Source organism: Convolutriloba macropyga, chromosome 14, assembly GCF_964194025.1.
Source record: "Convolutriloba macropyga chromosome 14, txConMacr16.3, whole genome shotgun sequence".
Taxonomy (NCBI): Eukaryota; Metazoa; Xenacoelomorpha; order Acoela; family Convolutidae; genus Convolutriloba; species Convolutriloba macropyga.
Window position 1 is genome coordinate 18,203,412 of NC_134481.1, and position 72,089 is coordinate 18,275,500.

The 72,089-nt window shown below is 34.8% G+C and overlaps 1 protein-coding gene across 2 annotated transcripts; it reads left to right on the forward strand.

Moving 5' to 3' along the window:
- Positions 1 to 16,919: 16,919 nt before the first annotated feature.
- Positions 16,920 to 53,470, forward strand: LOC142353739 (uncharacterized). Of its 2 annotated transcripts, none has more exons than XM_075406085.1 (6): positions 16,920 to 17,384; positions 29,336 to 29,381; positions 42,424 to 42,599; positions 42,887 to 43,172; positions 52,704 to 52,983; positions 53,193 to 53,470. In XM_075406085.1, the coding sequence occupies exons 1-6, from the start codon at positions 17,136 to 17,138 to the stop codon at positions 53,341 to 53,343; spliced, it is 1,188 nt and encodes a 395-aa protein (XP_075262200.1). In that variant the 5' UTR covers positions 16,920 to 17,135; the 3' UTR covers positions 53,344 to 53,470. The 2 variants fall into 2 exon arrangements, with proteins under 2 accessions (XP_075262200.1, XP_075262199.1); XM_075406084.1 differs by having other exon boundaries at positions 16,924 to 17,384; positions 42,424 to 42,623.
- The last annotated feature ends 18,619 nt before the right edge of the window (positions 53,471 to 72,089 follow it).

A 72,089-nucleotide genomic window follows, 5' to 3' on the forward strand; every position in this document is an offset into this window, starting at 1 on the left:
TTTCTTTTCTCACTTTCTTTTCTCATGTTTTTTTCTCACTTTCGTTTCTCACTTTCTTTTCTCGCTTTCTTTTCTCACTTTCTTTTCTCTTTTCTTTTCTCACTTTCTTTTCTCTTCTTTTCTCTTTTTCTTTTCTCACTTTCTTTTCTCGCTTCCTTTTCTCGTTTTGTTTTCTCACTTTCTTTTCTGGCTTTCTTTTCTCGCTTTCTTTTCTCTTTCTTTTTTCACTTTCTTTTCTCGCTTTATTTTCTCGCTTTCTTTTCTCACTTTCTTTTCCCACTTTCTTTTCTCACTTTCTTTTCTCATTTTCTTTTCTCATTTTCTTTTTTCATTTTCTTTTCTCTTTTTCTTTTCTCGCTTTCTTTTCTCCATTTCTTTTCTCAATTTCTTTTCTCAGTTTCTTTTCTCACTTTCTTTTCTCATGTTCTTTTCTCGCTTTCGTTTCTCCCTTTCTTTTCTCACTTTCTTTTCTCATTTCCTTTTCTCACTTTCTTTTCTCACTTTTTTCGCTCACTTTTTTTTCTCACTTTCTTCTCTCACTTTTTTCTCACTTTCTTTTTTCACTTTCTTTTCTCACTTTCTTTTCTCACTGTCTTTTCTCGCTTTCTTTTCTCACTTTCTTTTCTCGCTTTCTTTTCTCGCTTTCTTTTCTCACTCCCTTTTCTCACTTTCGTTTCTCATTTTCTTTTCTCATTTTCTTTTCTCACTTTCTTTTCACACTTTCTTTTCTCAATTTCTTTTCTCATTTTCTTTTCTCATTTTCTTTTCTCACCTTCTTTTCTCACTTTCTTTTATGTTCTTTTCTCACTTTCTTTTCTCACTTTCCTTTCTCACTTTTTTCGCACACTTTATTTCTCACTTTCTTTTCTCACTTTTTTCTCACTTCTCTCACTTTCTTTTCTCACTTTCTTTGCTCACTTTCTTTTCTCACTTTATTTTCTCGCTTTCTTTTCTCACTTTCTTTTCTCGCTTTCTTGTCTCGCTTTCTTTTCTTGCTTTCTGTTCTCGCTTTCTTTTCTCACTTTCTTTTCTCACTTTCTTTTCTCATTTTCTTTTCTCATTTTCTTTTCTCATTTTCTTTTCTCACTTTCTTTTCTCACTTTCTTTTCTCGCTTTCTTTTCTCGCTTTCTTTTCTCGCTTTCTTTTCTCAATTTCTTTTCTCACTTTCTTTTCTCATGTTCTTTTCTCATGTTCTTTTCTCACTTTCGTTTCTCACTTTCTTTTCTCGCTTTCTTTTCTCACTTTCTTTTCTCATTTGTTTTCTCAATTTCTTTTCTCTTCTTTTCTCTTTTTCTTTTCTCACTTTCTTTTCTCGCTTTCTTTTCTCGTTTTGTTTTCTCACTTTCTTTTCTGGCTTTCTTTTCTCGCTTTCTTTTCTCACTTTGCTTTACACACTTTCTTTTCTCAATTTCTTTTCTCAATTTCTTTTCTCATTTTCTTTTCTCACTTTCTTTTCTCACTTTCTTTTATGTTCTTTTCTCACTTTCTTTTCTCACTTTCCTTTCTCACTTTTTTCGCACACTTTATTTCTCACTTTCTTTTCTCACTTTTTTCTCACTTCTCTCACTTTCTTTTCTCACTTTCTTTTCTCACTTTCTTTTCTCACTTTATTTTCTCGCTTTCTTTTCTCACTTTCTTTTCTCGCTCTCTTGTCTCGCTTTCTTTTCTCGCTTTCTTTTCTCGCTTTCTTTTCTCACTTTTTTTTCTCACTTTCTTTTCTCATTTTCTTTTCTCATTTTCTTTTCTCATTTTCTTTTCTCATTTTCTTTTCTCATTTTCTTTTCTCGCTTTCTTTTCTCGCTTTCTTTTCTCAATTTCTTTTCTCACTTTGTTTTCTCATGTTTTTTTCTCACTTTTGTTTCTCACTTTCTTTTCTCGCTTTCTTTTCTCACTTTCTTTTCTCATTTCTTTTCTCACTTTCTTTTCTCTTCTTTTCTCTTTTTCTTTTCTCACTTTCTTTTCTCGCTTTCTTTTCTCGTTTTGTTTTCTCTCTTTCTTTTCTGGCTTTCTTTTCTCGCTTTCTTTTCTCACTTTCTTTTTTCACTTTCTTTTCTCGCTTTCTTTTCTCGCTTTCTTTTCTCACTTTCTTTTCTCACTTTCTTTTCTCACTTTCTTTTCTCATTTTCTTTTCTCATTTTCTTTTCTCATTTTCTTTTCTCTTTTTCTTTTCTCGCTTTCTTTTCTCCATTTCTTTTCTCAATTTCTTTTCTCAGTTTCTTTTCTCACTTTCTTTTCTCATGTTCTTTTCTCGCTTTCGTTTCTCACTTTCTTTTCTCACTTTCTTTTCTCATTTCCTTTTCTCACTTTCTTTTCTCTTTTTCTTTTCTAATTTTTTTCACTTTCTTTTCTGACTTTCTTTTCTCTTTTTCTTTTCTCACTTTCTTTTCTCGCTTTCTTTTCTCGTTTTGTTTTCTCACTTTCTTTTCTGGCTTTCTTTTCTCACTTTCTTTTTTCACTTTCTTTTCTCGCTTTCTTTTCTCGCTTTCTTTTCTCACTTTCTTTTCTCACTTTCTTTTCTCATTTTCTTTTCTCATTTTCTTTTCTCAATTTCTTTTCTCTTTTTCTTTTCTCGCTTTCTTTTCTCCATTTCTTTTCTCAATTTCTTTTCTCAGTTTCTTTTCTCACTTTCTTTTCTCATGTTCTTTTCTCACTTTCGTTTCTCACTTTCTTTTCTCACTTTCTTTTCTCATTTCCTTTTCTCACTTTCTTTTCTCTTTTTCTTTTCTAATTTTTTTCTCACTTTCTTTTCTGACTTTCTTTTCTCACTTTGTCTTCTCACTTTTTCCTTCCTTTCTTTTTTCACTTTCTTTTCTCACTTTGTTTTCCCTCTTCCTTTTCTCACTTTCTTTTCTGCTTTTTTTCTCACTTTCTATTCACACTTTGTCTCACTTTTCTCACTTTTTCTCACTTTTTTTCTTCGGTCTTCATTCTTTTTTCTTCGCTCTCTTCTTCACTCTCTTCACTCTCTTTTCCTCACCCTCTTTTCTTCGTTTTCGTTTCTCACTCTTTCTCTCAGTTTCTTTTCTCACTTTCTTTTCTCACTTTCTTTTCTCACTTTCTTTTCTCAGTTTTATTTCTCACCTTTATTTCTCACTTTCGTTTCTCACTTTCCTTTCTTACTATCTTTTCTCACTTTCTTTTCTCACTTTCTTTTCTCATTTTCTGTTCTCATTTTCTTTTCTCACTTTCTTTTCTCACTTTTTTTCTTTCTTTCTTTTCTCTTTTTCTTTACTCACTTTGTCTTCTCTTTTTTCCTTCCTTTCTTTTCTCACTTTCTTTTGCTCACTTTGTCTTCTCACTTTTTCCTTCCTTTCTTTCACTTTCTTTTCTCACTTTGTTTTCTCACTTCCTTTTCGCACTTCTTTTTCTCACTTCTTTTTCGCACTTTCTTTTCTCACTTTCTTCTCTCACTTTCTTTTATCCTTTTTTTCTCACTTTCGCTTCTCACTTTCTATTCGCACTTTGTCTCACATTTATCACTTTCTTTTCTCACTTTCTTTTCTTCACTCTTTTCTTCATTCTCTTTTCTTCGCTCTCTTCTTCACTCTTTTCTTCACTGTCTTCACACTCTTCTCCTCACTCTCTTTTCTTCGTTTTCGTTTCTCACTTTCCTCACTTTTTTCTCTCACTTTCTTTTCCCACTTTCTTTTTTCACTTTCTTTTCTCACTTTCTTTTCTCACTTTCTCTTCTCACTTTCTTTTCCCACCTTCTTTTCTCAATTTCTTTTCTTACTTTTTTTTCTCACTCACTTTCTTTTCTCACTAACTTTCTGTTCTCACTTTCTTTTCTCACTTTTTTTTCTCACGTTCTTTTCTCAATTTCTTTTCTCACTTTCTTTTCTCACTTTCTTTTCTCAATTTCTTTTCTGGCTTTTTTTTCTCACTTTCTTTTCTCACTTTCTATTCTCATTTTCTTCTCTCACTTTGTCTTTGCAATTTTCCTTCCTTTCTTTTTTCACTTTGTTTTCTCACTTCCTTTTGCTTTCTTTTCTTACTTTCTTTTGTCACTTTTTTCTCACTTTCTTTTCTCACTTTTTTCGCTCACTTTATTTCTCACTTTTTTTCTCACTTTCTTTTTGCACTTTCTTTTCTCACTATCTTTTCTCACTTTCTTTTCTCGCTTTCTTTTCTCACTTTCTTTTCTCGCTTTCTTTTCTAGCTTTCTTTTGTCACTTTCTTTTCTCACTTTCTTTTCTCACTTTCTTTTCTCACTTTCTTTTCTCATTTTCTTTTCACTTTCTTTTCTCACTTTTCTTCTATTTTTCTTTTCTCTTTTTCTACTCACTTTGTCTTCTCTTTTTTCCTTCCTTTCTTTTCTCACTTTCTTTTGCTCACTTTGTCTTCTCACTTTTTCCTTCCTTTCTTTCACTTTCTTTTCTCACTTTGTTTTCTCACTTCCTTTTCGCACTTCTTTTTCTCACTTCTTTTTCGCACTTTCTTTTCTCACTTTCTTCTCTTACTTTCTTTTATCCTTTTTTTCTCACTTTCGCTTCTCACTTTCTATTCGCACTTTGTCTCACATTTATCACTTTCTTTTCTCACTTTTCTTCATTCTCTTTTCTTCGCTCTCTTCTTCACTCTTTTCTTCACTGTCTTCACACTCATCTCCTTACTCTCTTTTCTTCGTTTTCGTTTCTCACTTTCCTCACTTTTTTCTCTCACTTACTTTTCTCACTTTCTTTTTTCACTTTCTTTTCTCACTTTCTTTTCTCACTTTCTCTTCTCACTTTCTTTTCTCAGTTTCTTTTCTCACTTTCTTTTCTCGCTTTTTTTTCTCGCTTTCTTTTCTCGCTTTCTTTTCTCACTTCTTTTCTCACTTTGTCTTCTCACTTTTCCTTTCTTTCTTTCGCTTTCTTTTCTCAGTTTCTCCTCTCACTTTCTTTTCTTACTTCCTTTCTCATTTTCCCACTTACTTTCTTTTCCCACCTTCTTTTCTCATTTTCTTTTCTTACTTTCTTTTCTCACTCACTTTCTTTTCTCACTCACTTTCTTTTCTCACGTTCTTTTCTCACGTTCTTTTCTCAATTTCTTTTCTCACTTTCTTTTCTCACTTTCTTTTCTCAATTTCTTTTCTGGCTTTTTTTCTCACTTTCTTTTCTCACTTTCTATTCTCATTTTCTTCTCTCACTTTGTCTTTTCACTTTTCCTTCCTTTCTTTTTCACTTTGTTTTTTCACTTCCTTTTGCTTTCTTTTCTTACTTTCTTTTGTCACTTTTTTCTCACTTTCTTTTCTCACTTTTTTCGCTCACTTTGTTGCTCACTTTCTTTTCTCACTTTCTTTTCTTACTTCCTTTTCTAACTTTCTTTTCCCACCTTCTTTTTTTCAATTTCTTTTACTTTCTTTTCTCACTCACTTTCTTTTCTCACTTTCTTTTCTCACGTTCTTTTCTCACGTTCTTTTCTCAATTTCTTTTCTCACTTTCTTTTCTCACTTTCTTTTCTCACTTTCTTTTCTCAATTTCTTTTCTGGCTTTTTTTCTCACTTTCTTTTCTCACTTTCTATTCTCATTTTCCTCTCTCACTTTGTCTTTGCACTTTTCCTTCCTTTCTTTTTTCACTTTGTTTTCTCACTTCCTTTTGTTTTTTTTTCTTACTTTCTTTTGTCACTTTTTTCTCATTTTCTTTTCTCACTTTTTTCGCTCACTTTATTTCTCACTTTCTTTTCTCACTTTTTTTCTCACTTTCTTTTCTCACTTTCTTTTCTCACTTTCTTTTCTCACTTTCTTTTCTCACTTTCTTTTCTCGCTTTCTTTTCTCGCTTTCTTTTCTCACTTTTTTTTCTCGCTTTCTTTTCTCGCTTTCTTTTCTCGATTTCTTTTCTCGCTTTCTTTTCTCACTTTCTTTTCTCACTTTCTTTTCTCACTTTCTTTTCTCACTTTCTTTTATCATTTTCTTTTCTCACTTTCTTTCCTCACTTTTTCTCACTTTCTTTTCTCACTTTCTTTTCTCAATTTTTTTTCTCATTTTCTTTTCTCACTTTCTTTTATCATGTTCTTTTCTCATGTTCTTTTCTCACTTTCTTTTCTCGCCTTCTTTTCTCACTTTCTTTTCTCACTTTTTTTTCTTACTTTCTTTTCTCATTTTCTTTTCTAATTTTTTTTCTCACTTTCTTTTCTGACTTTCTTTCTTTCCTTTCTCACTTTCTTTTCTCAACTTTCTTTTCTCACTTTCTTTTCTATCTTTCTTTTCTCTTTTTCTTTTCTCACTTTGTCTTCTCATTTTTCCTTCCTTTTTTCTCACTTTCTTTTCTCACTTTATGTTCTCACTTTTTCCTTCCCTTCTTTTTTCACTTTCTTTTCTCACTTTCTTCTCTCACTTTCTTTTCTCACTTTCTTTTCTCCTTTTTTTCTCACTTTCGTTTCTCACTTTCTATTCGCACTTTGTCTCACTTTTCTCACTTTCTATTCTCACTTTCTTTTCTTCACTCTTCATTCTCTTTTCTTCGCTCTCTTCTTCACTCTCTTTTCTTCACTCTCTTCACCCTCTTTTCTTCGTTTTCGTTTCTCACTTTCTTTTCTCACTTTCTTTTCTCACTTTCTTTTCTGATTTTCTTTTCTCATTTTCTTTTCTCATGTTCTCTTTCACTTTCTTTTCTCACTTTCTTTTCTCACTTTCTCTTCTCACTTTCTTTTCTCACTTTCTTTTCTCATTTTCTGTTCTCATTTTCTTTTCACTTTCTTTTCTCACTTTTCTTCTATCTTTCTTTTCTCAATTTCTTTTCTCACTTTCTTTTCTCACTTTCTTTTCTCACTTTCTTTTCTCAATTTCTTTTCTGGCTTTTTTTCTCACTTTCTTTTCTCACTTTCTATTCTCATTTTCCTCTCTCACTTTGTCTTTGCACTTTTCCTTCCTTTCTTTTTTCACTTTGTTTTCTCACTTCCTTTTGTTTTTTTTTCTTACTTTCTTTTGTCACTTTTTTCTCATTTTCTTTTCTCACTTTTTTCGCTCACTTTATTTCTCACTTTCTTTTCTCACTTTTTTTCTCACTTTCTTTTCTCACTTTCTTTTCTCACTTTCTTTTCTCACTTTCTTTTCTCACTTTCTTTTCTCGCTTTCTTTTCTCGCTTTCTTTTCTCACTTTTTTTTCTCGCTTTCTTTTCTCGCTTTCTTTTCTCGATTTCTTTTCTCGCTTTCTTTTCTCACTTTCTTTTCTCACTTTCTTTTCTCACTTTCTTTTCTCACTTTCTTTTATCATTTTCTTTTCTCACTTTCTTTCCTCACTTTTTCTCACTTTCTTTTCTCACTTTCTTTTCTCAATTTTTTTTCTCATTTTCTTTTCTCACTTTCTTTTATCATGTTCTTTTCTCATGTTCTTTTCTCACTTTCTTTTCTCGCCTTCTTTTCTCACTTTCTTTTCTCACTTTTTTTTCTTACTTTCTTTTCTCATTTTCTTTTCTAATTTTTTTTCTCACTTTCTTTTCTGACTTTCTTTCTTTCCTTTCTCACTTTCTTTTCTCAACTTTCTTTTCTCACTTTCTTTTCTATCTTTCTTTTCTCTTTTTCTTTTCTCACTTTGTCTTCTCATTTTTCCTTCCTTTTTTCTCACTTTCTTTTCTCACTTTATGTTCTCACTTTTTCCTTCCCTTCTTTTTTCACTTTCTTTTCTCACTTTCTTCTCTCACTTTCTTTTCTCACTTTCTTTTCTCCTTTTTTTCTCACTTTCGTTTCTCACTTTCTATTCGCACTTTGTCTCACTTTTCTCACTTTCTATTCTCACTTTCTTTTCTTCACTCTTCATTCTCTTTTCTTCGCTCTCTTCTTCACTCTCTTTTCTTCACTCTCTTCACCCTCTTTTCTTCGTTTTCGTTTCTCACTTTCTTTTCTCACTTTCTTTTCTCACTTTCTTTTCTGATTTTCTTTTCTCATTTTCTTTTCTCATGTTCTCTTTCACTTTCTTTTCTCACTTTCTTTTCTCACTTTCTCTTCTCACTTTCTTTTCTCACTTTCTTTTCTCATTTTCTGTTCTCATTTTCTTTTCACTTTCTTTTCTCACTTTTCTTCTATCTTTCTTTTCTCTTTTTCTTTTCTCACTTTGTCTTCTCAGTTTTCCTTCCTTTCTTTTCTCACTTTCTTTTGCTCACTTTGTCTCCTCACTTTTTCTTTCCTTTCTTTCACTTTCATTTCTCACTTTGTTTTCTCACTTCCTTTTCGCACTTCTTTTTTCTCACTTCCTTTTCGCACTTTCTTTTCTCACTTTCTTCTCTCACTTTCTTCTCTCACTTTCTTCTCTCAGTTTCTTTTCTCCTTTTTTCTCACTTTCGTTTCACTTTCTTTTCTCCAGTCTCTTCTTCATTCTTTTTTCTTCGCTCTCTTCTTCGCTCTTTTCTTCACTGTCTTCACTCTCTTTTCCTCACTCTTTTCTTCGTTTTCGTTTCTCACTTTCTTTTCTCACTTTTTCCTCTCACTTTTCTTCTCACTTTCTTTTCTTACTCTCTTTTCTTCACTCTCTTTTGCTCATTCTCTTTTCCTCGCTCTCTTTTCTTCACTTTCCTTTCTTCGTTTTCGTTTCTCACTTTCTCTTCTCTTTTTCTTTTCTCATTTTCTTTTACCACTTTGCTTTCTCACTTTTCTTTTCATTTTCTTTTCAAACTTTTTTCACTTTCCTCACGCTGTTTTCTCATTTTGTTTTCTCAATTTGATTTCTCAATTTGTTTTCTCACTTTTCATTTTCTCTTCTCACTTTTTTCACTTTCTTTTCTCACTTTCTTTTCTCACTTCCTTTTCTCACTTTCTTTTCCTACTCTCTTCTTCAGTCTCTTTTCTTCACTCTCTTTTCCTCTCTCTTTTCCTCGCTCTCTTGTCGTCACTTTCCTCTCTTCGTTTTTGTTTCTCACTTTCCTTTCTCACGTTCTTTTCACTTTCTTTTCTCACTTTCTTTTCTCATTTTCTGTTCTCATTTTCTTTTCACTTTCTTTTCTCACTTTTTTTCTATCTTCTTTTCTCTTTTTCTTTTCTCACTTTGTCTTCTCACTTTTCCTTCCTTTCTTTTCTCACTTTATTTTGTTCATTTTGTCTTCTCACTTATTCCTTTCTTTCACTTTCATTTCTCACTTTGTTTTCTCACTTCCTTTTCGCACTTCTTTTTTTCTCACTTCCTTTTCGCACTTTCTTTTCTCACTTTCTTCTCTCACTTTCTTTTCTCACTTTCTTTTCTCCTTTTTTCTCACTTTCGTTTCTCTTTTTCTTTTCTTCAGTCTTTTCTTCATTCTTTTTTCTTCGCTCTCTTCTTCACTCTTTTCTTCACTGTCTTCACTCTCTTTTCCTCACTCTCTTTTCTTCGTTTTCGTTTCTCCTTTTCTTTTCTCACTTTTTTCTCTCACTTTTTTCTCTCACTTTTTTTCTCACTTTCTTTTCTCACTTTCTTTTCTTACTCTCTTTTCTTCACTCTCTTTTGCTCATTCTCTTTTCCTCGCTCTTTTCTTCTCGTTCCTTTCTTCGTTTTCGTTTCTCACTTTCTTTTCTCTTTTTCTTTTCTCATTTTCTTTTACCACTTTTCTTTTCATTTCATTTTCAAACTTTTTTCACTTTCCTCACGCTGTTTTCTCACTTTGTTTTCTCATTTTGTTTTCTCACCTTTCTTTTTCTTTTCTCACTTTTTTCACTTTCTTTTCTCACTTCCTTTTCTCACTTTCTTTTCTTCTCTCTTTTCTTCACTCTTTTCTTCAGTCTCTTTTCTTCACTCTCTTTTCCTCACTCTCTTTTCCTCACTCTCTTTTCCTCACTCTCTTTTCCTCGCTCTCTTTTCTTCACTTTCCTCTCTTCGTTTTCGTTTCTCACTTTCTTTTCTCACTTTCTTTCATTTTCTTTTCTCACTTGGCTTTCTCACTTTTCTTTGCATTTTCTTTTCACACTTCACTTTCCTCACGTTGTTTTCTCACTTTGTTTTCTCAATTTGTCTTCTCACCTTGTCTTCTCACTTTGTTCCTTCCTTTCTTTTCTCTCTTTCCTCACTTTCATTTCTTCACTTTCATTTCTTCACTTTCTTTTCCTCACTCTTTTCTTCATTTTCTTTTCTTCGTTTTCTTCTCACTTTCTTTTCTCACTTTCTTTTCTCATTTCTGTTCTCATTTCCTTTTCTCATATGCCAACATATAGAAGTTCGTTATCTGTACAAGTCTTAGCGGTACTTAAATATGCAAGATAGCAAAGCCAATTAAGTCCTTGATCAAAAAATTGCTGTTTCTCGGGTTAATATTTTAAACCAAACACATCGGTAACTTAATGTAATACCTCTGGCTGTTGAACGAGGGGCATGGCTTACAGCCCGAGCGGGTACGAAAAAAATCTCAATTTTAAACCTATTCTTTTAAATGATTTTCTTATGACGCTTTTGCGGGCCTGCTAGTGACTATGAAGTTTTTAATTAGTTTTTGAAAATCATTGTTTTTAGAACCATTAATATCTATAGATGAGCTTTGGTAGTTTAGTGGCTGAAAATGTAGGTAAAACTAAAATTATTTTTGTTCTACAGCTTAGCGTTGTCAAAACAGAATTCTAAGCTCAACTTACAAGCAGTTTCAATTAGGCATCAGTTTCATTGTATTCAATAATTGCATATAGAAACTGGTAATAATGCATTAAGACTGTACTAAAAAAAACTCATACGACCGTTTGATAACATTGCGAAATCATAAATTATTAAGAAACAGCGAGCTTTTTTGGCCATTTGAAAACATTTGCCGTGTAAATTTAAGCAGTAATTGTGCACTGATTGATCCAAGCACCTAAAACTACTAAAAGAAAAATTTTGTTTATAGGATGGATTAAAAAAATTTAGAACGAGCAATAAATGAGGTCCGGCATAAGAATCAGTTGGTGTTACACACTAACTTTTAAGGTTATCTTCTGGGTGTTTTGGAGTTAATTTTTGGAATAACTAACTAGAATTATCGCCATTTCACAAGGACTTATTATGGTTGTTTCATAATGCGATTTTCAGCGGATATAATTTCAATGCAATTAGCTAGTGATAGCCTTTATTTGCGGGGTTCGATTGCGTGCAATATCCACTGGTTGACTTGTGTTTTAATAGCTGATCTTTGCTATAATTAAGTTCCCCCAATGCCTATTATAACTTGGGAATTGGACAAAGATAGTCCAGTTCAATCTCAATTATTTTATCCAATTTATAAAAGACTATTTCCAGAGAATAATAAGTTTACAAGATATTATCAATGTTTCATAACAAGGCTTTCAACTGGCTGTCAGACTGGTTCTCTTGTGTTCTGGTGGATGTCGATTGCGCAGTGTTGTACCCCGAACTGAATTTGTCCTTCGCATTCGGGTTTTTACGTTTCTTGAGTACATATATGTATTGAGTATGTACGATTGAGTACATATATAATTTCCGTATCAGCATAATTACTTTAAGTACATAACCTCTCTTTAGTATTTACCAATTATACAAATTCATCTTCACCGAACTTAAAAGGTAAATATTGAGGCTTTTGGATACGTATTATTTTTATTAGTAATCTGTCAGTTTGCGGTTGTTTTAAATAAACAAACAATTTAGGGTTATAGTCCTAGATGGAAATACGAACTAAATATGGTCTTGAAAACATGTGAACTAATTTACTGAAATTTATGTGGATATTTAAGGAAAAACATCAAGTAACTATGGGGCACGAAATAGGGGCCTGACAGTCGGCTCTTTCAAAACGTTGTCAAAACTATTAGCTGCTTACCGCAACCTTGAAGCAGTGAGTGCTGTTTGTTTTCTTGATTAAACTGGCCACCTTTTGTATAAGAGCATTGATAGACTTGCTAAGAAAGCTTTAAAATAAAGCAGACCAAGCTAAAGTTCAAAAGTTTTTGAGAACAAGTTCTAAGCTGAGCTATGCTGTTTTTTTTTTAATTTTCATTTAGTTTTACTATCATTGAAGAGACAAATTTGGAAAATAAAATTGAGCAATTGCAAAAGTGGCAGATATTGAGGAAACTGCAGATTAAGAATTGCAAATTCAGAGGGGAAGTGCTGAGGTATCCGGGCCGCAACTCGATCCTCTCAAGTTTCCGCAACTCGATACCCTGTTCCCAATTGAAATACTATATATGAACATAAACCGACAAACGTCGCATTGCGGACGAATTGCCTGTGAACAACTGCCGAGGCAAACAATTTAGAGGGGGACATAAGAAAGAGAAATTTGTATGATGCAAATTTTTGAATATGGAGGGGTTCGAAACTGCGACCTCTAAGTCGTTTGAGTAAAAATTTCAAATTATTGGCTACAGTATTTCTCAAATTAAAAAGTTTTATTTCTTGGAGCCATCTTTAATAGCATTAGTTTGACTTGTAGAAGAATTCGCTTGAAATGCATTAGTTATTTGCATCTGCGGCAAAGAATGCTGAGAGTGTAAAATAGACTATATTGTTTTAATCATAATAAATTTAGAGCTAATGATCTCGGAGAACAATTGCAGGGACAAAGCAGGCAGACTCGTTTAAACTAAATCGATCAAGAGATCAAAGTTTGTGATTAACAGTGAAGTCAGATTAGAAAAGCGTCTAGAATTGAAACAATTGAATTTACAGAAAAAAATGCGTAAATTCAATAAAAAGGATAGGATGAGTTGTGCGATCTGAGAGGACTAAAAAATACGCTTCCTCAAAGGCTATCCTAGAATGTCTTGGAGATAGGAAATATTAGAATAGAATAGAATAGAATAGTTAATTCAATTGGATAGTATTGGACAACATTTCAAATCATCACATCCAATTACAATCCAATTAGGACACAAAATGAGCATAATTGCTCTTCAGGTCTGTGCCCATATACGCAAAAAATTAATAACCCAAATAAATTGATGTCATCTTGCTGAAGCGTATTAAAAGTTAGTAATAGAGGGTAAAAACATCCCTATTATCTTTAATGTAAAGCTCACTTATTTTTGATATATGTGCTTTCACTTGCTGAAAACTAAAGTTTTGAAAGTTTTCGGGTAATAAATTCAGTTGTTTTAGCCAATTATATGTTTTCTTCAACAAGTTAGCTAATGACTTTTTGTTTTTTGTAGTTTTCGAAATTGGTGGGGGAAATAGGCCTCTTAAACTCCATCTCGTTTGTTTTTTAATGACTGCTAGACTTTGCGGAATTATGTATTGTAGCGGAGATTCGGACCTTATTTGTTTAAAAAGTTCTTTGACAAGTTCAATCACGTAAAGTTCGTATACAGTATATATTTTGTTGTCAATTACTGTAAGACCTAAGGATTCATATTTTTTCCTGAAAAAAATTGCTCGAATGATTTTTCGCTGTACCCTATCAATTTTTTCTAAATTCTGTTTGCTTGTGTTCCCATAGACTAATAGACCATAAGTTATGACCGATTTGGCAAAAGAGTCATAAAACATTAGAAGACACCTTCTTGGATAAAAATGTCGTACCCGATACATTAGTCCGCAAAACTTGTTAAGTTTTTTAACAACAAAATCAACATGATCACGGAATGTTAAGTTCTTATCAATGTAGATTCCTAAATACTTACAAGATGTGTTGTAATCTAGAGCATTATCCTTGAGTTTTACTTTTTCTTTTGTGGGTTTACCGAAATTTATAGCTTCACTTTTGACATAATTAATTGTTAATTTGTTAGTATTAAACCAGTTGGAAACTCTTTCAACATCCATTTGTAGAGGCGAATTATTGTCATTACTGGCATTAACAACAGTAGTATCATCTGCGAACATTACTAAAGTGCTTTCATTACAAACTGCGGGGAGATCATTGATATACAAAATGAACAAAAAGGGCCCAGAACAGAGCCCTGAGGTACGCCACAAACTATTTGCTTTTCTGTCGTTTTTTTTGCATCCTGCACTTACAAACTGGGTGCGCCCAGTTGAATAATTCTTTAATAGCTCTAAAATTGGACCTCTGAATCCATATCTTTCTATTTTTAGTAACAAAATTTCATGATCTAGTGTATCAAAAGCTTTGCTTAAGTCAATAAAACTAGCTTGCCCAGTTGATTTGTTGGCAATAACATTTCGAATATACTCCGTTATGGTGGCAACTGCATGCACACATGACATTTTAGATCTAAAGCCAAACTGATTGTTCGCTAGCAAATTATTTTTTACACAAAATTTCATCATCCTCTTAATTAAGATCTTCTCCAGAATTTTGCTTATTGTACTCAGTAAACTGATAGGTCTGTAATTACCCGGGTCAGTCTTGTTTCCTTTTTTATATAAGGGTATTACTTTGGCTATTTTTAATGAATCTGGGAAAATACGCTCTAGCAAACAATAATTAATGGCTCTTGCAAGATGACATTCAATAATGGGAGAACAACACTTCAAAATTTCGTTTGAGGTTCCATCATGACCATTTCTTTTCTTGTTTTTCATTTTCCTCAAGATTTTTGTAACCTCTGAGTCATTTGTTTGATGAAGTACCATCGTTTTTTCATTATTGCGTATATTGCAACTGCTTTTTTCGTTATTAAATTTTGCAGATAATTTTGGTCCAATTGAAACAAAGTAATCGTTCAAGTCATCAAGATTTGGTAAATCGATGGTATTGTCCTTTTTTTTTAAAGTTTTTAGTGTCCTATAAATAATTTTTGGGCTTGGATTTTTGCCTAGTTTTTTGAAGTTATCGTCTCTTTTTCCATTTTTTATCAAGTTAGTTACCTTGTTCCGTATTTGTTTATATCTAGTTTGGTTTTCAATAGTAGGCTCTGCTATCCATTTTTGAAACATTTTGTCTCTCTTTATAATGGCATTTTTGATTTCATTTGTAATCCAGCTTGCAGATTAAGGAGAATCAGATGTTTCGAACACCTTTTCAGGCGCAAATTTGTTTAAATTTTCAATAATTTTCTTGATCATTGTACTCATGTAATCATTAGCATTCAAATTCTCAGGAATTTTTTTGATATTCTGGTCTAAGACGAAAAGAAAATTCAGCGCTTTGTCTGTTTTGATTGATTTCAAATTTCGCATGAGAACCGATGACTGAATGCTTTTAATTTTTAAGCTTGATACTAAAAATTCAGCAGTTAATATAAAATGATCGCTTATTGTCGTCGCTAGCGTTTCAGTTTTTATGTTTGTTTTTGTGATTATATGATCAATACAGCTCTTTGAATTTTTGGTTACCCTTGTAGGCATTGAGTTTTGTACTTGACAATCAAATGATCTTAAAAGATTCTCATAATTTTTTGTACTTTTTTCTCTCTTTAATATATCTATGTTGAAATCACCAAAGATTAAACTTTCCTCTTTTGAAAACTTCAAACAATGTAAAATGGTTTCCAGCTTTGGTTGAAAATCAGTTAACTTCAAAGACGGAGGTCTATAAATCACACAAAAATTATGCAAACATTTCTCGTCGTATTTCACTTGTAAAATTAGGCATTCAATTTCTCTGTTAGTATCCTGTATTGCAAATTGAAGATTATCTCTAATGTAAAAGGCTACTCCACCAGATCGTCTCTTAGCGTTGTTTCTGGGTTTCGACACTATTGTCTGATAACCTGGTAGATCATAGTCGTCAGGCTGGTCACTATCTTTTAACCATGTCTCAGTTAAAGCAATAACATCAGGTTTTTGATCTAATGTATCAAGGAAAACTACTAGTTCAGCATGATGGAATCTCAAAGACTGAATGTTTAAACCCAAAAAAGTTCGGCTTTTGTTTTTAGTATGACAATCAATGATGTATGAAGACTAAATTGGATTCTCTTCACAGCTCTGATTACTCGAGAAGTTATTGCATTCATCGTTCAAGTTTGTACTTTTTTTGGACGGCGGAGACTCTTTTTCAACCAATAAATTGAATACTTTTTCAGTCAAACAGCATAACCTGTCCAGCTTGTCAAATTGTTTTGTGCCACAATGCTTTTGAAGACTTCCTTGAGGTGATTGAAAAGCCACCTGCCGACTTCTTTTCGATGGTGTTTTCTTATTTACATAAGTTTCTTGTGCCAACATCTCTACTGTTTCCATACCCCATTCGTTTTCTGTATTACCATTAGTTCCCACAAGGTAATCAACTTGATACCGACTGTCAACTGGATACCAAGTTGTATCGTTTTCTGAGAACTTAACGCGTACTTGGTTTTTGTTCGTGGTTGTAAGATTTTTTTCTTTTCTGCAATAGTTGTACAAGTCTCTATCACTTTCCGCTAGACGCCCAGAAACCGGATCAAAAAAAGAATTGCGATTAAACCATACCGAATCGCGCTGATGATTATAAAGAAATTTAACAATTATGGATTTTTTTTTACCTTTCCCAGGTAGGTAATGGCAGGCCGCAATATCATGAGTTTCAATTGGAATTTGTACTGACCTGATTAACTCCACAATTTTGTGTACCGGGTACTCACCACCGTTCTCTACCCCATGAAAAGTCAAACACATAAAAGATGAATAACGTTCCAATTTAGTTACTCTCTTTGAAAGCTCCTCCTTTTCGGTCCTTAGTTGATCACATCCTCTACGCAGTTGGTTGATTTCTTCTTTTTGATAATTATTTTCTTTAATGAAATCCAGAAATAATGAACGCATTGAATTTGTATCGTTAAGATCAATTGAGTTTAGTTTCTCATACAGCGCCATAGTTAAGAATGCAGTTGAAATTTTATTACGTAATGCAGTGTAAAAGAAAGCGACTGTTTGCTAACTGCTCATTTCGTGCTCTATTTAATAAGTTTATCACAACAATTAGGCTATATTAGGCAATATTGGGGTCTTGTAGGTAAAATTAGTACCTGCAATATGGAAATGTTTCCTCTCTCCAAGATATTCTAAGATAGCCACTTTGAGGAAACGTATTTTTTAGGTTCTCTTAGATCGCACTAGTCATATCTTCTTAATAATTTATGCATTTTCCTTGTTAATTCAATCGTTTTTAGTTTTCTCAGAAACTCAGTTTAGTAATTGAGTACAAACTTTATCTAAAATCTTTGATACGTGTAGTGCCCGTTAAGCAGCGAAAACTATGATCCACTCTATAAACATCTGAGAAAATCAATTGTTCGCGGTTAAATGAGCAAAAATGTGTGATCGAATGCAAACAATTTGTGAAAAAAAAGAGAAGATCAGCTTTTTGCCTTCGATTGTTTCATCGTGTACTCTTAGTCAAAAACTCTCCACCAAAATAAACTTTCAGATTTTGTCACAATGATAGATAAGAAAAATTTCTCTAAGTTAGATGAGAACTCAAAATGGACACTGTATAAAGATAGTTGCGTACAGCTGCAATTGTTTCAACAAATGGTCGAATTGCTGAATCGAAACAACCAAGAAAGATTGCGGCCTGCAACAGATGACAAAAAGCTGGCATATCTGGATCTAGCTGATGAAGTGCCATGCCCAATGGCAAAGAGCGCTACAGAAGGCGTGAAAACTGATGATAAGGAAAAACCTGAGGTAAGTCAAACTGGAGCAGATCTGTTGTTGGGGGTTAAAATTGGCCATATTCTGATAAATAATCAGAGTACTTAACTGCAGTAAAAAATCTGTTTCTTCACTCCATTAACTTGTGCACCTAATTGTTTTCTCAACGAGGCCATAATTTAATTCATTTTGTGTTTGTAATGAAATCGACACAATTTCGGAACAAAGAATTATAATGAAGAAAATTTGGGTATTATTTTCTGAAAACGGCAACGCTTTACGGACGTTTTTCCATATTTACGCTCATTTCCAAAAGTAAACATGAGTGAATATTACCATACGGGTTTTAATTTAGTATAACAGTTGGCTAACCTAGCCACTGCGTAGCTTATTAAACTAGCTTTTTCCGTCACTCTTCATAGCAAAAGTGGTGAGAAAAATTTGCTGAAAAAAGTGATCTAATCTCTGCCACAGTTCTATGTGCTGAACATTAAAAGTAAGTTAGCGAAATCTTTTTTAATGCTGAACATTAAAAGTAAGTTGCCGAAATATTTTTTAACGCTGAACATCAAAAAAAAAGTTTTGCTAAGTAACAATTCAATTTTTGACGTAATTTTACACCAAATAGTCATAAATGGAGAACAAATGTCGCTAGCTAGCAACATCATGTTATGGGTGCATTGCTGATATAAGTGGGGTAAAGTTAGCGTTGCGCGTTGACTTTTTACATGTAAAACCTATACGGGGGCTAACGTATCTTCTGGGCATTGTGTGAATTCAATTACGCAACTTTCCCTTTTCTTTTATAAGTACGTTTTACTTTGGAGCTTTTACAGAAGTAAGATAATTTTAATAATCTTCTAATATATTAAATGTAAGTCGCACTTGAACGCAATGGTTAACAACGCTCCTATCTTCACGTGTTTTAGCGATCTTTAAACATGCAGCCTACACGACCATGTTTAAGTGCCTGATCTGAAAATGTTTTTTCGCTCATTAAGCATACGGCTTAGCAAAAACAAGCGAGACAAAAAGCCATCGACCAATTTTCGTATGTAGCCACAACGGATAGACAACGGTAACAGGCGTCGGAAGTGCAAGGGATTAGACTTGTGCCTGTGCTGCGAGGGGCATGGGTTCGAGACCGAGTCGGTACGAAAAAAGGCCTCTTTTTTGTCTCAAAAATGGTGAATCTTGTTTTTCATCCACTACTGTGTTTCTTTCTTGCTCCCTTCTTTAATTCCCTGTAGTGCAAGGGATTATACCTGTGGCTGTCAAGAGAGGGACATGGGTTCAAGCCCAAGTAGGGGCGGAAAAGGATGTATAATGTACTCGGAATTAAATTTGGGATTTGGTTGTCCTTTTCTTCCCTTCTTCGTTTCTTTGTTTTTTAAATTTATATATTCATTTTGTTGTTTATTTATTCCTTCATCTTTTATTCCTTTCTCCATTTTTTCTCTCCCCCTCATCTAATATATTGAATGTAAATTGCACTTGAGCGCAATGGTTAACAGCACTACTATCGTCAGATGTTTAACGACCCTTAAACATTTTGACGATCCTTAAACATGCAGCCTACACGACCATGATTAAGTACGTGATCTGCAATGTTTTTCTGCTCATTAAGCATACAGCTTAGCAAAAACAAGTGAGACAAAAAGCCATCGACCCATATTCGTATGTAGCCACTACGGATAGACAACAGTAACAGGCGTCGGTAGTGCAAGGAATTAGACCTGGGGCTGTGAAGCGAGGGGCATGGGTTCGAGACCGAGTCGGTGCAAAAAATGGCCTCTGTTTTTTGTCTCAAAAATGTAGGATCTTGTTTTTCATCCACTACTGTGTTTCCTTCTCGCTCCCTTCTTTCTTTCCCTTCTAAGTTATTCTTCTTTATCTAATATATTAAATTTAAGTCGCACTTGAACGCAATGGTTAACAGCGCTCCTATCTTCACGTGTTTTAGCGATCCTTTAACATGCAGCCTACACGACCATGCTTAAGTGCCTGATCTGTAAAGGTTTTTTTGCTCATCAAGCATACGGCTGAACAAAAACAAGCGAGACAAAAAGCCATTGACCAATATTCGTATGTAGCCACTACGGATAGACAACAGTAACAGGCGTCGGTAGTGCAAGGGATTGCACCTGTGGCTGTGAAGCGAGGGGCTTGGGTTCGAGACCGAGTCGGCTCAAAAAATGGCCTGTTTTTTGTCTCAAAAATGGTGAATCTTGTTTTTCATCCACTACTGTGTTTCCTTCTTGCTCCCTTCTTTAATTCCCTTCTTATTGATTCTTCTATATCTAATATATTAAATGTAAGTCGCACTTGAACGCAATGGTTAACGACGCTCCTATCTTCATATGTTTTGACTATCCTTAAACATGCAGCCTACACGACCATGATTAAGTACCTGATCTGCAACTGTTTTTCTGCTCATTAAGCATACAGCTTAGCAAAAACAATTGAGACAAAAAGCCATCGACCAATATTCATATGTAGCCACTACGGATAGTTAGCAGTAACAGGCGTCGGTAGTGCAAGGAATTAGACCTGTGGCTGTGAAGCGAGGGGCATGGGTTCGAGACCGAGTCGGCGCAAAAAACGGCCTGGTTTTTGTCTCAAAAATGGTGAATCTTGTTTTTCATCCACTACTGTGTTTCCTTCTCGCTCCCTTCTTTCTTTCCCTTCTAATTTATTCTTTTTTATCGAATATATTAAATGTAAGTCGCACTTGAACGCAATGGTTAACAACGCTCCTATCTTCACGTGTTTTAGCGATCCTTAAACATGCAGCCTACACGACCCTGCTTAAGTGCCTGATCTGTAAAGGTTTTTTTGCTCATCAAGCATGAGGCTGAACAAAAACAAGCGAGACAAAAAGCCATTGACCAATATTCGTATGTAGCAACTACGGATAGACAACAGTAACAGGCGTCGGTAGTGCAAGGGATTACACCTGTGGCTGTGAAGCGAGGGGCTTGGGTTCGAGACCGACTCGGCTCAAAAAATGGCCTGTTTTTTGTCTCAAAAATGGTGAATCTTGTTTTTCATCCACTACTGTGTTTCCTTCTTGCTCCCTTCTTTAATTCCCTTCTTATTGATTCTTCTTTAAATTTAATATATTATTTGTAAGTCGCACTTGAACTAAATGTTTAACGACGCTCCTATCTTCATATGTTTTGACGATCCTTAAACATGCAGCCTACTTGACCATGCTTAAGTGCCTGATCTGTAAAGTTTTTTTGCTCATCAAGCATGCGCCTGAACAAAAACAAGCGAGACAAAAAGCCATCGACCAATGTTCGTATGTAGCCACTACGGATAGACAACAGTAACAGGCGTCGGTAGTGTAAGGGATTACACCTGTGGCTATGAACCGAGGGGCATGGGTTCGAGACCGAGTCGGCGCAAAAAATGGCCTGTTTTTTGTCTCAAAAATGGTGAATCTTGTTTTTCATCCGCTACTGTGTTTCCTTCTTGCTCCCTTCTTTAATTCCCTTCTTATTGATTCTTCTTTATATCTAGTTTTTTGTTCAATTAATAAATGAGACGTGGTTTGTGTTTTGTAATCGGTTAATCTGTAACTACAATATGATATATGTGCTCCTATTGCGGGTTAATACTACTCTTTTGTTCTTTTTTCAATGTTTCTTTAAAGCTATTTAGGTTCAAATCGCTTTGTTGATGAATGTTGCTGAACATCAATTAGCGTGATGTAAAGAGTAAGATGAATGGCCTAGATATTTTAGATGTAAAGAGTAAGATGAATGGCCTAGGTAAGATGAAGGCTCAAATATTTATTTGAATATCGTTCTACATAAAATTGGTATTAGTTCTTTGTCAAGTGGTAAAAGTTCGGGCAGACCTCTAGTGATTATTAATAGCCGCACAGCGATAGCTGGGCTATTATTGGCCTTCTCTTGGTTTTTTACAATTCAAAGAATTTAAATTGCATTGGGGCGCTGTATTTTTTTAAGATCTGTTCACACATTTTTATGATTTTTGATGTCAAATTGGAGTCGTGATTTTGGTCACGCCGAAACAGGAAGTGGAGAGAAAAAGCGAGTGGTTTTGTGGCGTGAAATTTTTCCGCTCTAATTTTAAAATAGAGAGAAAACAGCGTTTGAACAAAAATTCGCTTTCTCGCTAGTGGTTTTTTGTTCGCATGCGGCAAATTCACTTTGATTTTTACTGTGTTTTCAATTTTTTTTTCTAAATGGTTTTCCCAATTCCTTCATTGTTCATTCTAGGCCTAGTTTTTTGTTTGAACCAAATTTCAATTCATCGCTATTGGTTTTTGTTCACATGCGGCTTTTTGACATTGATTTTCTGATTTTTTCATTTTTTCAATCTGATTGTTTGGAAATGGTTTTCCTAATTCACTCATAGTCCGTTCTAGATCTAATTTTTTGCGTAGTCAATTCATGTTCATTGAATTGTACGACAGGACTTGTCCTGCTATGTTTTTTTATTTGTCGCGATTTTTGTTACGACCATATGACGTCACAACCACTTTAAATATGCTTTTTGTTCATTCAGTCATGCAATTTTAACTGGAGTGCGTGCGTGACGTCACTTTTCGCTCTTAGTGGAGCGAGTTTTTTATTCAATCGCGTGATTAAATTTTTGGTCGCACTTGACTTACCTCACTCTGAAAAATGACTTCCTCAATTTGAAATTGACTTTTATTTACTTTAATTCAAAGAGATAAGGTCAAATGGGTGTGTGTCACTCTAATTGAAGATTATTTGAGATCAGCTAATAGAGGCAGCAATAACTTATACAGTTTTTTAATCAAAGAATAACAGATCAGCCTTCAATAAAAAGACAAATTTTTTTGGTCTGTCTTTTTTACTGTTTTTTTAGACTGCCGATCTACGAATCTATTGCGGCTATTTTCTGGCAATCTGCCAGCTATGTTTTTATAATTCAATGAATTTGAATTGTTTTGGGGCACTGTCTTTTTTACGACTCGAAGAGGAGTATTGGAGAAGTCCTTTTTAAATCAATTTTGTTTGAGTAATTTTTGAAGCGGGAAATGAAACGCGTGAAAAAATTTGGAGTGATTTTGGTGCTGAACAAAAGTGAAGAGCAGAGTGAAAAGAGTGGTTTTTGTTGATACCGCTGTTTTCGAGAGAGCGAGAATTTGATGTGTTCACGTGCGGCTACTAAAAGCAGTTTTTTTGCAACTTTTGATGGTTATGAGATTTGATTATGATACTGTATTAGTTTAAGGCTTGTTTTGATAGGAATAGAAGGTATCAAGTAGTTAATTTGAATATAATGCTAATTTGGAGGTTTTTGGTCGATTTTGCTGATTTTTAGACGAAATTTAATGATTTTTTGCCTTTTTTGTTTTAATGCTTTAATTGGGATTTGATTAGAAGCTTGTTACTTATGGAATTTTCAGATACCAATTAATTCAAGTTTTGGTTGAATTAAAATTTTTTTAGGAAAAGTGATCGAAAAAATTAGAAATATTAAGCCATATTTATTTTTTCGCAGTTTTTTTTTTATCTTAGACAAGTTTTTTAGCCTATTATGAGTTGCCCATTGTTTTGCGAGTTTTGCATTGCTCTAATTGCCAAGGAAATTTTTTCGGCTCTATCTTTCCTTGTACTATTAAAAAAAAGCTATCAAGTTTTTCTAGTTTTTTTGTTCAATTTGTTTTCGAATGCCTTTTCTATTCTTCCTTAATTTTTATGGCATTTGCGGAGGTTCGGTGTTCACAATAGTTGTTTAGTCATAATTATGGGCAATTTTCACCTTCAAGTTGTTTCCGGAATTCTTCTGGCTTTGTGTTTTTAATTCAATTTTGTTGGAGTTGATTTTTGAAGCGGGAAATGAAACGCGTGAAAAAATTTGGAGCGAATTTGGTGCTGAACAGAAGAGCGGAGCGAAAAGATTTTAGCTTATTATGAGTTGCCCATTGTTTTGCGAGTTTTGCATTGCTCTAATTGCCAAGGAAATTTTTTCGGCTCTATCTTTCCTTGTTCTATTAAAAAAAGCTAAGTTTTTCTAGTTTTTTTGTTCATTTTGTTTTCGAATGCCTTTTCTATTCTTCCTTATTTTTTATGGCATTTGCCGAGGTTCGGTGTTCACAATAGTTGTTTAGTCATAATTATGGGCAATTTTCACCTTCAAGTCGTTTCCGGAATTCTTCTGGCTTTGTGTTTTTAATTCAATTTTGTTGGAGTTGATTTTTGAAGCGGGAAATGAAACGCGTGAAAAAATTTGGAGCAAATTTGGTGCTGAACAGAAGAGCGGAGCGAAAAGAGTGGTTTTTGTTCGTACCGCTGTTTTTGAAAGAGTGAGAAATTGATGTGTGAAATAATTTTCTCTAAGCCAGAGAATTTTTTTGTTCACGTGTGGCTTTTAAAATCAGTTTTTTGCAACTATTGATGGTTATGAGAATTAATTATGATATTGTATTAGGTTTAGGTTTGTTTTGATAGGAATTGAAGGTTTCAAGTAGTTAACTTGATTTTAATACTAATTTGGAGGTTTTTGACTATTTCTGCTAGTTTTTAGACGAAATTTAATGATTTTTTGGCTGTTTTTTTTTGTTTTTTTTTGGCTCTAAGTGGGATTTTAATAGAAGCTGTTCACACATTTTCATGGTTTTTGAAGTCAAATTGGATTAGTGATTTTGCTCACGCCGAGACACGAAGTGGAGAGAAAAAGCACCGATTGGTTTTGCGGCGTGAAATATTTTTGCTCTAAATTTAAAGTAGAGTGAGAAAACGGTGTTTGAACAAACATTCGATTTTTTGCCAGTTGTTTTTTGTTCCCATGCGGCAATTTCACTTTAATATTTACTGTTTTTTCAATTTTTTGGATCGGATTTTTTAAATGGTTTGCGCAATCCGTTCATAGTTCGTTCTAGGTCTAGTTTTCTGTTTAGTCAATGTTCTTCCGGCTGTATTTGTTCACACATTTTGATGATTTTTGAAGTCAAATTGGAATAGTGATTTTGGTCACGCCGAAACAGGAAGTGTGGCGAAAAAGCAAGTGGTTTTGCTGCGTTAAATTTTTCCGCTCTAATTTTATAATAGAGAGAAAATGGCGTTTGAACAAAAATTCGCTTTCTCGCTAGTGGTTTTCTGTTCACTTGCGGAAATTGCACTTTGATTTTTACTGTTCTATCGATTTCTTATATTTTTTTCTAAATGGTTTTCCCAATCCATTCATTGTTCATTTTAGGCCTAGTTTTTTGTTTGAACCAAGTTTCAATATAATTCAATTTTGTTGGAGTTGATTTTTGAAGCGGGAAATGAAACACGTGAAAAAATTTGGAGCGAATTTGGTGCTGAACGGAAGAGTGGAGCGAAAAGATTTTAGCTTATTATATGTTGCCCATTGTTTTGCGAGTTTTGCATTGCTCTAATTGCCAAGGAAATTTTTTCGGCTCTATCTTTCCTTGTTCTATTAAAAAAAGCTATTAAGTTTTTCTAGTTTTTTTGTTCATTTTGTTTTCGAATGCCTTTTCTATTCTTCCTTATTTTTTATGGCATTTGCGGAGGTTCGGTGTTCACAATAGTTGTTTAGTCATAATTATGGGCAATTTTCACCTTCAAGTTGTTTCCGGAATTCTTCTGGCTTTGTGTTTTTAATTCAATTTTGTTGGAGTTGATTTTTGAAGCGGGAAATGAAACGCGTGAAAAAATTTGGAGCGAATTTGGTGCTGAACAGAAGAGCGGAGCGAAAAGAGTGGTTTTTGTTCGTACCGCTGTTTTTGAAAGAGTGAGAAATCGATGTGTGAAATAATTTTCTCTAAGCCGGAGAATTTTTTTGTTCACGTGCGGCTTTTAAAATCAGTTTTTTGCAACTATTGATGGTTATGAGAATTAATTATGATATTGTATTAGGTTTAGGTTTGTTTTGATAGGAATTCAAGGTTTCAAGTAGTTAACTTGATTTTAATACTAATTTGGAGGTTTTTGACTATTTCTGCTAGTTTTTAGACGAAATTTAATGATTTTTTTGGCTGTTTCTTTTGTTTTTTTGGCTCTAAGTGGGATTTTAATAGAAGCTGTTCACACATTTTCATGGTTTTTGAAGTCAAATTGGATTGGTGATTTTGCTCACGCCGAAACACGAAGTGGAGAGAAAAAGCACCGATTGGTTTTGCGGCGTGAAATTTTTTTGCTCTAAATTTAAAGTAGAGTGAGAAAACGGTGTTTGAACAAACATTCGATTTTTTGCCAGTGGTTTTTTGTTCCCATACGGCAATTTCACTTTAATATTTACTGTTTTTTCAATTTTTTGGATCGGATTTTTTAAATGGTTTGCGTAATCCGTTCATAGTTCGTTCTAGGTCTAGTTTTCTGTTTAGTCAATGTTCTTCCGGCTATATTTGTTCACACATTTTCATGATTTTTGAAGTCAAATTGGAATAGTGATTTTGGTCACGCCGAAACAGGAAGTGTGGCGAAAATGCAAGTGGTTTTGCTGCGTTAAATTTTTCCGCTCTAATTTTAAAATAGAGAGAAAATGGCGTTTGAACAAAAATTCGCTTTCTCGCTAGTGGTTTTCTGTTCACTTGCGGAAATTGCACTTTGATTTTTACTGTTCTATCGATTTCTTATATTTTTTTCTAAATGGTTTTCCCAATCCATTCATTGTTCATTTTAGGCCTAGTTTTTTGTTTGAACCAAGTTTCAGTTCATTGCTTTTGGTTTTTGTTCACATGCGGCATTTTGACATTAGTTTTCTCATTTTTTCATTTTTTCAATCTGATTTTTTTGAAGTGGTTCTTCCAATTCACTTATAGTCCGTTCTAGATCACATTTTTTGCGTAGTCAATGGATGTTCTTTGAATTGTACGCCAGGACTTGCCCTGCTATGTTTTTTATTTCGCGATTTTTGTTACGACCACATGACGTCACAGCCACTTCAAATCTGCTTTTTGTTCATCCAGTCATGCAATTTTAACTGAAGTGCGTGCGTGACGTCATTTTTCGCTCTTAGTAGAGCGAGTTTTGAGTTCATTTGCGTGAATAAATTTATGGTCACACTTGACTTACCTCGCTCACAAAAATGACTTCCTCACTTTGAAATTGTCTTTTATTTACTTTAATTCAAAGAGATAAAGTCAAATGGGTGTGTGTCACTCTAAATGAAGATTATTTGAGAGCAGCTATTAGAGGCAGCAAAAACTTATCCAGATTTCAAATAAAAAAATAACATATCAGCCTTCAATGAAAAGGCGACAAATTTTTTGGTCTGTCTTTCTTACTGTTTTTTGGTTCTGCAGATCTACGAAGCAATTGCGGCTATTTTCTGGCAATCTGCCAGCTATGTTTCTTGTTGACAAAATCAAATGGAAGTTGATAAAAAATGAGTTATTCTCTCATTTATGTGATATAAAAGCAGCTTGTACCAAAGCATTGGCTATATTAGTATAGAATTTTTTCGGTAAAAACACAGCAAAGTCAAGCAGATATAAAAGCGCTTGTGTCAACTTTTTGGCGGTGCTAAGCCCTGGGCCATTCTTGTATTTTTTTGTTTCACAAATAAAAATGGGCTTTTCTGCATATGTTAGTCACAAAATGAGCAGTGTCTCAAATTGGCTTTAATTTGAAGATTTACAGTCAAATGAGGAAGCCTCAATCTAATTGAAGTTTAATTGAGGGCAGCTTCTAAAATCAAGACAAGGTTTGCGAGATTGTTTTTTTATTTTGGTATCATTTTTCCATTTTTAGTTTGAGAATGCAGATCTAAACTGATCGGCTAAAGTAAGTAAGCACCCCTTAACTTGCACTTCCGTTAAAAATTAGAGAGAAAAAAATGGGAATGAATTGTGATCTTGTGACAACTTTCTTTATTGGGAAACTGGGATTGAGTTCATCAAATTTACATTGCGGTTTCTGGTAAGTGAACTTTGTTTTATATGCATGCGAGAGGACAAGTATTGACGATCAGTTGCTTAAAAACTGTTTAATTTCTCTTAAATGAAATTTGTAGCAATTATGTTAGTCCTGTTGGTCTTTTAATGCGATTTTTCACTTGACCGCTTGCTCGTTTGACCCATTTGACTTTTCGTCCTCAAAAACGGGATAAACAGGTAGCGCCCGGCGGGCTTTAAGTTCTGTTAGAGCCTATCAGCTCACTAGTCTCCAAGTATGCGATTCACAAACTTTTGGCGACTTATGCTTATGGAAGGGCGGTTCTTGGAAGTTCGAAAATTGAGTTTTCACTTCGTGAAAATAGGGGGTGCTAACTTAATTTTGCCGTTCAGTATGTTTGAGCTATTGCAGCTCAATGTATATCTGCAATCTGCCAGCTATTGTTTTGCATGCATTGGTACATGCAATATTTTTTGGCACTTTTTTAATGTTTTCGTCCACTTCGTTCTGATAAAATTTGGACGGCTTCATTGGACTTCAAATAGTACTTTTTCAGTATCTTAGCCACGACTCTTGAACTAAGTTGCCAGATGGTGGCAGTTTCGTTTGCAGTCAGAAACTGTTAGATTCAGTTGTCTCGCAATAGGCCGTTTTCTTGGTTCTCATGTTAATGAGTGTGTTCTGGATCCGTCCGATCTTTTACGAGCGGAGACACTAATATTTTTCCCGAATAATTCCGGTAAATTTTCTCCTTTTTTCGCTCCTTTTTCGCTCAAATTTTGACAGTTCCGAAATTGGTTTTATATAAGCAACTTAAAATCTGAACAACACTCGTTTTTAATCGCAAATGTTTTGGTCTTGTCGCTTTTCATAAAGCAATTTATCGTGCTGTCAATTTTTCGTCTGGCCGTTTTGCTCGTCTGAACGTTAAATTTCGTGACTTTTTGTTTTGATGAACAAAGCAAACTGGTAAAGCGCAGGGGCCTTAGGTCTCTGAGCAGTGCTGTAATAGCCCTACGAGTCGTCAAGTATAATCGTTGACAAAGTAATGGCACAAAATGGAATTTGAATTGGTCATTTTCCTGTTTTAGAAGCCAATTGTAGTGAACATCTCTTGCTTTCCTATGCTTTTTCTATCAATCGATGCATAATCATGAGGTTTTAAAAAATCTTAATTTGGAAGAACCGACAAGACTATATCCAGAGAAAATTCAGATAGAGGTTGGCCAATTTTTCGTAAGAGCACAACGTTGAATCCTGTATGAAATACGTTCATCTTGCTCATTAAGTTGAATTTACAATGCGGAATCTTGCTTAAAATTGAGGCCTGAGCAAGTTGAACAAATTGCACGTTAGACAGAACCCACTACTGCTTATAGAGAATTGGCCAACGTTATCTAGATTTTATTTGTGAGTAAGATTGTTAGTTTATTAGAAATTACAATTAGAAAAGTTTATTAGAACTTTTCCGTCGATTTATATGAAACCAAATGGAAGCGGCTGATAAGTTTTCAACTAAAATTGACTTTAAATACAGGCAGTTTACCATGTAAAACTGCAGTTTGTGCTTGGTCTGCGAGTGTTTATGATTCTCTAAAATTTTTGAGAAAACAAATTCATGGTGTGGAGTGCAGTTCATGATAGTTTTAAACCGCCTGCCGGCCCGCTCACCGTAAAGAAACCACCATCTTCCCCATATAGTTTTTCTGACGTGTCGTCTAAATTTGTGGACAAGTTTATTGTTAATGCCCGCGCTTTTAAACCCCCCTCGCACTAAGTAAATTTCGCTCGGTAAACTTAAGGTGGCGAAACTAACCCGTCTTCTTGGGCTTGAGATTATTTCGTAGACCGACTTTAATCGGTTGTATTCAAATGGTTCACTCGACCTGCAGACCTCTCTTCACACCACTGACAACTGGTAAAGTCAAAAGCAGTAGTCAATTTATACTCGCTGCTTTATGTTTTTGACTTATATTCCTTTGACTTCCGCTTTACATTTCAGCTGCTCGAGTCAAATCCGATTGTCCGAACATTGTGTATGTTCTGGTTTGTTCAGTTGTAGTTCTGGTGGACTGAATTCAAAAATTGTACGTCATCCATCTAAAACACTGAATTAGCCTTGTTCTATTTATTTAGGATGAACAAATGACGCAACATGTAGCAGCAGCCCCTGAACGCGAGAGTACGTACTCTTTTAGTCTCCCTCTTGTTTAATTCTTTTATAACTGCAATTGTTTTATGTGCACTTCGCAACCTTCCAAATTTCAACACGTTATCAGAAATCGGAATGGTTCAAAAAGATGCTTTGAGGCAAAATTTGCATCAACTATTATAATGACTTCTTTTCTGTGCAAATTTTGTGCTTGAGAAACTTGTCTTTTCAGATGAATTGTTGCCTGAACTCTTGAATTTCGCTGAACTAAATTGCTCTTGCAAATTCACGCTGTTGAAATCACTTTGTGTCAGTTTGCTGAGTCAAGTGAAGTATGCCGGAATTGGTCTCAAAATTTTTTGCTCTGTATAAACTGTAAATATCAATTGAATCCCTTCAGAACAATTACACCCCCTCCCCGCCAAACAGATCACAAGAACAGTGAGAATTTAAGCTAGGCTTGTGGAAGGCTTAAGAGGGAACGGAACTCAATGCGCAAATGCACGAAGTCAATGTGGTCCGTAAAATGAGTGTTTAATTGCTTAAGTGTTTAACGTTGTTTGAAGTAATAATTGTAATTTGTGTGACTTTATATGCGAAATGGTTTACTTGATTGGTTTTGCTGGAGAATTTTTTTGCTCGGTTGAATGAATCGCTTTTTCTTTTAATTTTTTTCACTCTTGATTTTTGCGTGATCTGAATTGCTCTTTGAGATTTTAAGCTGCTTAGTATTATGAGCGAACGAGAAAGGTAGACGTGAAACATTTTCTATAAGCCAGCGACCTTTTTTTATTAACATACGGCATTTTCAGAGCTCTTCTTTAAATTTCACCTCTATATTAGTCAGTCAGAGTCTACCGCAATTCGCACAGTTGGCTAGATAAATAATTTAGTGATAGCTATGATAGCGATAGTTTTTTCAAGTTTTTGATACCAAAGAGAATCTAAACTTACAGTGGTGATTTTAGTCGCGCTAGAGAAGAAAAGGGGAGAAAAAGTGAGTAGTTTTGAAAAGGGATTCTTTCTCAAACTTCTTTTATATTGTAGCGTGGAACTGATGTCAAAACAGATTCTCGATTTTCGAGAGGAATTTAGCTTTCATTTTGTTAAATAAAATCTCCCATCTTCTCAGCAGGTTATTATTGTGCTCCTTTTTTTTCAATTCAAAGAATTTGAATTGTATTGGGACTTTAAATATCTGCACACACATTTTTATGATTTTGGAAGTCAAATTGAAATGTCGATTTTGGTTATGCCGAAACAAGAAGTGAAGCGAAATAACGAGTGGCTTTGCGGGGTGACGTTGTCTTACTTTAAATTATTACGCAATATACTGAAAACAGTCTAAGTCAAAAGAGCAAAATCAAAAAGAAACGGGATAAACCGATGAAGCCCGTTCATTAAATGGTAGTGCATTAGGTTCTCAAAATTATCCTTGTTAAAGCGTTCGCTCGCTGGCATTAGTGTTAAGCTCAATAATTTTTGGTCTAGTGGCTGAATTAAATATATTTTTAGAATCTAACTGAAAATTCACACCGAATTAGAACTCGTTTTGAAACTCAGGAAATTCTGTCAATCTCTTCTTTTTTCTTTTCTATTTCAATCCGGAGCGCCGAGCGCATGGAGCGCGTCAACGGTGGCTATTTTCAGACAATATGGTGACTGTGTTTAATTGTTTGTCTTTGTGTGCATGTAGGATCATAGGCTTTGTTGACTTTCAACGTTTGATCCCGCTGAAAAAATGTTGATTTTTAAGTCATCAGTTAGTTTTATTCTTTGGATGTTAGTTCAGTACTGGTCCTGCTGTGTTCCAAAAAATTTTATTATAGCTGCGAAGCTTTAAGCTGAGTGGTGCTACATGGCGGTGCAGTTGTTTTTTTTGTTTCGTCGTCTGACGCTCTTTTTCGCTTTACATCTGTTCACACAAAAAATTTGAAGTCAAATTTTCTCAATGACTTCTTCCTCTGGCTAACGGCATTTGCCCGCGTGACGCCATTTCTCACTCTCTTTAGCAAATGTTTTTAGCTCATTTGCGTGATTAGATTTTGATCATACTTGACTTACCTCGCTCAATAAATTGACTTTTGCGCTTTAAAATTTAAGTTTAATTTGAATTTGTTTAAGGTCAAGGAACTCATATGTGTAATACATGTCCCTAATGAAAAGGTTTCTGTGCGATGAATTTGAACAAGCTTTATTATTTTATCGCTAAACGTTTTTTACATAGCTCTTTGAGCGCCGTTGATAACTTTTTCAAATTATATCTGTCTCTATCTATTATACGGCACGCAAGTCTGTTCTTTCGCAGCTATTCCAGCAATCTATGTTTGTGAATATTCGACGTTGCGCTCACCACAATTTTGTATTTGTTCATTTTCAATTGTTTGACTGATTTGCGTGCGTGACGATTTGGTGCGATTTGTTACTCAAACTTTCAATACCAAATCGATGGTTAGCTAAATTGCAAGTTTCATGCTAGCAAGACACAGTACTTTACTGCTCAAGTGAGATTGCGACAATCCGCAATTTTTATCAGTTTAACATTGAAACTTAAGTTTTCCGCTCCTCTCTGGTTGTGGTGCCAGTTATGTCTATCGGTAGTTATTCTTGTTGTACATGTCAACTCTCAATCGTTGATTGGGTGAACCCAACTATGTCGACATAACTCAGAAACGTCAATTTTTCTATGCAATAATGACGTCAGGAGTTGGTGGTTAGCCATGTAGATTATCCATAGAATATTCCAAATTCATGTCAGGTTTTCGGTGTAGAATTGACGTAAAAATCAAAAAAAAGATAAAGCGTACTCCGTGTTATTATATTTAGAACAAAATTTGTCGACATGTAGTGAATCAAGTTTGCGTTGCATGCTTCTCTAAATTTGTTCTTTTAACAAAAATTAAAATTTGAAGAATTTATTTATGCTCGGCCTTAACATCGCCGGCCCTGTTTTTCATCACAAAAGCATCTTTCCTATTAGGTATGACAGGAGCGAGCTTCACTACTGGTCTCTTGTAAACTCCGTTGCTTGTTTAAACTTAAGCTGATCAAGTCACACCGTCAGACACATCGATGGTCTCCGTAACTCGACCCAGATTATAATATCCTCGCTGGTTGCTGTCTTCGATCAGTTAAACGAGATCGCCTTCTTTAGGAGTTTCATTTGCTGTAGGTCGCCATTTTTGTCGATTAGGCAAATTTGGCAGATAATCTTTACAAAATCTGTCCCAAATGAGACTTTCATAGGCTTGGGTTTGTCGAGAGCTTTCGATTATCAAAAAAATTATTCTGGGCATGGTAGTTAGCGAACATTCTTGTTGCCAAGCTAGAAGTGATTGGTTGTCTCTAGAAGTTCTCCGATCCGTGTTTTGTTCCGTGCCGCAACCTACTCGGTAAATTCGCGGTCAGCTCCGACAATGTGTCTCATGGTCGCTGATTATTATACTAGGAGGTTTGCCGTAATGAAATAAAAGTTTAAAGAAATTATTAATGTTCAGCCTTCACAAAGAAAAGTATTGGTTTTTTTGTTAGTGTGTAAAGTGGTCATGTGAACTGACGTTTTCTGAGCAAGAGAAATTTTTGGTTCATCCGCTGCGTTCAGTAAATGACTTTGACTTTGAACAGAGTTTTTTTTAGAAATTAGCGCATACAGATTTGAGTTGTTAGCCATATTTTCGTCCATTTGGCCCAAATTTCTTATTGTACCTTAGTTTGTTGTACAAGTAAATGTTGATAGATGCCTCTTGAATATGCAACCATCTGAAATCGATACCACAACGTTTCTGAGAGCACTTATAATGCGTTAGAAATGCGCAATTGTCCCATATTTTTCAATTTTTTGTGAATTGTTTGCTTTTTCAAGTTCTTTATTGGATTTCTTCATTTTTTGCGCTTTGAGTGGTTCTTTTTTAATACAACCTGATAAATATGTCAAGGTCTTTTTGATAATTTCTGAATTGGATGACCCTTTTCGACGAGGGGTGTTTTTGTTTTATAAAATTGTACACATACCTATCCGATTTTGGCTGTTTTTGTCATCGCTTTCGGTTTGTACCTTCATTTACATTAAAAAAACTTTTGGCTCACCATAGGTGTTTTTGTTTTCTTTCTAATTAGAATTTAATGAAAACTTTAACCATATTTTGAACAAAAATTTTTTACTGATTCGCAATTGAGCTGTCTTCACTTCTTATTGCGAGAGGAAGATGCTTTTGTGCTGTATTTAAACGTCGATTGCCTCATAACAAAAAATTCATGTTTTACCTTAATGTTTTCTTCCCGTTGATTTTTAATTAGAGTTTCTAATTTAGTTTTTTGATTTTTAAGAAATTGCGAATCAATTTTTCATCTTTTGACGTGTTTTCCACATTGTAGCATGTTTCTTGCTAACATTCTTCTAAGACCCAAAATTTTTTCTGCCCTGCCTTAATTGAATTGAAATTTATTGATTTGAACTAGTATTTTTCTCTTTGAACTTGATTGATTGATTGATTTTCCTTTGAAACTGCAATTGATTTTCCTTAACATAATATGGCACTGAGGTTTCGCTAGCTACACTCGGCAGCCTCATTTTTGAACAATCTTTTTTCTGCGAATATTCGTAGCGCTTGGTTTTGGCTACATACGAGTTTTTGCGTTTGAATATTGTTCTCTTTGTTCAGTCTTTTTGATGATTTAAAGCAGCAACTAATGGTTATAGTTAAAGCGACAAAATTTTTTTAGTTACCAATTGATTAGTGTTTTTGTATTGTAAAGTAGTGTATCGGTGGAGACAACTTACAGAAGTTGATAAATTTTGTAACAATTTTTGGCCCTTTCTTTCAGTATTGAAATTTTTCTTCCAAAGTAAAGTTTTAAGAGCTTAACATGGCTTGACTTTTGCTGTTTGCATGCTTTGATGTTTTCAATTGCGTACAAAAAATTGGTTTCGTTTAATATAGGTGTGATGTTATTTCTTTTAGTTCAGTTGGTTTTATGGTTTATCTTCGTATTTGACTGAATTTTTTTAGTAGTCACTTTAATTGGCACCAGTTGATTTAAAAAGTGATTGTTTAACGAAGACGACTCTTTGAGTCGTTTCCGGTATTCTTCCGGCTATGTTTTTTTTATCGTCGTCACGATTTTTTTTAACCATATGACGTCACAACGACTTCAAGTCTGTGATTTCAACTTCCTATGCGATTTCAACTGAATGGCGTGCGTGATGTTGTTTTCCACTCTAAGTGGAGCGATTTTTTGTTCATTTGCGTGATAAAGTTTTGGTCGCACGTGACTTTCCTCACTCTCAAAAATGACTTTCTCACTCTGAAATGGACTTTTCAAAGTTTAATTAAAGAGATAAGGTTAAGTGAGTGTCTGTCACTCTAATTGAAGGTTTTCCAAGAGCAGCTAATATACATAACAATAATTTATCAGTAATTTATGCAGATTCATAATCAAAATATTACATCTAAGCATTTAATGAAAAAATTTTTTTCGGCTTTGTTTTACTATCTTTTTGAGATTGCAGGTCTACAAAGCTATTGCGGCTATTTTCTGACAATCTGCCAGCTACGTTTTTAATGTCTTTTTTTACCCCCGCTTTAGTTGGGGAGAGAAACTGTATACTCACTGGGTTTTTTGTTCAGACAGTTTTAGCCGATCGATATATTCATCGTAGAGTTTTGAATTGTATCATTAATAAGCTCGTACATCCTCGATTTTGGAATTAAAAAGACATTTTTGAATTTCGTTATTACAGGGAGTTATCGAGGTTTAAAATGTTTAAAATATTCGGCGTTTTTTTTCACTTTTCCAGTAATTTTTGCTAAAAATTGGCACAATATTGCTAATATAATTTAAACTAAGACAAAATTTTGAACGATAGTCTGTTTTACAATTAGCGTAGAAGAGGGTTGCTGAATTGTTTTCTTGGAGTTTCTTTTGCTAAAAGTTTCTACAAATTTTTAAAAATTCAGGCTTTTCATCAAAAATTCCACAAAATATGGTTTTGGTCCACTTTGTTCAATTTCCCGAAAGTGGAGTATTAGAAAGCGCTGACACAATCTCTTTAAGCTCCACAACAGAGCTAATCGAATCTCGGTGCCCTATAAAAGTCTCCTGGAATTAAAGTTTTGCCGGTTTGTCGAGAGCTTTTGATGATCGAAAAAATTATTCTGGGCATGGTAGGTAGCGAACATTCTTGTTGCCAAGGAAGAAGTAGTTGGTTGTCTCTAGAACTTCTCCGATCCGTTCTTTGTTCCGTGCCGCAATCTACTCACCAAATTCGCGGTCAGCTCCAACAAAGTCTCATGGTCGCTGATTATTATACTATTTTTGCCGTAATGAAATAAAAGTTTGAAATTATTAATGCTCAGACTTCACAAAGACAAATATTGGTTTTCTTGTGAGTAGTATGTAAAGTTGTCATGTGAACTAACGTTTTCTGAGCAAGAGAAATTTTTGCTTCTCCGCTGCTTTCAGTAAATGACTTTGACTTTGAACAGAGTTTTTGAGAAATTAGCGCATGCAGATTTCAGTTTTTTTTTACATCTTTTCGTCCATTTGGCCCAAATTTTTTTTGTACCTTAGTTTGTTGTACAAGTAAATTTTGATAGATGCCTCTTGAATATGCAACCATCTGAAATCGATACCACAACGTTTCTGAGAGCACTTATAATGCGTTAGAAATGCGCAATTGTCCCATATTTTTCAATTTTTTGTGAATTGTTTGCTTTTTCAAGTTCTTTATTGGATTTCTTCATTTTTTGCGCTTTGAGTGGTTCTTTTTTAATACAACCTGATAAATATGTCAAGGTCTTTTTGATAATTTCTGAATTGGATGACCCTTTTCGACGAGGGGTGTTTTTGTTTTATAAAATTGTACACATACCTATCCGATTTTGGCTGTTTTTGTCATCGCTTTCGGTTTGTACCTTCATTTACATTAAAAAAACTTTTGGCTCACCATAGGTGTTTTTGGTTTCGTTTTCTTTCCAATTGTATTGTTTTTGACGATGTCTCATTAGAATTTAGTGAAAATTTTAACCATGTTTCGAACAATAATTTTTTTACTGATTCGCAATTGAGCTGTCTTCACTTCTTATTGAGAGAGGAAGATGTGTTTATGTTGTACTTAAACCTCTATTGCATCATAACAAAAAAATCATGTTTTTACGTCAATTTTTTCTTCCCTTTGATTTTTAATTAGTTTCGAATTTAGTTTTGTGATTTTTCAGAAATTGCGAATCAATTTTTCATCTTTTGACGTGTTTTCCACATTGTAGCATGTTTCTTGCTAACATTCTTCTGAGACCTATAATTTTATCTGCCCTGCCCTAATTGAATTGAAAATTTTTGATTTGAACTAGTATTTTTTTCTTTGAACTTGATTGATTGATTGATTTTCCTTTGAAACTGCAATTGATTTTCCTTAACATAATATGGCACTGAGGTTTCGCTAGCTACACTCGGCAGCCTCATTTTTGGAACAATCCTTTTTCTGCGAATATTTGTAGCGCCTGATTTTGACTACATACGAATGTTTGCGTTTGAATATTGTTCTCTTTGTTCAGTCTTTTTGATGATTTAAAGCAGCAACTAATGGTTATAGTTAAAGCGACAAATTTTTTTAGTTATCAATTGATTAGTGTTTTTGTATTGTAAAGTAATGTATCGGTTGAGACAACTTACAGAAGTTGAGAAATTTTGTAACAATTTTTGGCCCTTTCTTGCAGTATTGAAATTTTTCTTCCAAAGTGAAGTTTTAAGAGCTTAACATGGCTTGACTTTTGCTGTTTGCATACTTTGATATTTTCAATTGCGTACAAATAATTGGGTTCGTTTAATATAGGTGTGATGTTATTTCTTTTAGTTCAGTTGGTTTTATTGTCTATCTTCGTATTTGACTGATTTTTTTAGTAGTCACTTTAGTAGGGACCAGTTGATTTAAAAAGTAATTGTTTAACGAAGACGACTCTGAGTTGTTTCCGGTATTCTTCCGGCTATGTTTTTAATCGTCGTCACGATTTTTGTTTTGACCATATGACGTCACAACGACTTCAAGTCTGTGATTTCAACTTCCTATGCGATTTCAACTGAATGGCGTGCGTGATGTCGTTTTTCACTCTTAGTGGAGCGATTTTTTGTTTATTTGCGTGATCAAGTTTTGGTCGCACGTGATTTTCCTCACTCTCAAAACTGACTTTCTCACTCTGAAATGGACTTTTCAAAGTTCAATTAAAGAGATAAGGTTAAGTGAGTGTCTGTCACTCTAATTGAAGGTTTTTCAAGAGCGGCTAATGTAACAACAATAATTTAGCAATAATTTATACAGATACATAATCAAAATATAACATGTCAGCATTTAATGAAAAATTTTTGTTTTCGGCTGTGTTTTACTATCTTTTTGAGATTGCAGGTCTACAAAGCTATTGCGGCTTTTTTCTGACAATTGCGGCTTTTTTCTGACAATTTTAGCCGATCGATATATTCATCGTAGAGTTGTGAATTGTATCATTAAGAAGCTCGTCAATCCTAGGTTTTGAAATTAAAAAGATTTTTTTAGTTTCATTATTACGGGGAGTTATCGAGGTTTAAAATGTTGTGAATATTCGACGGTTTTTTTTCACATTTTCAGTAATTTTTGCTAAAATTGGGCACAATATTGCTATTATAATTTAAACTAAGCTAAAATGTTGAATGATAGTGTTTTTTACAATTAGAGATAGAAGAGGGTTGCTTTATTGTTTTTTGGTTGGAGTTTCTTTGGCTTAAAGTTTTCATAAATTTTTAAAAAATCAGGTATCTCATCAAAAGTTGCACAAAATATGGTTTTGGTCCACTTTGCTCAAGTTTGCCGAAAGTGGAAAACTAGAAAACGCGGAAACAATCTCCCTAAGCTCCACAAGAGAGCTAATTGAATCTCGGTTACCTATAAACGTCTCCTGGAATTAAAGTTTTGCCGTTTTTTTTTGCAAATTCAACTCAATAATTATTCTAAATGCATCAGTTTTTTTAGTATTTGAAGTTGTTTTTTGCTCAACAAATGGTCTTAATCGCAAGCATAATCCGGTATAGGTTTTATATCACGGATTCTTACAATCAGAAAATTTTTATGGTGCTGCCTTTTTAAATTAATTTGCTTTTGTTTTTTTAACGTTAGTTATTGACAACTTTTTTTCGTTCACAGCTCATTAATGACAGCTCCGATTTACGTAGAAATAAGGCCAAATGTAAATATAGTTATATTCAAAGAATTTGATGTTCTTTATGGCTTTGAAGAAGAGTTTTATTAAACTTTAATTGAGTTATTGGGTTTTGCATGGAGTTGTTTTTCTTTTCGCAGTCCGATGACTAATTCTATCATTCAAAGGTCCAAATGGGTTATTCAAGAGGTGTATTTGAATCTGTATCATGCATTCGGTTGTTACCTAATGTCTCTTATGTCACTAAATGTATGTGTTTTAAGAAAGTTTTGGTGATTTTTTGAATCTGTCAATTTTTTGTCTTATTTCATTCAACTTTTAGCTTATTCTCAGTAAATACAGGTCAAACTTTTTTCGTATAGAATACAAACTGATTTTTTGGCGGATGTTTTAAAAGAACGGTTGTTTGGTTTTGGTACTACGAAATTTGTGATTTTTGTGCATAGTTGCCGATTTTTGATATTGCTCTTGTTTCTTTGGTAATTTGTCACCTTGCCTAACAATCCAGCTGAGAAAAGCTTTAGAAAATTTGTAACTGAACATGTCTTTTGTTTGCTTAAGATTTGGTTTTAAGGGCTGCGGAACCGTTCTCTTGCAGAGTTTGCTAAGTTTTTCTGCCCTCTATTTGTTGTTAAGTTTTGTTGTATGCCAAATATTGGGTAATTAAAGGTCTCAGTGACCGACTATGGATACAAAAATGATCCTAATATCTGATATCGGTATAAAGCTAATGATTTTATTGACTTTCAATTAAAATTTAAAAAAATAAAATTGTACCTCAATTTATCACGTTTTGCTCTGGTTTGCTTTTCGTTTTCTTATTTCAAAATGTTGTATCATTTCCGTAACATAGCCTCAATATTGAGAGATCTCAGAAGAATTTTGTGAAATTTAGATACCTTTCAATTTTTGTTGTTCTTTTTGCTTTCATTTTTGAGATAATCGTTTTACTAACATTCTTTATGATGTTAAAAAAACGCAAATGAGGATTTAACTTCCTTGCTATTAATATTTAATAAATTGATTGGCTTCAACACTGTGGTTTTGTAAATTTGTTTGAAATTTTTTTATTTCAGCTGGTATTAAATGTTATTTCATAGTCTTATGACTTTGTCGACTAATAACAGGCGCAATTAATTTTCGAAGAAATTGTAAGATAAACTGTCTACTCTTCAAGTCGAAAGCTTATGTTGGTTATGAATTATGAAAATATTTGTTTTTAAAAAAAGACAGTGGATTTCTGAGGTTCGCTAATCTTATTTCTGTTAACTTGTAGCTTAGCATCTCTAAAGACAAGTCACATCCCTTATCTATTGAACTAATGGTTTTATTTTCCTCAAATGGTCTTTGTCCTTGGTACAACCACTTTTCAAAAATATTTATGATTTTCGCATATTCGCCCAATTTTGTAAGTTTTTCTTTTCTTTTCCCAGTATCACTGTAATGGGTGGTCCTCTTTTCATTTGAAGGCAAATGCACTCAATATTTTTTTAATGTTTTTAGTGGACAGTTTAATGTTTAGTTGGCTGGAACATCGTTTTCCTACAAATTTTTTCGTTTGTTTTTTTGCCTATATTTGTCATTCTTTTTGTAGTCGTAGGAAATATCATGGATAATGAAAGATCTCATTGATTTGTTGAACGATATATTGATGTGTTAATTTTTTTGCCTCTTCCTCATTTGGTAGACAATTAAGTGAAAAATGTAGATGAGCGGGGTCGGAACTTAATGTGCGTACGCACATTACCGAGCCTCCTCGTCTTTTTCTGTTTTTTAGAATGTATGGTTCTTATTTGTCTCACGTGATACGCCATAAGTGAACAGAAGCAGTACCAAATTATTTCTCGAAACTATTACTCTAGAAGCTGCAATTTGTGAAGAAGCTTCAATTTCTGTTTTCAAATTTCGATTTGCCCTTTACAGTTTCGTTTCTCTACGCAAAGCAAAATTTTCGTTTGTTTTTACATGTTTTTTTCTGTTGTTATTGTTTGATTGTTTTATCTGATTTCTATCTGATTTTGTTGAGAGTCATTGGCCGCACAAAAGCTATTCAGAAATGTTTAAAATTTTTTGTTTTGATTGGGCTTCGTTTTGAGAAGCTCGAAAAATTAGTAGATAATTATTAGATAAGCCTATTTATAAAGCAGGTATTGTTTTGATTGGAACTGGTGTACTGCTGTGGGGGAAAAGCGGGTTGTTTTGCGACATGCTTTGTTTTCAATCAGTTTTAAAATGAAGTAAAATAAATGTTTCTGAACATATTTTTGTTCACATGCTGCAGATAACTTCTAATTTTGTTGCTCTTGAAGATTTCTTAATCGTTTTTCTTTGCAAATGCTTTATAAAGTCGATAAAAAATTCTAATAAAGAATTTTAACCTTATTGTAAAGAGACTTAATATAATTTTTGCTTTGTCTGAGAGCAATTCACACAACGTTAGTCGGTAAATTTTTAATTTTTTTTGTTATCTGAATGTCATGTATTGTGTTAATCTGCTTTTCCCCCTTTCCCTACTCCTTTCTGCTATCCCCTCCCATAGCGTATTGCGGCTGTTTCTAAGTTTAAGCGAGCTATAAAAAACAAACCAACCCCTTGCGTGTCATTCAAGATCAATCTGTCTGACGGTATTCGGTTTGTTTTAATTGCTCTCAAACAGAGTTTGTAGCAATAAGGTTAGCCCTGTGGTCTTTTGTATGCAATTTTTCGCTGGACCGAGTTTTTAACCCATATGGCTTTTCTTCCCCAGCAACGGTATAACTAGGTAACTTTCGGGAGGGTATTAAGGGCTCTTAGAGCCTTACGCCTTACCAGTCTCCAAGTATTTGTTGGCACATGAATTTTAGCGGCCCGAGGGACTTAGTGCCCTGAGATTGCAAAGAACTTATTTAGAGAACCAAAGGGTACGCTGGGGGTTAAACTTTAATTAAATTGAAATTAAGAGTACAGTTTTGCAAATTATTAAACCAGAAGTTTTCGCCAGTTTTTCTTATTTTTTCCTGTTTTTCAGCTATTTCAATCATTTTCTGCTCCGTGCTTTTGCTTCAGGTTTTGATGGGAAATGTCAAAGTATTAGTGGGTTTGGCCTCACCGCCAAAAATTAGGTTTCATTACTGCGAGCGGGCCGCTAAATTAGGGCCGCAAAACTTAGCATTCCAGTTTTGCACGTGCTAATTGTACGTGCCTCCAAGTTTTAGCGACCAAAAATTCGTACCCTGGGTTCTCTAAGAATGCGATTCACCAAAACTGTTTTGAGGAGACATTTCATTGTGTGATGGCGGTTCTGAATCTGAAATGTTGTCCCCCTCAGTCACCGACCCCCCCCCCCCCCCCCCCCCCCTCCTCCGTATGAGAGCAATTCGCCCGTTAGTCTTGACCAACGTTAGTCGTTCATGTTTAAATTTCAAGTAGTCAAGGTTACTTTGAATAAGGAGGCTGGGTAATTTACATTCTCACATGATGTTCCGGTCCCTCTAATCTGTTTTTTTTAACCAGACAGACAAACAAAGAATAAAAACGAGTCATTGTCAAAAAACTGTTTTGGCATGAAATTTTAGCCTGTTATTGTTTCAATCATTAGTTTTCAGTGCCTGTTATTGACTAATGAATTAGAAAATAAGAGGCATTGAAAACTAATAGTTGAAACATTAACAGGGTAAAATTTCATGCCTAAACAGTTTTTTGACAATGACTCGTTTTTATTCTTTGTTTGTCTGTCTGGTTAAAAAAACAGATTCGAGGGACCGGAACATCATGTGAGAATGTAAATTACCCAGCCTCCTTATTCAAAGTAACCTTGAATACAGATATGAGCTGAAGAGTGTAAGAACAGCTGGTACCATACTAGGCTTGCTATTGTGACTCCCTTGACAGTAAAAGATTTTTTACAGGTGTCGCTGAATCTCAAGGTTTGAAATCGAAGGACTCGTGTCCAGTGTGTGGAGGAATGAAGAATCTCCGCAAATGTAGCGGATGTCAAAGAGTGAGCTACTGCTCAAAAGACCACCAGAAGAGTGATTGGAAAAGACACAGAGTTGCCTGTGAAGCTTTTCAGAAAGACAACCAAGTACTTGAGAAATCCCCATCGACAGTTGGTGTTTTTAAGGCTCTATTATGGTGTAAATTAAATAAAATTAGTGCGGCCCTTGATTAAGTATCAAACGCATAAGTAGTGCATAATTTTGTTCATTTTGCCATTGCAGGAAATGTTGGGAAAAGCAATTAATTGTGAAAAGCAATTAATTTCACATATTTGCGGTACATTAAGAATAAGCCTTCTCATATTTAGTTATATGAAACGACTTTAAATATAGCTATGATGAATTAATGAAGTACTGGTATATTGACATATAGAAAGAGATCTTCGAACAGAGCAGCAAAGCGTCTTCCGGAGTAGAGAACGTCGTGGTTGTTGTTGAGATACAAAGTTGTACTGGACGAGGTATCAGCAACCATATGATCAATCATTTGTTCGAAAGTGAAGCAGCTGGTAAGAAATACATGGCTAAAAGATTTGGAATTCCTGAGGGTCAACTTGAGACTGGAAAACTGACTGAGATGGAGTTTCTGACAGAGATAATGAAGTGGACCGATTGTGAGATGTACTCCAATCCAAAAATGCACGACTATTCGGGAAAAAGTACGATTACCTTGTTAATTGCTCTCCAACGAAGTTTGTAGCAATTATATTAGTCCTGTCGGTCCTTTTTATGCGATTTTTCGCTTGACCAATTTTTCGTCTGACGCATTTGACTTTTGGTCCTGAAAAACGGGATAAACAGGTAGCGCCCAGTGTGCATTAAGTGCTCTTAGAGCCTTTCAGCTCACTAGTCTTCAAGTATGCGATTCACAGAATCTGTTTTGGAGACTTAAACTTATGGTGCGAAGGGCGGCCCTTAAAGATTGACTCCCTCCTCCCCTCACTGTTGCCACCCCATCAGCCCCCGTTGCAACCCCCCCGCCCCCGCCCACGCACGCCCCTTTAATTGAGCTAAATCTAGCCTCACTAAACCGTTGCCTAGCTACTGACGAAGCCAACCGCTCGCCGGTCGTTTGAGAGCAATTCTCCCGACTTTAATCGGTTATGTTTTAATTATAGCTGCGAAGCTATAAGCTGAGCTTAGCTACATTGCGGTGCTCTGGGTTTTTTGACGACACGAAGAGGATTATTATAGCTGCGAAGCTGTAAGCTGAGCGGAGTCATAGTGCGGTGCTCTTGGTTTTTACAATGCAAGAACTGGATTTTATTGGTGCTCTGTATTTTTAATAGCCGCGTCAGCATTTTCATGAGCCTATTATAGTGCTCCTATTTTTTTTTCACTTCGTCTAACAGATTTTTGTTTCTTCTTACCCTGACTTCTTTGAATTGACTTTTTCAATGACTTCAGTGACTTGTACTGCTTTGCAGTTAAAATTTGTGTTCGTGAAGTCATTTCTGCCTTTAGGTCAATTGCGTGACTTACGCTCAAAAAAATGACTTCTGAACTCACTTATGGAACTTTAAATTTTATGAACATTTACTAATTAAAGGTCAATAGTGTGCATCTAAGTAATATATTAAAAACTTATGCCCTAATTCCTGATTAATATCGAGTTTTAATATCGAATATTTATTTTGAAAAAGCTCCATTAGGGCTGTTTCCTTAGAGCGTGTGTGCCTCATAAAAATGACAGTACCAATCTAAGCAAAAAGTCTAGTGGTCTATTAATGGACTGGTGGTCAATGTGTCTATCTCATCTCTTTAGTTTTTTCAATTCATGGAAGGCCACAAGCGTGTAAAGCGGCTTTTTCCGGCACTCTGTCATCTTTGTTTTTGTTTCAATTTTCAGCTAGTTTTACCATTTTGCCTTAATTTCCAGCAGTTTCGTATGTTTTTCTAGCGGTTTTTGTGTTCTTGCTAAATTTTTTTTGCTCTCAAACGAGGTTTGTAGCAATCATATTAGTCCTGTTGGTCTTTCATGCAATTTTTTCTGTCACAATAATGTCGTTCAATCTAAACTAGAGATAGTGTGTTTGGAAGTAGTTTGACCATCTGAGGCAAATATTTGATTAATAGCTTCGATGCGATAGCGAATATTATTGGGGACATCGTGGCCTCCATCGATGATTATTGCGACCGAATTTCTTGAAATTGACTTTTTCAGTTTCAGTGATTTCTTCGGCTGTGCAGTTAAAATTTGTGTGCGTGACGTCGTTTGTTCTAATTTTTGGTTAATTTCTTGACTTACCTCACTCAAATGACTTCTAAACCCGCTTAATGAACTTTAAATTGTATGAACATTTACTAGTTAATGGTCAATAGTGTGCATCTAAGTAGTGCCAAACGTATTTGCCCTTATTATTGAGTATTAGAATCTTGAGTTTTTGATTGCGAATATTAATTTTGAATAAACTCCATTAGGGATTTTTCCTTAGAGCGTGTGTGTCTCATAAAAATGACAGTACCAATCTAACCAAAATGTCTAGTGGTCTATTAAAAAGCTGTTGGTCGATCTGTCAATCTTATTTCTTTAGTTGTTTCAATTCATGCAGACCACAAGAATCTCTTGCGGCTGTTTTCCGGCATTCTATCCTCTATGTTTTTGTAAGAGGTTCTCACACCTTTTTTCATAACTTTGAGCTTTCAAAACAGGATAAACAGTCAAAGCTCAGCGGCATCAAGATTCATTAGATGCTCTTAGCCGCGCTTAGAAATAGTCGTCTAAGTGCTTTGAGTGGTAAAGGTACTGGGAAGGCCGTAGTCCAAGGTTAAAAGGTATTTTTCAAGAATTTTTTTAGCCCAAAATTTTGAGGTGTGTAAATGTTGATGAAGGTCTTTTGCAAGACATTATTACTTTTTATGACCATTTTGTGAGCTAAATATTTTTGTACTCGAAACATAAACCCGTAAATTTATACTTACTTCTACAATTTTTTTTCAAGTTTTCTAAAAATTTGTAATGTTTTGATTTTGTCATGTTCAGCCCTAGGTGACAAAGAACCGTCTCTAGGGTTTGATAATAGGTTACTGCATATTTTCTAGTGTTAATGGAATGGTTTTCGACATTTTAACATCACGAATTTCAACTTCATTTTAACATCGCGAACATCGAAATCACGAATTTCAACTTCTTTTTAACATCGCGAACGTCACAAAAATAGGTTTTTGGTAAATTTTTTATTGCCCATGGAATCGTTTTCAGCATTTTAATATCACAATTTTAGTAATTTTTTTGATAAATTTCATAATTTTTGTCATTTTTTTCAAGTTATTCAAGCCCAAGGGGGCAAGGAATCTCTCTTGGGCTTGATAATATATTAGTGCATAGTTTTTAGTGGTTATAGAGTGGTTTTTAACAATTTTTTTCCTCAAATTTTCGAAATATTTTTTGAGTGATTTTTTTCTGATTCTCATTGTCATTTTCCAAGTTTATGGATTTTTATGAGCCAATGAAACTTATTAAAGCTTGAGACTGGGTTACTGGACAGCCTTTTGAGATAATGGAGTGGCGCTGAAAAAATTATTATAAAATTTTAGCTTTATTTATTTAAAACTTGCAATTGTTTTTTCAATTTTTTTGTCAATTTTTGTCATTTTCTATGATCTTTCTATCAAATTTTTCAGATCTTTTTATCGATCTTTACGGTCCAATTAAACTTTTTTTAGGTTTTGCAGATATGTTATAGGGCAGATTCGGGTGAAAAAGTGATTTTGAGCTTTTTATTATTGCAAAAATATGAAAATTTGCAATTTTCTTTTTTTTAAAGTAGTTGTCATATTCCTCAATTTCTATCTACATTGGCCGATAAACCTTTGTCAAGGCTTGCTTTCTGAGTTCATGGGTATCTTTTAGTGGACCTCCTTTTAATGGTATCTTTTAGTTGGCCTTCAGATTAAAAGCTTCCAGAGTTCCTGCAATGATTATACTTTGTTGAGTTTGGTTGTTTTAGCTTCTCAACTTTTATTTTTTTTGCTGGCATTGTTAATTGATCTGCGGGTCTGGTACTTTAGGTATAAGTTTTTCATTCAATTCATTGGATTGTTTTTCAAGAATTGTCCTGCTTTGTTTTATTGTTTCGTTGTCTGACGCTCTGTTTTCGTTTTAAATTTGTTCACATAGCAAAGCTGGAAAAATCAAATTTTCTGAATGAACTTTTTCACTCTAACGGCAACTGTGCGCTTGACATCTCTTCTCACTCACTCTAGCAAAAGTTTTCGGTCACTTGCGTGATTAAATTTTGATCATACGTGACTTGCCTCACTCACTAAAAAGACTTGCTCTTTAAAGCTTTAATTTGAATTAGTTTAAACTTTAAAAGTTCAATTTGAATTAATTTAAGGTCAAGGAACTCATATGTGTAGTAAAGGTCCCTAATGAAAAGGCTTCTGTGCAATAAATTTTTACAAGCTTTTTTAATTTATAGCTGATTGTTTTTTCATATCTTTTTGAGCGGCGTCGGTGAGTTTTTCAACTTATGTGTGCATCTGTTTCTCTCTTTTATACGGCACGACTATACATCTATTTTTTTCGCAGCTAATCCGGCAATGGCCGGCTATGTTTGATTTTCTTTTGATGATTTTTGTATAAAACTAGAGGGATGAATTTAGTCACGCCGAAACACGAAGTGGAAGGAAAACTTGAATGTTTTTTGTGGGGTAATATGTTGTCTCGGTCAGAAAACGCTGTTTAAAAAATCATTCTCGTTGTTTTTTTCACATGCGGCAGTTGGACATTTCACTTTTTAACTGCTCTCGATTATATGACAAACAGTTATTGTAAAGGTGTGTATGCATATTTTTTGCTTTACGTTTTTAGGCTTTACTTCTACAATAATCTTTGACTTTTCAAGTTACTTTTTCACGCTCTTGTTGATATTGGAGGGATTTCAATTGCTCTCACTGCGAAATAAAGTTTGTTTTTATGAAACCGACTGTTAGAGACTCGATGACAGGGCCCTGATTGCAGAGTGAGTGGTTAATACCTCTTTCGAGGTGACGGAATCGGACTCAGGTCGGGTTTCGAATCCTACCTTCGGCTGGTGTTTTCGAACCCATGAAGAAAAATGTTATCAAGGCTACAGCCCCTGATTTAAATTGCGCACCCTGTCATTCGAGCAATTTTTACGACTCTAGTCGATTTATATTTTTAATACCCTTCGTCAGCCTCTCAACAGCTGTTAATTAGGCGCTCTACTTTTTTAAAATTCGCTTTACCTTTTGATAACGTCTGTTTTACATCAGTCACAATTTTCGTGTTTGACTCCGGACCTACCTCACTCATTGTTTCAACTGAATGGATATTAATTGCTTTCTCTCATCTAACTACGGAATCTAGTGAAAACGGCCAGGGTCAAAATAAGAGCAAAATCAAAATACACGAAACAAAGCGATAGCTGGGGCTATTATTGGCCTTCTTTTTTGTATTTCGTAGTCAGATTTTTTGCTGCCTGCTGTTTACTCTAATACAAAGAGAAAAGGTGACGTCAACGAGTGTCACTCTAATTAAAGGTTTAAGAGCAGCTGATAGAAGCAGCAGTAAGATATGCAGAGATTGTTAATCAAAATCTAACAATTCATCATTAATAAAAAAATTTCTTTTTGGGTGTTTTTTTTACTATATTTTTGAGACTGCAGATTCACAAAGCTGTTGCGGTTATTATCTGGCAGTCTGCCAGCTATACTTTTTGTCTCAATCCTGACGTGCGCCAAGCGGGTTCACGGCGGCTATTTTTGGCAATTTGCCGGCTTTGTTTTTTGGTCGGTTTTTTTTCTACATGGTTTGTTTTTTGCTTCATTTTGCTTTTAATTGCTTCAATGCCTTTTTTTGCACCTTCACAGATTTTGATCTTTGTTTTTTTTATGACTGATTTGTTTTTTATTTGGCGTCGAATATTTGAAATTTTTCTTAATTGATTTCTTAATTGAAAAAAATTTTCCATAATTTCCAATATGAAAGTTTTTAAAGTTTTTTCAATTTTTTCCTATACATGAGAATGACTACGTAGATTTTCTAAGCATTGAATGCTAGATGATATGATGTTTTTGTTGTTCTACTTTCAATATTTTATTTGATTTTTAAATTTCGAAAACTCAAGTAGTCTTTTTGTTTCTATCATTTTTACTATGTTATTATTCTCCACATTTTAGCAGTTATCTTTCTAGCGTTCTTCTATGACCTATAGTTTTTGGTCAGCATGCTTTTATCAGTTGTTTAATAATCTTAGCTCTTTTTCTAAAATCTTTTTTTTTTCAATTTGTTGGCAATTTGTTTCTTTTAATACGAGGTAGCTCTGTGGGAGGCAGCTCCCAGAAAGTTTGCTTTGATTATTACTTTCTGCGAATACTTTTGGAGCCTCGATTTTGTTAGGAAACAATTTTTTTTTTGAATTTGAAATTTCTGTTTTGTCTGCTTCATGATAAATTTTTTTGCAAAAGTTTGAATTCATTTTTTCTGAGATATCTCTCGAGAGAGACAAGTTTATCCTTTTTGTCTCAATTGCTCTAAATAAAAACATGTAAGTTTGTGTTTTCTTGTTCTTTGTTTCAGTATTTGCATTTGAATGTTAAATGGCTCTGAAACGAAGTTTGTAGCAATTATATTAGTCCTGTCGGTCTTTTTTTGCGATTTTTTGCTTGAACGATTTTTCGTGTGAGGCTTTTGACTTTTCGTCCTCAAAAACAGGATAAACAGGTAGCGCCCAGCGGGCATTAAGTGCTCTTAGAGCCTTTCATCTCTGTTTCAGCTAAAAGTGTTTTGGATACTTATACTTTTTTTGTGAAGGGGGGTTCTTAGAGGTTGAGACACCCCCCCCCCCCTGTTGACCCCCCCCGCCACTAATGACTCCACCGCCCACCGCACTGTTGCCGCCAACCCAGTGTTGCCCACCATCAGCCTCCGGTGCACAACCCCGCCCCCCCCCCCCCTCGTGTCCAGCTGCTGAGGAAGCCAACCGCTCGGCGGTCATTCGAGAGCAATCCGCCCGACGGTAGTCGGTTATGTTTAGTTTGTTTTTAAAGAATAATTTCTGCCTTAATCTTTCTCAATATTTTTTTTTGGATCGTAGAGTTGATTTTTGAGTTATTTCATGACATTTTAGAGCACTGTCAGTTTCAGCCTATCAGTATTTGACCATCCTGAAATTTTTGGCCACTTTTCAACGTTACCATTTGTTTTTAATATGAAATTTTGCTGTTTCAAGATTTCAGTAGGTATTTCCGGTCAAAATTATGTCTGATTACGTCTTCCAATAATTTCAATGCTCAGATGTTTCTTGTTTTAACAGCGGTGTAAATTATAGCAAATTTGGTGATAAAATCTGGAGAGGTAAAGAGTTACTGTTCTAAGACAAAAGTAATTGGCTTCGGTTGCAAGTACAGAGGCAAATTTCCGACGCTCCGAGTTGCTTCCGGAATTCTTCTGGCCATTTTTGTCTTTCGTGTCGTCTGGCGCTCTTTTACATCTGGCGCTCATAAAAGAGTAGCTTATCATACGTCCACGTTATTGTAACTTTTCTTCATCGTAAATGAGAGTGGAGAAAAGTGTAAATTGACAACGAGGCCTTGTCACTGTTCTCCACGAATCGCCAAATAAACTCAAACACAGCATTTTTGGAGTTTTGCCACGTCATGCATCCTTACCCCCACGTAATGGATCCTTACCCCCACGTATTGGATTCTTACCCCCACGTAAGGGATCCTTACCCAACACAGAAAGCGCTCGGCATTTGTTTCTAGCGTATTGGGCAATATTCTGAGTGTATAATTATTTTAGTGCACTATTTTTTTACAATTTATATATACTCCCATTGAGAGTTTTAGGCTGCTGAACTTATGAGTTTACTGCTAAAACTTTTTTTTTGCTGAAATCACTCTGGCCAGTTTACTGCTGAAATTTGAATGAAAATTGCGGTAAAATGGCTACTTTATATCTTACCAGTCGCCTGTATTAACATTTTTGAAGTCCCGCTGACGCAAACTGCAATAGAATTGAGCGATCGTCCGACTTTTGAGAGCAATGCGACCGACACGACATCAATAGCATATGTTTGCTTTTGCGAAGGCTCTTTAATCAGTGTGTGATAATAATTCAATCAGGGAAAAGGAGGATTATGAGGGAGGATTATGATTTTTTTGCATTTGAAATTTCTGTTTTGTCTGCTACATGATAAGTTTTATTTTTGCAAAAGTTTGATTTCTTTTTTTCTAAGTTATCTCTCTCGAGAGACAAGTTTATCCTTTTTGTCTTAATTGCTGTAAATAAAAACATGTAAGTTTGTGTTTTCTTGTTCTTTGTTTCAGTATTTGTATTTGAATGTTTAATGGCTCTGAAACGAAGTTTGTAGCAATTATATTAGTCCTGTCTTTCTTTTTTTTTTGCGATTTTTTGCTTGACCGATTTTTCATCTGAGGCTTTTAACTTTTCGTCCTTAAAGCCCAGCGGGCATTAAGTGCTCTCAGAGTCTTTCAGCTCTATTTCAGCTCAAACTGTTGTGGAGACTTATACTTATGGTGTGATGGGCGGTTCTTAGAGGATGAGACACCCCCCCCCCCCCCCTGTTGACCCCCACCGCCACTATTGCCTCCACACCCCTCCGCGCTGTTGCCCCCGACCCAGTGTTGCCCCCCATCAGCCCACGGTGCACCCCCCCCCCCCCGTGGCTAGCTACTGACGAAGCCAACCGCTCGCCGGTCGTTCGAGAGCAATTCGCCCGACTTTAGTTGGTTATGTTCAGTTTATTTTTAAAGAATAATTTCTGCCTTATTCTTTCTCAATATTTTTGTTGGATCGCAGAGTTGATTTTCGAATTATTTCATGACATTTTAGAGCACTGTCAGTTTCAGCCTATCAGTATTTGACCATCCTGAAAATTTTGGCCATTTTTCAACGTTACCATTTGTTTTTATTAATATGAAATCTGGCGAGGTAAAGAGTTACTGTTCTAAGACAAAAGTTATTGGCTTCGGTTGCAAGTACAGAGGCAAGTTCCGACGCTCCGAGTTGCTTCCGGAATTCTTCTGGCCATTTTTGTCTTTCTTGTCGTCTGGCACTCTTTTACATCTGGCGCTCATAAGAGAGCAGCTTATTATACGTCCGCGTTATCGTAACTTTTCTCCATCGTAAATGAGAGTGGAGAAAAGTGTAAATTGACAACGAGGCATTATCACTGTTCTCCACGAATCGCCAAATAAACTCAAAAGCAGCAGCTTTGGACTGTTGCCACGTAATGGATCCTTACCCCATACAGAAAGCGCTCGGCATTTGTTTCTAACGTTTTAGACAACAATATTCTGATTGTATTATTATTTTTAATTCAATATTTATTTACAAAATACACATACTCCCATTGAGAATTTTAGGCTGAACTCACGGGTTTACTGCTAACAGTTGAATAAAAATTGCGGCAAAATGGCTACTTTATATCTTACTAATTGCCTGTATTAACATCTTTCGAAGTCCCGCTGACGCAAACTGCAATAGAATTGAGCAACCGTCCGACTTTTGAGAGCAATGCGACCGACACGACATCAATCGCATATGTTTGCTTTTGCGAAGTTTCTGTAATCTCTTCTTCAACATTGTGTGATAATCAGGGACTAGGAGGATTATTAGGAACAAAGGTATGATCAATTAAGTGGTAGAATATCAGGTTTAATTGTTTGTAAGACTACAGGAGATAAGCAATATGTACAGTTGTAGCTCTAATGGGTTATCAACATAGTGGCAGATGGAAATCCAGTCAACAAATGTTACTCACCATCGGCGCTAGTGAAAATGGCAGACGTACCAAAATATAGAAATTTTACTGCTGGCCAATCACAATTGAGAAAATAGGAATATTGTTTTCTGATTGGCTAGATAGATTCATATCAAGTCCCACAGGCCACTGAGGCGTGGCCATGGCCCACGAGGCATGGCCAGCTGCGGCAAATATTATAATCAAGCATTAGGCTATGTCCAATTTAGGCTCATTGAACGCATAAAGGTACAGTGTTTTAAATTTCATCACATTCGTTGAAATTTCTACATTTTGGTACGTCTATTTGTTAAGATGTCACCCTCATCATTATCATGCTGCGATAAGTCCCACATAAGTACCTCAACTGTTTCTGATTCAGAAAAAAACGAAGTCAGGTTCAATCTTTGTTTTTCTTACACTTGCAAATGTGCATTAGGAAATCATGTATCGTAGATTCCTTCATTCGATGTTCTGGCTACCGTGAACGAGTCCACGATGGCCCCAAAGGAGGAGAACGGACCTTGAATGGAGCTGCTATATACATGGGAATCACTCTGTACCCTGGGTTCACTCTCTTCTCTGACTTGTTGGGCTCCGCTTTCTTCATGGGCAAGAGACACGGACAGTACGTCACAAGCAACATGGTGAGAGGAGCAAATCTGATGATATTTGACGCGATTGAGTTGTTCGGATCGGACGATGACACGAAGTTGAAGAAAAAATATTTTAACAAGTAAGCAACGAGCGCTATTTTTTCAAGGTTATCGGCTTAAGAAGGATAAATCGGCGTAATCCAGCTGATGATAATTGCTTCAGAGCTCGTGAGAAGGGAGTTAATGGAAGAATTTTTTTGAAATCAAGCTTTTTGTTAGCTTTTTGAAAATCTATATGGTTTCACAAAACAAGAAGGTTTCTGGATTTGTATTTTTTTTACTGAATTAGGTGGGGCAGAAACTACGAATTGAACAAATGGCGTCCGACGCACAGTTGTCTGGAGCAGCTGGATAATATATACACTCCAGAGTTGGACGAGTCAACTGCCACTGGGAAATCACTCCACAAATACGAATACAGAGACCATAGAGCTAAATAAATGTGGACAGGGTTTCGCAACTCAATCTTTTGGTGCTTTTGAAGTTAATTCCACTTTCCTCTTATCCTAATCTTGTACAAATCTTGTTTCAAATTTTTTGTTGACTGGAGTTTAGTTTTTTATCTGAGTTTTTGTACTCTACGCGTACCACTCACTGTACGAGAACTTTGATAGCGTGTCAGTTTTGAATAGTCAAATTTTCGCAATTTTGATTCCTGCTGAGATCGCAGTTGCATAAAAGTGATAGCTGTCATACAAGTATTTTTAATAGCCACCCTCATCTTCTCAGCCGGCTATTATAGCGCCCCTAATTTTTTTTTACAATTCAAAGAATTTGAATTGTATTGGGGCGCTGTCTTTTTTTAAAGATCTATTCGCACATTTTCATGATTTCTGAAGTCAAATTGGAGTAGTGATTTTGGTCACGCCGAAACAGGAAGTGGAGCGAAAAAGCGAGTGGTTTTGCGGTGTGAAGTTTTTTCGCTCTAAATTTAAAGTAGATTGAGAACACGGTGTTTGAACAAAAATTCGCTTTCTCGCTAGTGGTTTTTTGTTCACATGCGGCAATTTCACTTTGATTTTTACTGTTTTTTTTCGATTTTTTATTCATGGATTTTTTTTATAGCTGCGAAGCTGTAAGCTGAATCTAGCTATATTGCGGTGCTCTGGTTTTTTTTTGTTTTTTAATAGCCGCCCTCATCTTCTCAGCCCGCTATTATAGCGCTCCTATTTTTTTTTTACTTCGTCGAATAAAAAAATGTTTCGCTTTACCTCATTTTGCCGCCTTTTCAACATTTTGCGTGAAATCTTTTTGACTTCTCTAGGCTAGTTTCTCTTTTCTCTCATTCTGCTAAAAGTAATTTTGAACATCAGTTGCTCAGCAAAGCAATTCAAAATGAACAGAGTTAGTACAAAAATGGATGTCAGAAATAGAAACGGGATATACCCATAAAGCCCAATTTTAGATGCCCGCTATTTGAACGTCGTTCCTATAAGTCTTATTTACCATCTCTAATGCTTATTGTTATTGATGGTAGCCCCTGTAGCCTCTCTCTAAGAAACAGAAGTATGTTCAACCACGAAATGCCATCAAAATAAATCGGACTTAAAAAAAATGTTTTTGTACAAAAATCTTTTTTTTTTCAATATCTTCTGTTATTTCAATCCCAATCATGCTTATTGGAATCAACGGCGGCTATTTTCCGGCAATCTGCCGGGTATGTTTCATCGTCTGACGCTCTTTTTTTGTTTTACATTTGTTCACACAGCAAAGCTGAAAACGTCAAATTTTCTGAATGACTTCTTCCTCTCACTAACGGCATTTGCGCGCGTGACGTCATTTCTCAATCGCTTTAGCGAAAGTTTTTAGGTGATTTGCGTGATTAGATTTTGATCATACGTGACTTACCTCACTCAATAAAATGACTTTTGCACTTTAAAACTTAGGTTTAATTTGAACTTGTTTAAGGTCAAAGGAACTCATATGTGCAGTAAAGGTCCCTAATAAGAGGCTTCAGTGGAATGAATTTTAACCTTTATTGATTTATCACTGAATGTTTTTTAGCCTAGTTTTTTGAGCGGCGTCGATTTTTCAATTTAGATCTGTATCTGTTTCTATCTCTATTATAGGGCACGCAGGTCTATTCTTTCGCTGCTATTCCGGCAATCTGCCGGCTATGTTCTAAATGGTTTTCCCAATCCTTTCATAATCCGTTCTAGGTCTGGTTTTCTGTTTAGTCAATGAAAATTCTTTGAATTGTACGTCAGGACTTGTCCTGCTATGTTTTTTTTTAGTTCGTCAAACAAAAAAATGTTGCGCTTTACCTCATTTTGCCGCCTTTTCAACATTTTGCGTGAAATCTTTTTGACTTCTCTAAGCTAGTTTCTCTCTTCTCTCATTCTGTTAGAAGTGATTTTGAACATCAGTTGCTCATCAAAGCAATTCAAAATGAACAGAGTCAGTATAAAAACTGAACTCAGAATTAGAAACGGGATAAACCCATAAAGCCCAATTTATATGCCCGCTATTTGAACGTCGTTCCTATAAGTCTTAATTAACATCTCTAATGCTTATCAATAGCCGCCCTCATCTTCTCCGTCGGCTATTATAGCGCTCCTATTTTTACTTCATCGAACTTTTTTTCGCTCTAACCGTTTTGCAGCCTTCTCAACATTTTGAAATCTTTTTGACTTCTCTAGGCTAATTTAACTCTTCTGTCATTTTTCTGAAAGTCTTTTTAAACAGCAGCTGCTCAGCAAAGCAATTCAAAATGAAGAGAGTTGGTAAAAAAAAGTCAGAAATAGTAACCGGATAAACCCATAAAGCCCATTTTTAGATGCCCGGTACTTGAACTTTGTTCTCATAAGTTTTAGTTACTATCTAAATGTTTTTTGGTATTGATACTAGACCCTGTAGCCTCTCACTGAGAGACAGGAGTATGTTCAATTACGAAATGACATCAAAATAAATTGCACTTAAAAATGTTTCTTTTTATAAACCAATTTTCGATATTTTCTTTTCTTTCAATCCCAATAGAGTTATGAGAATCAACGGCGGCTATTTTCTGGTAATCTGTCGGGTATGGTGGGTATTGATAGTAGCCCCTGTAGCCTCTCTCTAAGAAACAGAAGTATGTTCAACTACGAAATGCCATCAAAATAAATCGGACTTAAAAAATGTTTTTGTACAAAAAACCTTTTTTTAATAGCTGCTGTTCTTTCAATCTCAATCTTGCCTATTGGAATCAACGGCGGCTATGTTCCGGCAATCTGCTGGGGATGTTTAGCTGGGGCGTCTCTAATAGCTGCAGCAGTGACAGTGGAGCGCTATTATTAACCTCATATTGTCTAATTAATAACCGACGTCAGCCTCTCAACGGCCATTATTTGGGTACTCTCCTTTTTGCAATCCAAGAACTGGGTTGTATCGGTGCTCTGTCTTCTTATTAATTGCTCTCGAACGAAGTTCGTAGCAATTCTTGTAAACGTGTTCGTATTTAATGCAAATTTTTCGCTTGAGCATTTTGCGCTTTTCTAGAACACACTTTGACTTCTCAAATGACTTTTTCACCCTTTCTATCTTCGTTTTTTGGTGATCTCTATTGTTCTCAATCCGAAGCAAAGCTTGTTAATTGCTCTTGAACGAGTTTCATAGCAATTATTGTAAACATGTGTGTCTTTTTACGACTCGAAGAGCATTATTGAGATTCTACAGGTTTTTTTTAGCAGAAAGCAAGTTTCTTCACGTTTTGAACATTGACTTCTTTCTGTTGAAGCATTTAACTCCTTTTTTGGTTGTTGACTTCTGTTTTCGAACATTGGACTTTAACAGTAGCTTCGTTTGTGATGTATAGTAAATAGGAACTGCTGGTATTGTTCAAAGTGAAGAGGTCACTTTGAGATTTTTTGTTCCTATTTAAGTCACCCCTAATTATCTAAACTACACCGCACAAATCCCCTTCCCACCACCTATCTACCCCCCCTCCCCTTCCCAACTTACCCCCACCTACCCCTACACCCTCCCTTACACCTAGCTACAACCACCTAAGCCCCCAACTACCCCAGCACTACTCACCTCCCCAACCTATGTACCCACCCACCCACCTACCTACCCCCACCACCTACCTACCCCCCACCTATCATCTACCCACCCCCCCCCCCGCAACTACCCCAGCACTACCCACCTCCCCAATCTATCCACCCACCCACCCCACCCAGCTCCCCCTGCACCTTAAAATTTGACGGCATTTTCAAAACACTTTAATGTGGTTTGTTGGGCTACTATCCTTGTTATGAAGTTTCTTGACATTATAACACGTTATGTACCACCCACATATGTGCTATATACCCACCCACCCACCTACCTCCCCCCCACCACCTACCTACCCCCACCATCTACCTACCCCCCCCCCCCCCCCACCTACCCCCAAACTACCCCCTCCCTTCACCTGACTACCCTCACCTACCCCCCAGCAACTACCCCAGCACTACCCACCTCCCCAATCTATCCACCCACCCACCCCACCTAGCTCCCCCCGCACCTTAAAGTTTGTCGGCATTTTTAAAACACTTTAATGTGGTTTGTTGGGCTACTTTTGTTTTTTTCTCTTTTCTATTTTGATGTTTTATTTCGGTAAGGTTAGGTTAGAGATTATAATGCACGAGGATTCGATTCGTTTCCCGGTATCCTACCGGCTGTGTTTTTTAAGCAAAATTTTTGCTTGACAATTTCGACTTTTTGAGTGACTTTTACGCCCTTGACTTTTTGCTTTTCGTGTGATCTAAAATTCTCTCTCAATCACAATTTCAAGCATCTGAACTCATTGGCGGTAATTTAATACTCAAAGTCAAATGAAAAGTGTGCCCAAACTTTAGTTTAAATCTTAATATTGGTATATGTTAACCTCTAATGTGGTTATTTGAAGCCCACTATTGAACTTCATAGTCCCATTTAGGCTCACCCTCCCTCCCTCCTCCCCCCCTCCGACTGAAACAGCTGCAATTGACTAGATTTCCCACTAGTCGTTCGAGAGCAATTCTTCCGACGATTAGATGGTTATGTTTGCTAAAAGAAAATAGATTGCAGAATAGCAACAGGAACTGCCTGATAGTCGAGTGGGCAGTGCTTCTGGTGAGGTCCATGGTTCGAATCACGGCGTGGGCAACTATTTTTGCACCCTTAAAGAAAAATTTATCTGGGCTACAGCCCCTGAATCAAATGGCATCGAATCGACTGTCATTCGAGAGCAATTCTTCCAACTTTCGTCGGTTTATGTTCATTACGACAAAGGCAGCTTTTATTTAAAACCTTTTTTATTTAAAACAGGTTTTAAAAGTCAATGCTGCCAAAACTAAGTGTTTAGGTTGAATGGCTGAGACCGAGAGAGAGAGAGAGAGAGAGAGAGAGAGAGAGAGAGAGAGACAGACAGACAGACAGATGAGGGACAGACAGGGAGGGTTTTTTAAATCATACTGCTTTTTTGAAAGAGAGAAAGAGCGCGAGAATTAGGTGTCAAAAAATTTAGTAATCGAGTGAAATTTTGTGATCACGTGCAGCTTTCTCAAAGATTTTTTTTACGTTTAACTCCAATTTTTTCTGTGTTAGCTATTTCTTTCAATCTAAACTAGAGATAGTGTGTTTGGTAGCATTTTGACCATCTGAGGCAAATATTTGATTAATAGCTTTGATGCGATAGCGAATATTATTGGGGACATCGTGGCCTCCATCGATGATTATTGCGACCGAATTTCTTGAAATTGACTTTTTCAGTGTCAATGATTTTTTCGGCTTTGCAGTTAAAATTTGTGTTTGTGGCGTCGTTTGTTCTCATTTTTGGTCAGTTGCTTGAATTACCTCACTTAAATGACTTCTAAACCCTCTCAATGAACTTTAAATTGTATGAACATTAATCTACTAGTAAAAGGTCAATAGTGTGCATCTAAGTACTGCCAAACGTTTTTGCCCTTATTCTTGTGTATTGGAGTCTTAAGTTCTTTATTTCGAATATTAATTTTGAGAAATTTCTCTTAGGTTTTTTTCCTTATAGAGAGTAGGGGCTCATAAAAATCCCAATACGAATCTAACCACAAAGTCTAGTGGTCTAATAAAGGACTGGTGGTCGATCTGTCTATCTCATCTCTTTAGTTTTTTCAATTCATGGAAGGCCACAAGCATGTAAAGCGGCTATTTTCCGGCACTCTACCGGCTCTGTTTTTGAGTTTCAATTTTCAGCTAATTTTAACATTTTGCCTTACTTTCTAGCAGTTTTGTATGTTTTTCTAGCGGTTTTTGTGTTCTTGCTCAATTTTTTTGCTCTCAGACGAAGTTTGTAGCAATCATATTAGTCCTGTGGGTTTTTTTTCATGCAATTTTTTGCTAGACAGTTTTTTCGTCTGACCCATCTGATCTTTCGTCCTAAAAAACGATATAAACAGGTAGCTTCCAGATGGCATTAAGTGCTCTTAGAGCCATTCAACTCACTAGTCTCCAAGTATGTGGTTCACAGAAACTGTTTCATAGACTTATACTGATGGTGTGAAGGGCGGTTCTTAGAGATTTACCCTCACACCCCCCCCCCCCCCACATCGTAAGGGCGCGGTGCAGCCAAAGCCCCCCCCCCCCCACTTGCCACCTATGGGCGCCACCACCATGCACCCCCCCCCCGCTGCGCTCACCTCACGCCCCTTCAATTAAGCTAAAGCCTCATTTAAACGTAGCTATGTACTGCCAAATCCAATCGCTCACCTGTCGTTTGAAAGTAATTCGCCCGGCCTCAATCGGTTATGTAGTGTTTGCAATGATAATTTTTCGAGCAGTTTTTGTTGAAGAAAATGGAGTCAACTGGATCAAATTCTTGCCGTTTTGTTTTAAATTTTGCTCCCTATTTCCTCGGATTTTCCGCTTTTCACTGTAGTTTGTCTCTATCAATTATTACCTTTTCTATATATGATGATACTATGGGGTGATACTTTTACACTGGACATTGCACTTTTCAATTAAATTAAGTATACAAATTTCTAATTTTTTCAGGTTTTCGTGTTTTAATTGTTAATATTACTCCGCAAATTATTGGGTGATTGAGTGATATACAAGATAATATCATTGAAAGTTTTTTTACAACAATGGTAGGGAAGTAGCATTTTGGTAGGGAATTTCGTTAAGTAGGAATTAAGTTCCATTGCAGGCCCTAAGCTGGCTTCAGTAGACTCTCAGGATCAGTAGACGCTCAGTTGGTCATATGGAGGTGACTTTGTTTTGAAGTCACTTTTTGCAGGAGAGCAATGAACTGGAATTTGATGTTTAACAATTTTGACAATTATTGACAATTTTGCATATTATTGACCGCAAAGATGGTATCCAAATTATAGCAAGTTTCGTTGAGATCAACTTAAAATTGAATTGTAGTCATTGCGTGCGTGGCCAGTGTCCGATTAGGCGAATTTGAATAAATTTTGATTGTCGCAAAGATGGTATCTAAAGGTGGTAAAATCGAATTATAATCATTGCGTGGCCAGTGTCCGAATAGACGAAATTCATTAAATTTTGTGTTTTGTTGCAAATATGGTGTCTTTGACCGCAAAGATGCATGGTATCCATATGATAGCTCAAGTTTCGTTGATCAATTTAAATTTGAATTGTAGTCATTGAGTCGACAGTGTCCGAATAGGCGATTTTCAATAAATTTTGTTTTTTTTTGTGGAATGCCAAACCATTTTGGGCATATAATTGACCTAATTTTTTGCCCAATTTTCATTAGTTAATACTTGAGACCAAATTCAAATACTAAATTGTTCCTGTGAACAGTACTTTTGGGAAGTTTCAAAACCACTAATTGTCCTCTTAATCCACATTTAGTATCGAGACGGCCATATTTGAAATAGATCACGAATTAGGCTTTATTTTTTTCGGCAATTAGATGCTGTAACCGTAAGAAAGGGACAATTTTCAGCAAATTTGAACTAATTTAGCCTAGTATCATTCGTTTCCACACACGCTTACAACTCTAGTCTTACAACATGGGTTGTCAAAAAATCCCGACAATATCCTCGAGTATATATGCTAGATTTTTCAGACAATGGCCACGTAATGATCGTTGTTGTTTACGTTGTTTATCGTTGTTGTGTAAAATCCTTTTTTTGTTTGAATGGCTTACCGGACAGTTTTTGTTGATCCAACATGAGTGAAGCTTTAAACTCATTGTGTACAAAAACAACATTCTTCTAACGAAATAATATTTTTTGAGGATATGCTTATTGCGTTTTTCTAAAGCACATTGCCCGACAGTTACCAAAAAAATAGTGGAGATGCTCGTTAACGAAGTGGTAGCAGCATCATCTAAATGCCAGCAAAGCCGTCACTACTTGTAAACTGTTTTTTCAGAATTTTGTGTTGAATGTGTTTGATAATTATGTACAATTTTACCTTTTTTGTCTTTGTTTTTTATCCTTGTTATAAAGTGTCTTGACATTATAACACGTTGTGCAATGGTGAAATTCTGCAGACAAAAATCTTAACTGCAAGCAAAATTGTCAGTACTTGTGAACTGACTTTTTAGAATCTTTTGTTGAATATGTTTGATAATTATGTACAATTTTACCTTAATTTTTTGCATTGTTTTTTCTCCTTGTTATAGAGTTTCCTGACATTTTTAACCGTTATGCGATGGTGAAATTCCGAAGATGAAAAACTTTAAATTCAAGCAAAAGTGTCAGTACTTGTGAACTATCTATTTTAGAATCTTGTGTTGAATCTGATTGAAAATTACGTACAATCTTACCTGTTTGTCTTTGTTTTTATCCTTGTTATAAAGGTCTTTGATATTGTAACACGTTATGCGATGGTGACATTCCGCAGACAAAAAACATTAAATGCAAGCAGAAATGTCAGTACTTGTGAACTGTCTTTTTTTAGAATCTTGCATTGAGTTTGTTTGATAATTATGTACAATTTTAACTTTTTTTGTCTTTGTTTTTATCTTTGTTATAAAGTTTCTTGACATTATAACACGTTATGCAATGGTGAAATTCTGCAGACAAAAATCTTAACTGCAAGCAAAATTGTCAGTACTTGTGAACTGTCTTTTTAGAATCTTGTGTTGAATTTGTTTGATAATTATGTACAATTTTACCTTTATTTTTGTCTTTGTTTTTATCCTTGGTTTAAAGTTTCTTAACATTATAACACGTTATGCGATGGTGAATTTTTGTAGATAAAAATCTTAACTGCAAGAAAAATTGTCAGTTCTTGTGAACTGTCTTTATCTTGAGTTGAATTTGTTTGATTATTAAGTACAATTTTACCTTTATTTTTTGTCTTTGTTTTTATCATCGTTATAAAGTTTTTTTGACATTGTAACACGTTATGCCTTAGTGGAATTCCGCAGGCAAAAAATCTGAATCTTACCAATTAAAGCAGTTAACAAAAAACACGAGAATCATTTGGATCCGATGGCAGATATCTTTGATAGTTTCATATTTAAACGTATCTGATACCGGGTATAAAAGCGCGTGGTATTTTTTTTTGTTTTCACGTTTGTTTCTTTTTGCTCACAGGATGCAGACTGGTTGTACCATTAATGAAGTTTAGCACTATGCAGAAGTTATAGATAACCGGTAATTTATTGTTTCGTTGAAGTTTCAAGCTACACTCCTGATTTCGCAAAGATTCAGGTACTTACAGGACTTGCATTGATTATTGAGGATTGGCAATCGGCCTGGATTGTCTATTTTTTTCGTATAAAAGTACAATATTGCGCAATAAAGAACATTAGTATGCGAGTGTTGAACCTAAAAGCGTTGATATTCAAATTAAAATTATTGTTTTCATTTTTTTAAAAAAGTTTTTGCGGTCTCGGAGTTTCCTTCACCACACTTTTTTGTTGATCGAGTTTTCTAGGAGTCTGCGAAAGAAAACTTCGAAATATTTCATGTGAAAAAGGTAAAGGTTATTCCTGTCTCGCATACTGAGGGGTGAGAGGCTATCACAATTTAAAGAGGACAGCTGAATTTATCATTTGCCTCGCTCAGCCTCGAACGTATACCTTATGTTCCTTATTTGATGAAAGGTTAAGCTGAGGTTTGCGGATGAGAGGAGTCGAGTAGGAACATGTAACATTATGTGCAAACGCACGTTACTGAGCCTCCTTGTTTAGTCATTTTGAGTATTTGTTGAGCTTTTAGGTCAAATGCTGGAAATAGCGCTCTGAATAGTGTTTTTTTTTTTGGATTTGAATAATAAAAATGGCATTGCGCAACACGCTGAGCTGGCTGGTCTTAGAGTATTCTCCCCTACCAACCCCCCGCGCTAAATATTGGCCATCTATGTATTGAGAACTTTGCCTCTTAAAAATGACAACTGATAGAATTTTTTTGAGACATTTTGTGAACATCGGAGGCTTTTTCTTTGTATGTAAATTGTAAATCATAATTTCGCTTCAGAAAAACAAATCAAAATAGTGAAAGTAATCCCATTTAAAAGTTAAGACTGATAAAATTAGCAACTTAAAATGCTCGCGATAAAAGTTTGCCCCATGTTTTTCAGCAATAAAGTCGCTCAGTATCTGTTCATTTGGGGTACACAATGACAGTTACACATTCTGTTTCCTATCGAATAACCCAAAACAACACATCTGCGCTGTAGTGCGTAGGTGGGTCGTGTCCTTAAGCAGTTATGCTGGCAACTTGTTCCTGGGGTGATCGGACCCGTCTGCCACAAAAAGAAATTTGTCACCGATTTTTGCAGCAAATCAAAACTCGGCTCAGCAGTTTGGACATTGTCAAATTGCGTGGGAATTGTGTAGACTCTTACTAATTGTAACAACATAAATAATTGTAAGATAACGACGGATCCGATTTGCATTTTAGGTGTTTCGGTTTCTCTAGAGGTGAGTGAACTGATATTTTGTAAAATGAAATGGGTATGGCAGTTGTGACTTTGAGTTTGAGTTTATCGAGGTCAAAAAGTTTTGTGTTGTGAAATGGTGAACAAATTTAGTTCTACAAAGTAAATCTTTTAATTGATCTTGAAACAATTGAGGTCATAGTCAAGGCCCTGCCAAGAGCTAACATAAAACACTAGTCACGTTGAGGCAAATATTTTACTGATAGAAATCATTCCAGTGGTCTCTGAGCGGGAGTTTGAACTGAATTTTGATTATTGCATTTATTTTGGATCGCTGGGAAATTGAAAATAAATAGTGACAAAAATTTTCAAAAAGTGAATTTCTATTAAATCTGTATCAATAAAAACCGAGAGCCATTTCGTCGTGTTTTTTTGACAACTGTGGGTTAATTACGGCGTTGTTGATGTTTTGGTTTTTACCGCTCAAACAGGAGTATATGCATCAAGTGAAAATAATGTTTTTTTTTGGTTCTGCTACTGATAGAATATTTTAATAGGCGTTTCAAGCTATCAAGTGGTTCTTGGGTTTTTCATCAGCTGTTGCCTTGTTACTCTGGGTTTTCAGAGTCTAAAGATGAGAAATTTTTATTCTACTTCTGTATGGCTGTAAACTTTTACTCCTTTTCAATTGATCTGGGTTACAAAATTAAAACAATCTGTTTTTTTTGTTCTTGTTTTAGATAGCTGATTATTAGAAAAGGTGGAGAAATCTGTTTTCAAGATTACTAATTTTTCTCAACTTCATATAATGTTTTCAAAAAAAGACAATGTCGTATGCTCGAAACAACCAAATTTTTTCCAATGTCTTGCGTTTTATAATATTAAAAATAACTTCAGTGTTTCCGCTAACAGAGGATTTCTTTTATTAATAGCCGCACAGCGATAGCTGGAGCAATTATTGACCTTCTCTTGGTTTTTTTACAATTCAAAGAATTTTTACAATTCAAAGAATTTGAATTGTATTGGGGCGCTGTCTTTTTTTAAAGATCTGTTCTTACATTTTCATGATTTTTGAAGTCAAATTGGAGTGGTGATTTTGGTCACGCCGAAACAGGAAATGGAGCGAAAAAGCGAGTGGTTTTGCGGCGTGAATTTTTTTCGCTCTAATTTTTAAGTAGAGTGAGAAAACGGTGTTTGAACAAAAATTCGGTTTCTCGGTAGTGGTTTTTTGTTCACATGCCGCAATTTCACTCTGATTTTTACTGTATTTTCAATTTTTTGGATCGGATTTTTTTCTAAATAGTTTTTCCAATCTATTCACAGCTCATTCTGGACCTAGTTTTTTGTTAGAATCAAAATTACATATCTCACTAGTGGTTTTTGTTCTCCCTAGCAGCATTTTGACATTGATTTTCTTTTTTTTTTGTTTTTTTATCTGATTTTTTTAGAAATGGTTTTCCCAATTCACTCATTGTCCGTTCTAGATCTAGTTGTTTGTTAAGTCAATGAAAATTCTTTGAATTGTATGTCAGGACTTGTCCTGCTATGTTTTTTTATTTCGTCGTCATGATTTTTGTTACGACCATACGGCGGCACAGCCACTGTTTGTTCATTCGTTCATGCAATTTCAATTGAATTGCATGTGTGACATCATTTTTCGCTCTTAGTGGAGCGACTTTCTCGTTCATGTGCGTGATTAAATTTTTGGTCACACTTGACTTACCTCACTCTCAAAAATGACTTCCTCAATTTGAAATTGACTTTTATTTACTTTAATTCAAAGAGATAAGGTCAAATGGGTGTGTGTCACTCTAAATGAAGGCTTTTGAGATCTAATAGAGGCAGCAATAACTTATACAGATTTTAAATCAAAATATAACAGATAAGCCTTCAATGAAAAGACGAATTTTTTTGGTCTGTCTTTTTTACTGTTTTTTAGACTGCCGATCTACGAATCTATTGCGGCTATTTTCTGGCAATCTGCCAGCTATGTTTGTTTTCTTGAAAAATGATGATGTTGATTTCATTGCATCGTTTTAACAGAACGAAAAATGCGAGATCACTTTCTCATGTGCTGTTTCTTCGATCGAAAAATATTGGCCCTGAATGAGTATTGCGTCAATTTAGGAAATGTACATGCGGAGAAAAGTTGCTAAAATTCGATTGACTAAGAGGTTGAATTTGGGCTCGTTTGGATAAGAGGTTGATTTTTTAGATCATATTTTGATTGTTTTGAGAATTTAAGATTTGAAACCAGGTAAAGTGGTAGATTTGGCATTTTGTTGAAAATTATGCAATTGTTGTTTTTAAATTGTAGTTGCTTGCTTTTTGTTTCAAATACGTTTTTTGACTTTCCAAGTTTGCCTTCTTTTTTAAGATTTACCGACCTCATTTTTTTATTGGGAACTTTCAATTCGCGGACTCACAACACTCATTTTTTTATTAACTTTTTGTTGAGATTGTTTCAGGTAAGAAAAAGTTCTTTTTATAACGATTATATAATTTATTATGTAAATTATAATCATTACAAACTCTTATTTTAGGTTTTCCTATAATCAAATGAAGAAAAGTACAAAAAATGCATTTGCCTGGCTTTCGTCTGCAATAGGGGTGTCTCTGACTGAGGAACTTCCTTCAGCTAGCAGAAACGTTAGAAGAGATTTTTGGACAGGTGTCTTTTTTTATATATAAAATTTCTTTTCTTAGTTTCTCTTTTTTTGTTTTCCTTTTTGATGAACAGTTTCGCCTCAATATCTTGCAGTGAAAATTTTTATACAGCTTTTGTTAAATTTTACTGACTTTGCCGGTAGTTTGCAGTCTCCATCAAGTTGTGTTGTAGAAAAATTTTTAGTCAATTGTTGACCAACTTTTGCCACTGAACATGATTCACATTATTTCTCTGATTTCAGACATTAGGTTTTGCTCATGAACAGGTCATTGGTTGTTGGTGATTCATACTTTAATTCAGATTTTTGCTCCAAATCAGATTTCGCCAACTTTGTATGTCTACTCAATACAGCTTATTCAGTCAGCCGATCAATACCTTTAGCAGATTAATGAAAAAAGAATAACAGAAGAAAAAAAGTGGCATGATTGCGATCCTCTCGAAAAATTAGCTGATCGCTCAGAGGATTTTTTTATTTTCTTTTGTGTTCAAAGATTAACTCAGGATAGAGGTTTTCAAAGTTTGCGCTTTCGTGACTATTTTGCGGTTCATATATTCTTCATATATGCTCCAAAAACTAAAAAAAGGAGTTTTTATTACATCTGTATCAACCAAAATTGAGAGCCATTTGATTGGTTTTGTCGTGTTTTTTGCAAAGTGTAGATCAATTATGGCGTTGTTGATGTTTTAGTTATTACCTCTCAGTAGGAGTACATGCATCAAGTGACAATGTTTTTTTTGCATCTGCTACTGAGGGAATACTTCTTTATTGGGTGTTTCAAACTAAACATATAATTGTTTCCGGAGTTTTTCATCAGCTGTTGCCTTGTTTCTCTGGGTTTTCAGTGTCTAAAGATAAAAATTTTTTATTCTTCTTCTGTATGTCTAGTATGAAAGTGAAATTTTACTCCTTCTTCTCAATTAATCTGGTTTACCCAATTAAAACAATCTGTTTTTCGTTCTCTTTTTAGGTGTCTGATTTCCAGAAAAGGTAGAAAAATCTTTTTTCAAGATGAATAATTTTTCTCAATTTCCCTTAATAATTTTTTTAAAAAAGACGTTTTCATATGCTTGGAACAACCATTTTTTTGTTCATTTTTGGTCCATTCACAATGTCTTTTTGAGTATTATAATATTAAAAATAACTTCCATGTTTCCTCTAACAGAGTATTTGTTTTAATTTTTTTTGAAAAATGATTGTTAATTTCATTGCATCGTTTTAACAGAGCGAAAAAGGCCAGATCACTTTCTCATATGCTGTTTCTTCAATTGAAAAATTTTGTGTCTGCAAAAAAGTTGCTGAAATTCGTTTGACTAAGAGGCTAAATTTGGGCTCGTTTGGATAAGAGGCCAATTTTTTAAGATTAAGATCTTGAGTTGATTTTTTTTTAAAAAAAAATTTGAATGCCCTTGTAATGTTTGCGAGGCACATGAATTGGTTCAATAACTGGATTCAGGTTAAGTGGTCAAATTGGATTATTTTTTGATGAAAAATATGCATTTGTTGTTTTTGATTTTCAATTTCTGCTTCTTTTTCCAAATACAATTTTTGACAATTCAAGTTCGCCTTCTTTTTTAAGATTTACCTACCATATTTTCTTTAATGGGGAGCTTTTATTTCACGGACTTACAACGATCATTTTTTGAAGTTTTTGTTCAGATTGTGTTAGGTACGAATAATACCTTTTTATAACGAGTATATAATATATTATATAACTTTAACCGTTACATAATTCTTACTTTAGCATTTCCTATCATCAATTAAAGAAAATTACAAAAAATGCATTTGCTTGGCTTTCAACTACAATGTGGGTGCATCTGACCGAGGAACGTCCTGCAGAGAAGTTAGAGGAGATTCTCGTAAAGGTATCTTTCTTTAATACTAAAATTTCTGTTTTTAGTTATTAATGTTTCTGTTTTCATTTCTGATGAACACCTTAGCCTCAATCTCTTGCAGTGAAAAATTTTATACAGATTTTGTTATTTTTGACTGAATTTGCCGGAAACTTGTAGTCCCTACCAAAATGTGTAGCAAAATTTTTAGTCAATTGTTGACCAACATTTGCCACTGAACATGATTCACCTTATTTCTTCAATTTTAGACATTAGGTTTTCCTCATGAATAGGTCATTGGTTTTTGGTAATGCGTATTTCAATTCAGATATTCGCCCAAAATCGAATTTTGTTAGTTCTGTATCTCAGCTCAATCCCAAATTTTCAGTCAGCCGACTTTTAGCAAAAAAAGAAATATGGGTATCACAAGGAAAAAAGTGGTATAATTGCCATCCTCTCGAGAACTTAAACTGATCGCTATCAAGATTTTTTCATTTTCTTTTATTTAAAAGATTAACTCAGGATCGAGGTTTTGAAACTTTGCGTTTTCGTCACTATTATGCGCTTCATTTATTCTTCATATATGCTTCAAAAATTTTAAAATAAATTATTTTAAATAATTCTATCAATCAAAATCGAGAACCATTTGATTGGTTTTGCCATGTTTTTTGCGAACTGTAGTCAGTTATGGCGTTGTTGATGTTTTACTAATTACCTCTCAAGCAGGAGTATATGCATCAAGTGAAAGCAATGTTTTCTTTCTGGTACTGAGGGAATGCAAGTGCTACCTGTGTTTTTCATCGACTGTTGCCTTGTTACTCTGGGTTTTCAGAGTCTAAAGATAAGAAATTTTTATTCTACTTCTGTATGGCTTGAAAAAAAATTTTACTCCTTTTTTTAATTGATTTGGTTTACCCAATTAAAGCAATCTGTTTATTTCTGTTCTCGTTTAGATGCCTGACTATCAGAAAATGTGGAAAAATCTTTTTCGAAGATGACTAATTTTTCTGAATTTTAATGTTTTCTAAAAAAGACAATTTGGTATGCTCGAAAAAGCCAAATTTTTCAAATTTTGATCTATTCACACTGTCTTTTTGCGTTTTATAATAACAAAGGATTTTTTATTTTTTTGAAAAATTATTATGCTGATTTCATTGCATCGTTCAACAGAACGAAAAATGCGAAATCACTTTTTCATGTGGTGTTTCTTCAATTGAAAAGTTTTGTGTATGCGAAAAAAAGTTGCTGAAATTCAATTGACTAAGAGGCTAAGTTTGAGCTCATTTGGATAAGAGGCCAATTTTTTAAGATCATTTTTTGATTTTTTTTTAAAAAAAAACAAAAGATATGTAACGTTTGCGGGGCACCTGAATTGATTTAGTAACTGAAATCGGCTTAATTTGTCAATTTGGAATTTTTTAATTGAAAACTATGCATTTGTTGGTTTTAAATTGCTGTTTCTGCTTCTTTTTTTTTCAAATACGTTCTTCAAGTTTCCAAATTGCCTGTTTTTTTAAGATTTACCTACCATATTTTCTTTAATTGGGAAGTTTTATTTCTTGGACTTAAAACCAAGAATCAAATCATTTTAGAATCAAATCTTAAATCAAGAATCAAATCTTAAAACCGAATCATTTTTTGAAGTTTTTGTTGGGATTGTTTTAGGCACGAAAAATACCTTTTTATAACGAGTATATAATAGATTATATAACTTTAATAGTTACATAATACTTGCTTTAGCATTTCCTGTAATCAATTGAGGAAAATTACAAAAAATAAATTTGCCTGACTTTCGTCTACAATATGGGTGTATGTGACCGAGGAACGTCCTGCAGAGAACTTAGAAGAGATTCTCGGACAGGAATCTTTCTTTAAAATTAATTTTTCTATTCTTAGTTATTAATGTTTTTGGTTTCTTTTTTGTTGAACAACTTCGCCTCAGTATCTTGCAATAGGTGTGTATCTGACTGAGGAACCTCCTTCAGCTAGCAGAAAAGTTAGAAGAGATTTTTGGACAGGTGTCTTTTTTTAAAAAAATTTTTCATTTTTCTGTTTTCCTTTTTGATGAACATTTTCGCCTCAATATCTTGCAGTGAAAATTTTTATACAGATTTTTTTATTTTTTTGCTGATTTTGCCGGAAACTTTTAGTCTCTGCCAAAATGTGTTGTAGCAAAATTTTTAGTCAATTGTTGACCAACAGTTGCCACTCAACATGGTTGATGTCTTTTTTTCTCCCATTTTAGACATTAAGTTTTGCGCATGAATAGTTCATTGGTTGTTGGTTGCATATTTTAATTTAGATAGTCGCCCCAAATCAAATTTCGCCAGTTCTGTATGTCAGCTCAATCTCGATTTTTCAGTCAGCCGATCAATATCTTTAGCAAAGGAAAGAAAAAGGGTTATCAGAAGAAAAATAAGTGGTATAATTGCGATCCTCTCAAGAAATTAAACTGATCGCTAAGAGGATATTTTTAATTTCTTTTATGTTCATAGATTAACTCAGGATCGAGGTTTTCAAAACTTGCGCGTTCGTGATTATTTTGCGGTTCATATATTCTTCATATATGCTTAAAATTAGCATTTAAAACTTTTACTATAAACTCGTTGACAAAAAATTTCTGTTTATACAAGTTTTGTTTATACAAACCAAGTCTCCAGGTTTTATCTCAAAAGAAAATTATATTAAAATTTTGTCCTAAGTTTTCAAAATTAAGAATTTTTTGAGCCTCAAAAATTTGTGTCTGAGTGCTGAATTACCTATCTGTCAAACCCTAAATATATGTGAAATAGATTAGGGGCTGTAGTTTAATAACGAAAAATGTTCAAACAAAGTTCTGACTTCAATCATCAACGTCTTGGACTTATTTTGGTGTGAGTGCGTGAAAAACATTGTCATAAACCAAGTCCACTATATGAACTAAATAATGCTAAATCAGAGGACAATTTAGACCTGCCATTAACGAAACTAATAGGCAAGGCAAACAGCAAAATAAAACAAGAAAAACTATACGGTCAAAACTCGTTATCAATTTTCTTTAAAAGCAGATCTTTATTACAAAGCAGATGGGACCTGACCTTAATGAGCCCAGTTAACAAGTTAACGAAAAATAATAAAACGCAGAACTAAAAAAATCCATTGAATATTTGAAATCAATTAACTTCAAAAGTCAACCATCGCCTTTTAAATAAAAAAACACAAACAGATTAACATTAAACTCTATCGGAAGCCAATGGGACCTGTCATTGGTGACACTAAGCAATAAGACTACAAAATTACAACATTAAAAATTCCCGACAAATGTAACGATGCTATCAAAACTTTTCCAATGGCACATGTCTTGAAAATGATAATGTGCTTCAAACATAGGCCCCAAATGAACATCAAATTTAGGCTTATATCCAGAAAAAAATAAAACTGCGTCGTATCAGAGTCATAAAACCATTAGTTCAAACATAAAACCGCAAAACTTATTAAGTTTTATATCGAAGGAAAATGAAACCTGTCAATGATGAAACTCAGTTGCGATGATCAAATAATGAGATCAAATTATGAGACGAATACACAAATGAAACGGGGATAAAGTTCAAAAAACCACATTTTTTAGACAAATGTATTCTAAGTCATAATAACAATCACCTAAAATAAAATCGCTCTACTGGTTATTCATTTTTGGTTGAAAGAGTGGAAAGAAGACAGTCCGCCTGTCAATTGAAAAAACTGAGTCACAACCCGAAGAGATGAGGTTTAAAAGATTCCAAAGTTCAAAAAATCGATGACGTTGAACAATATTTCATGACCTATATAAGAGTCGTTACCTATCAACTGAAATCACTTGATAGTTTCATTTATACAATTTTAGGAGGTCAATTGGAAAAACAGCCCTCATCGGAGTTTATGAAGAATCGG

Coding starts and splice junctions, on each gene's coding strand:
- LOC142353739 (XM_075406084.1), top strand. CDS start 17,136: ATGATAGATAAGAAAAATTTCTCTAAGTTAGATGAGAACTCAAAATGG. Junction 29,382..42,423: donor AGCAGCCCCTGAACGCGAGA/GTACGTACTCTT, acceptor GATTTTTTACAG/GTGTCGCTGAATCTCAAGGT. Junction 52,984..53,192: donor AAGAAAAAATATTTTAACAA/GTAAGCAACGAG, acceptor TTACTGAATTAG/GTGGGGCAGAAACTACGAAT.